We start from the raw sequence: 64,628 nt of genomic DNA on the forward strand, positions 1-64,628 counted from the left end.
GTTTTAGCAGGGCCCCTCTTGCACCCTATATTCCTCAAGCAGGGTCTGGTGACTAGTCATGGTTCTGCCAGCTGCACTGTCCAAAAACCATATATTCTTTTTGCGGTCACCCTGCACATACAGAAAAATTAGTTCTTTTTGGGAACCCATCTCTTGATGGGTCCACTGGGCCCTCCCTTAGCAGCCTCAAATTTCTTTGGTATATATGGAACAGAAGGATCAAAGGGAATGTCAGTCATGATCTCAGATGAGATAAAAACAGTTGGTTTGATGATTTCTTCAACCTTTTTATTCTCAGATTTTTCTTTGACTTGTTTGATTTTCTTAGAAAAAGGTTTTGAGTTTTGTTTAGGATTCTGAGGAGTGCTTTCAACATTTTTCAATCGTGCAATACAACTTTTCACTTGCCTGGCCAACATATGAAATTGACTTTCTATCCTTAACAAAACAGATTCTTCATTAGACACCTGAGCCATACCAGAATCTGAGGTAGAAGGCTCAGCAAGGGAGACATTTTTCTTCTTCTGCTGGTTTTTAGAAACCTTAAACGAAGACTGAGGGGAAGGCTTCTTGGTTTTAGCTTTCTTGTCTGAAGCACTGATCTGACGTGCTTCAGATTTTCCCTCAGGTTGTTCCTGGGCTTTCTCAGTTATCTCTTTTGTTTTACCAAGATCTTTGAAAATTACTTCTGGTCTCATTTCTTTCAGAAGTGCATCCAAATCAGTTATTACAGATGCAAGGTGAAGATCACCTGTACCATATGCAATTCTTTGATTTTCAAAAGTTTTCTTAATGGCAGCTTCAGTAAATGGTGATTTCATCCAGGATTTGATTATTTTTTGTTCTTTTTCTAAAATAATCCTTAATTCTTCCTTTTCAAGTTCAAGTTTGGACACCAGAGATTGATAACTTTTTAAAGCCAGTTGAACATCTTTTAGCTCTTTTAGCCTTGCCTGACTGGTGTTCAGTTCTGAAGAATTTATTTCAAACATTTTAATACTTTCTGAACGCACAGTTTCAACATAAGAAATATCGGCCTCTATCAGAACTAAAAGGTCCAATTTTTGTTCCTCATCTTTTTCAAAACCAAAAGCACTAACCTTCTTCATGATGATATCCACCCATCGACCGGATTCCACATCGGATTTAACAACATGACCTTGATCTTCACGAGCCATGAAACACATGTCCCTCACTTCTTCTTCATCATCAGAAGACACATCAGAATCCTCCCATTTTTCTGAGTCTGCCACCATGCAGCTATTCTTGTTGGATTCTTCTTGTGCCATCATTGCGATAGGGGCTTTCAGCTTCTTGTATTTAGCTTTGTACCCATCATCATTTTTCTGAAAGATAGAATGGTTAGGGGCAGTTTGTGATGAAGAGGGTTGTGATGAATAGCATTCCTTCATAAAATGTCCTTTCTTTCCACATTTAAAACAAGCCAAGTTGGACTTGTCAATGGAATTATTTGAAGAAAATTGTTTGCCATTTCTTTTTGATTTAAATTTGAAATGATTAAAGGTTTTGGCAATCATTGCAACAAGATCATCATCATCATCCTCATCACATTCATGTGATGCATATTCAGAAATACCAGCTTTCATCAATTCAGCTACCATTTTCTTTACAGAGTCAGAATGATCACTCTCAGAAGATAGTAGGGCAGAGTCATTAGGTTCAGAATAATGAACCAGGGCAGAACTGGTAGAAACATGATTTTTGGAATCTTGCTCAACCACAGCTCTCTCAACTTTATTTTCCTCAGTATATCTAAAAGCACCGTATAAAGAGGCTAGAGTGTGGCTGTGAAGGGTTTTTCCTTGTCTTAAAACCATGATCAAATTTTCCCATTTAGAAGGTAGTATATCACAAAACTTTTCCAACAAATTTCTTTATCTTTATCAACACCCAAAGCTTTCAATTGATTAACCAAGTTTGTAAATCTAATATATGTTTGAGTCAAAGTTTCATTTGGTAATGCAAAGAAGGCTTTATATTTTTTGTTCAAAGCAACTTTTCTTGTGACAACAGTTTCCTTAGTACCTTCAAACTGAGTCATTAACTCTTCTCACATCAATTTAAAATTGTCAAGTAAAACGAGAGTGGGTTTTACACTTTCTGGGACAGCAAAGAGAATCATATTTTGAAGTTTTGAGTCAAGGTCAGCCAATCTATGGTCTTCTTCTGACCAATGATCTTTCTCTTTTGGTGTCATTCTAGGGGTCCCGTCTTGGTTAAAAACAACATTCGAGGCATTCATGGGCACATAAGGTCCTTCTAAGAGAATGGAGGTCAAGTGTCTCTCAACCCCAGCAATATACTTGAGCATGCAAGCCTTCCATGTCGTAAAAGAGTCACTATCCCCATTGAATTTAGGAACAGGATTATTTGGAAAATGTACATGGACACTGGGTTGTGGTGGTGGTGGTGGTGGAGTAGCATTGAGATTAACATTGGGGTTACCGTTTGGGTTTGGTTGTTATGTTCCAAACATCTTGTAGGATTAAAACAGGTATAACAATTTAATGATTTAACCTGGGAGGCTCTGATACCAAATGTAAGTCCACCTACACAAGATGTTAATCGAATACAAGATATAATAAAGAGTATAACAATAAAGACAATTATATCAAGTAACCCGACTGGCAAGTAATACTAATCTAGATAAAGACTAGTTTAGATTACGATCCAGATATGGATATGAACAAATAAGAACAAGTGCTTGAAACTATATAAATACTATGTATAATCAAGTATTATGGCAAAGAGTCAAGATGTATTTTCCCAAGTATTTTATTTATTGCTATAAACAAAATACAAAGGTTGTTGCGGAACAAAGATAATCACACTTGTGAAAATATCTAAACAACCTAGAAATACAAATGATCTAAACAACAAGGAAATACTCGTAAGAATACTTAGAGTATATATCACACGTTGCAATGCCAAAGTTCCAAGCATTTTTGCAAGTGTGAAAAGTCTTATATTTATAGGCAAACATGTCTTGATGACATGGCAAATGTCGTACAAATATGGTTGGGTGCATTTATGGATTTGTAGGACAAATCCATAACATGTTTGTTTAAGGTAAAGTATGTAAGTTTCTTTGAGGTGACTTGACATACTTTATTCCCAACCTTTTGCCAAAACTATCACAATACCAGGTATAAAGTAATTAACTGGGTAAAAGAGGTTAAAGGCTGCAAAAAGACTTCCTCATAATCAGTGAAAAAGTATTTACAATCAGGTGGAATCTTCAGATCTTCAATCAGGTGGAATCTTCTCAGAGTTCTGCTCCTCGGAAGTTTCCCTTCTTCAGTTTTCAGTCTTCGACTTCAGAATGAACGTCTTCAGATATGTTGATCTTGATCTGAGGTGAAGTTTCAGAGAACTAATTCTGAGGTGAATTTCGCGAAACTAAATCCGTTCCCATCCGAACCAACCCTGAAACTCAAACACCGATAGACATGGAAATGGTTGAAGCTACTAGAGCACGAAGGAACTCAGAGAACTCAGAGGAGAAGAAAGGAACCAATGTCAAGGAAGCCATAAGTCACTTCGAACGTTACCCAACGGATGCCGGCCCTAGGCCTAACCCGTACTCCTCACCCTAGTTCCTAGGCCGAGTCCGGCTGAAGACTCGTTAAACTTAGGGCTTCTTGGGAGGCAACCCAAGCCGTATTTTATTTTTATTTTTATTTTCACTTTCATTTTTATTTTTATTTTTCTTTTTTAGGAACTATGTAACTAATTACAACTAAGTGATTGTTTTGAATATTATCTTTTGTGATATTTGTGATATTCTATGAGCATGTTATAAGTATCACAGATTCAAGCTTTCAACGGATCAAGGAAACAAGTAACTTATCGCAATCGTATTTTGTTTTTATTTTTATGTTTTAGCTTGTTATTTTCCATTTTGATATTTTGATTGAAGTGTGCAGGAGTATTTTGCTTCGTAGTCTGAAGAAAACCATGCACTTGGCCAAAAGCAAAGTGTGGGGGAGTTCGAGCATCAACCCGCTTAATAAATAAGACCTCGGAACACGTACATGAGTCACAAGCGCCGCTAAAGGACCTCCAGCGCCGTTGGGAATGCATCGGGGCACTCCCAGCGCCGCTCACTGAAGACCAGCGCCACTCCTGGTTCCAGCCAGCGTCACTACCTACTCACCAGCGCCGCTCCCAACTCTATTCTGCACACCAGATCGCCAAAAAACCAAAAAAAATCAGAAAAACCCGAAAATCCAAAAAAAAAATTAAAAAAATCGAAAAATACCAAAAAGAAAAGAAGGTGGATACGCTTCCATGGATCGCCATCAAATAGAGACGACGTAAGTCATTGAAGATTCTACATCATTCAAGTCGCTCCGCAAATGTCATCTTCAACAACAATCATGCAACTTAAGACCCGGGAAGTTTCGTTAATCCTGTTACTCTTTAATTTTACGTATTTTTCCTATTTGCCTTAGTTTCTATGTCTAGTACAACGAGTGCGTTGTACAACTTAAGTGTGGGGGGATGGAATAGAAAAAACCCTAGATCTAATTGTTTGATTTAACTCAAGTTTTCTACTACTTATTTCATGCAAATTTTAAGTTTTTATGTGTCTGAAAACTATTTTGAGAATATAAACTTTGAAAGTATACAAAAATCACGATAACTAAGCAATATGATTCTCTCTTAAAAAAGTTTAAGCTCGACAACATTTGTCCCTGGTGGAAGGGGTCCTAAACTTTTTGACCACGATATTGACCAAGATGAAAAGTGGGTCCCACGACCACAACAAAAAGATGGAAAAGAAAATAGAAAATATTTTGGCTTCGACTTTTGCGAAGTTGCAGCCACATATTTTTCATTTTTTTTAAAATAAATTCAAAAAGTATTTGGTCAAGACTTTTGCCACCAAATGTCGTCTAAAAATATTTTCAATTTTAAAAAAAAAGAATTAAATTTGGAAAGTATTAATCCATTTTAGTTATATTGGCTCGTATATTTAAATTTACTTGCTTCGCACATGATACATTATATATATTTGATATTGAATTGTCTCAACATGATTCATGGTTATGATTTTAAATTTAAAAAAATAAAAGATACCTTTAATAATTAAGGTTCATTTGTCTTGTGAGATTTTATTAAACAATAACAATACCTTGTTAAATAAATAACTGAATAAAATCTTTCCAAAAATAGGATCGCCTTTTTCTATACAATGAAAACAAAAACAACATTAGTTTATATAAAATAATACCTTGTCATATTCAGATTTGTTAGTTAAAACATAACACCAACTACTGCCAATGAGGTCAGTCCAACGGGTCAGAGGCACTCTTGGGTAAATGTTTTACCCAAGGTCCTGAGTTCAATCCTTAGAGAGGGCAAAACCTTGGGGTTTTTTCTCTGAATACTTGTAATAGCACATGGTCAACATCTCGTTGTCTATGGTACATGCAAGGCTTCACCATTATACAGTAAGGTTTTCCGATGTCGTATGCCGACTGGATGTTCGGAAAAAAACCAACTACTAGTCTACTACTATTCTCTCTTTAATCATCATCCCATATTATATAATAATAATAATAATTAGAAGTCTCGAAATAGAAATAAAATGTTCGATTCTTAATTTTTATGTACTGCTCGTTCTTTTTTGCAACAATCTTTCTACCTTAAGTAATTCTGAGACTGTTTATCTCTTAAGACTTCATACACCATTAAAAAGTATGAGGCGGTCTACATCTTACTTCTTCATATATCATTAAAAAACCAAATTTAATTACGTTTCATAATCAGTAAAAAATAAGAAGTTAATATTAGGTTTTATTCTAATTTTTCTTATATACACTAAAAAGTTACCAATAAATTAGTTTTTCCAATCACTCAAAAGGAACTTCTTTACTCCTTGTTTGATTCTTCTGACCAATCTTCATAAAAAAAAACACTAAAATGGCGAGATCGCCATAATTTGCTACTTTTGTAACATGTTCGATCTTTACCTTTTGAGTGAAAGCAAAACTGTTCGATATTCTTGAATATTACTTCTTGTATTACTTCCGATAGATACTTACTGCATACACCACATGAAAAGTGGATTTTGGCCACGACAAAAGTCTTCTTAAAAAAGTTTAAGTTCGACAACATCTGTCCCTAGTAGAAGGGGTCCTAAACTTTTTGACCACGATATTGACCAAGATGAAAAGTGGGTCCCACGACCGCAACAAAAAGATGGAAAAGAAAATCGAAAATCTTTCGGCTTCGACTTTTGCGACCAAAAAGTTGCGGCCACATGTTTTTCGTTTTTTTTAAATAAATTCAAATAATATTTGGTCACTACTTTTGCCACAAAATGTCGTCTCAAAATATTTTCAATATTAAAAAAAAGAATTAAATTTGGAAAATATTTATCCATTTCAGTTATATTGGCTCGTATATTTAAATTTACTTGCTTCGCACATGATACATTATATATAATTTGATATTGAATTGTCTCAGCATGATTATGGTTATGATTTTAAATTTAAAAAAATAAAAGATACCTTTAATAATTAGGGTTCATTTGTCTTGTAATATTTTATTAAACAATAACAATACCTTATTAAACAAATAACTAAATAAAATCTTTCCAGATATCGGATCGCCTTTTTCTATACAAGGAAAACAAAAACATTAGTTTATATAAAATAATACCTTGTCATATTCAGATTTGTTAGTCAATAAATAACACCAACTACTGTCAACGAAGGTCAGTCCAACTGGTAAGAGGCACTCTCGGTTTTACCCAAGGTCTTGAGTTCGATCCTTAGAGAGGGAAAAACCTTGGGGTTTTCCCTCTGAATACTTGTAATAGCCCATGGTCAAAATCTCGTTGTCTAGGGTACATGCAAGGCTTCACCATTATACAGTAAGGTTTTCCCGATGTCGTATGCCGACTAAATGTTTGAAAAAAACCCAACTACTAGTCTACTACTATTCTCTCTTTAATCATCATCCTATATTATATATATATATATTATATAATAATAATAATTAGAAGTCATTTCTAACCTTTTCTCTCGAAATAGAAATAAAATGTTCAATTCTTAATTTTTATGTGTTGCGCGTTCTTTTTTGCAACAATCTTTATAACTTAAGTAATTCTGAGACTATTTATCTCTTAGGACTTCATACACCATTAAAAAGTATGAGGCTGTCTATATCTTACTTCTTCATATATCATTAAAAAACCAAATTTAATTACGTTTCATAATCAGTAAAAAAAAAAATTAATATTAGGTTTTATTCTAATTTTTCTTATATACACTAAAAAGTTACCAATAAATTAGTTTTTCCAATCACTCAAAAGGAACTTCTTTACTCCTTGTTTGATTCCTCTAACCAATCTTCATAAAAAAAACACTAAAATGGCGAGATCGCCATAATTTGTTACTTTTGTAACATGTTTGATCATTACGTTTTGAGTGAAAGCAAAACTGTTCGATATTCTTGAATATTACTTCTTCTATTAATTCCGATAGATACTTTCTGCATACACCACATAAAAAGTGGATTTTGGACACGACAAAGGTCTTCTTAAAAATGTTTAAGCTCGACAACATTTGTCCCTAGTGGATGGGGTCCTAAACTTTTTGACCACGATATTGACCAAGATGAAAAGTGGGTCCCACGACCACAACAAAAAGATGGAAAAGAAAATCGAAAATATTTTGGCTTCAACTTTTGCGAAGTTGCGGCCATATATTTTTCGTTTTTTTTAAAATAAATTCAAAAAATATTTGGTCAAGACTTTTGCCACCAAATGTCGTCTAAAAATATTTTCAATTTTTAAATAAGAATTAAATTTGGAAAATAATTATCCATTTTAGTTATATTTGCTCGTATATTTAAATTTACTTGCTTCGCACATGATACATTATATATAATTTGATATTGAATTGTCTCAACATGATTCATGGTTATGATTTTAAATTTAAAAAAATAAAAGCTACCTTTAATAATTAAGGTTCATTTGTCTTGTGGGATTTTATTAAACAATAACAATACCTTGTTAAATAAATAACTGAATAAATTTTTTCCAAAAATAGGATCGCCTTTTTCTATACAAGGAAAACAAAAACAACTTTAGTTTATATAAAATAATACCTTGTCATATTCAGGTTTGTTAATTAATACATAACACCAACTACAGCCAATGAGGTCAGTCCAACTAGTCAGAGGCACTATTGGGTAAATGTTTTAACGAAGTTTTTGAGTTCAGTCCTTAGAGATGGCAAAACCTTGGGGTTTTCCCTCTGAATACTTGTAATGGCCCATGGTCAATATCTCGTTGTCTAGGGTACATGCAAGGCTTCACCATTATACAGTAAGGTTTCCCGATGTCGTATGCCGACTTAATGTTCGAAAAATAACCAACTACTAGTCTACTACTATTCTCTCTTTAATCATCATCCCTATATTATATATATATATATATATTATAATAATATATAGAAGTCATTTATAACCTTTTCTCTCGAAATAGAAATAAAAAGTTCGATTCTTAATTTTTATGTACTGCTCGTTCTTTTTTGCAACAATCTTTCTACCTTAAGTAATTATGAGACTGTTTATCTCTTAAGACTTCATACACCATTAAAAGTATGAGGCTGTCTACATCTTACTTCTTCATATATCATTAAAAAACCAAATTTAATTACGTTTCATAATCAGTAAAAAAAAAAGAAGTTAATATTAGATTTTATTCTAATTTTTCTTATATACACTAAAAAGTTACCAATAAATTAGTTTTTCCAATCACTCAAAAGGAACTTCTTTACTCCTTGTTTGATTCTTCTGACCAATCTTCATAAAAAAAAACACTAAAATGGCGAGATCGCCATAATTTGCTACTTTTGTAACATGTTCGATCTTTACCTTTTGAGTGAAAGCAAAACTGTTTGATATTCTTGAATATTACTTCTTGTATTACTTCCGATAGATACTTACTGCATACACCACATGAAAAGTGGATTTTGGCCACGACAAAAGTCTTCTTAAAAAAGTTTAAGCTCGACAACATTTGTCCCTAGTGGAAGGGGTCCTAAACTTTTTGACCACGATATTGACCAAGATGAAAAGTGGGTCCCACGACCGCAACAAAAAGATGGAAAAGAAAATCAAAAATCTTTTGGCTTCGACTTTTGCGACCAAAAAGTTGCGGCCACATGTTTTTCGTTTTTTTTAAATAAATTCAAATAATATTTGGTCACTACTTTTGACACAAAATGTCGTCTCAAAATATTTTCAATATTATAAAAAGAATTAAATTTGAAAATTATTTATCCATTTCAGTTATATTGGCTCGTATATTTAAATTTACTTGCTTCGCACATGATACATTATATATAATTTGATATTAAATTGTCTCAACATGATTATGGTTATGATTTTTAATTTAAAAAATTAAAAGATACTTTTAATAATTAGGGTTCATTTGTCTTGTAATATTTTATTAAACAATAACAATACCTTATTAAACAAATAATGGAATAAATTCTTTCCAGATATAGGATCGCCTTTTTCTATGCAAGGAAAACAAAAACATTAGTTTATATAAAATAATACTTTGTCATATTCAGATTTGTTAGTCAATAAATAACACCAACTACTGTCAATGAAGGTCAGTCCAACTGGTAAGAGGCACCCTCAGTTTTACCTAAGGTCTTGAGTTCGATCCTTAGGGATGACAAAACCTTGGGGTTTTCCCTCTGAATACTTGTAATGGCTAATGGTCAACATCTCATTGTCTAGGATACATGCAAGGCTTCACCATTATACGGTGAGGTTTTCTCGATGTCGTATGCCAACTGAATGTTCGGAAAAAAAAACACCAACTACTAGTCTACTACTATTCTCTCTTTAATCATAATCCTATATTATTATTATTATCATTATTATTATCATCATTATTATTATTATTATTATATTGGAGAGAGATCAAATAAGAAGGTGTGTTAAGGAGAGAAGGTCTTATTGGCCAATCAGAGTGTGACACGTCGCCTCTAAAAAAAATGTGCGTTGGCATTGTTTTAAATAATTTGACTTCAAACCTAAGCTGACCCAACCCACCTCAAGATGATCCAACCCAAGTTGACTCGGCCCAAGCTGACTCGGCCCAAGCTAACTCAGCCCAAGCTGACCCACCTTAAGCTGGCTCAGCCCAAGCTGACCCACCTTAACCTGATTCAGCCCAAGCTGACCCACCCCAAGCTGACCCAACCGAACCCCAAGCTGACCCAATCGAACCCCAAGCTGACCCAAACCCGTAATCTACATTTATGTAGATTTAATCTACATTTGTGTAGATTATGTGTAAATTGTGTCAAGCTAACCCAACCCCAACCTAACCAGACCCCAAGCTGACCCAAACCTGACCCAAAACCCTGAACCCATAATCTATATTTGTGTAGATTATGTGTAAATTGTGTCAAGCTAACCCAACCCCAAGCTGACCCAACCTGACCAGACCCCAAGCTGACCCAAACCTGACCCAAAACCCAGAACCCATAATCTACATTTGTGTATGTAGATTATGTGTAAATTGTGTCAAGCTAACCCAACCCCAAGCTGACCCAACCTGACCAGACTCCAAGTTGACCCAAACCTGACCCAAGCTGACCCAACCCAGAACCCAAGCTGACCCAAAACACATATTCTACATTTGTGTAGATTATGTGTAAATTGTGTCAAGCTGACCCAACCTGGACAGACCCCAACCTGACTCAACCTGACCTAGACCCAAGATGACAAACTGATTATGCTGACCAACCAAGCTGACCCAGAGCCAAGCTGATCAGAACCCAGGCTGACCAAGCTGACCAACCAAGCTGATCAGAACCCAAGCTGACCCAGACCTAAGCTGATCGGAACCCAGGCTGATCACTTCAGAAAAGATTGATTTATTTACCAAAATGCCACCGTGCATTTTTTTCATTTTGACACATGTCGCGTTCTGATTGGTTCATAGGACCTTCTCTCCTTAAGACACATTCTTCTAGGATCTCTACCCTATATATTATTATTATTATTATTATTATTATTATTATTATTATTATTATTATTATTATTATTATTATTATTATTATTATAAATCAGAAGTCATTTCTAACCTTTTTCTCTCGAAATAGAAATAAAATGCTCGATTCTTAATTTTTATGTACTGTTCGTTCTTTTTTACAACAATCTTTCTACCTTAAGTAATACTGAGACTGTTAATCTCTTAACACTTCATACACCATTAAAAATCGTTTTTAGGTTTCATAATAAAAAAAAAAATAAGCATTAGGTGTTATTCTACTTTTGTTTTTTTGTTTTTTTGATATATGCTAAAAACTCATAAGTAAATTAGTTTTTGCAATCACAAAGGGAACTTCTTTACTCCACTTGTTCGATCCCCCAATCAATCTTCATAAAAAAAACACTCAAATGGTGAGATCGCCATAATTTGCTGACTTTATATCATGTTCGATCTTTATTCTTTTTGTGAAAACAGAACTGTTCGATATTTGACATAACCATCAATAGATGCTTCCAATTATGTGCTCACTTCTTTCATTCCGAATGCGTTGAAAAACCGATTAAAGGGAAACTCTTTAACCGTACGACTTGTTATTTTTTTTATTTTTTGAACAACAAAATAATTATATATAAATAGATAAAGTCACCAGCAAGATGCTAGCCACAAAAAATAATACAATTACAAATTTAGAATTCGAATAAAGCTACAAAATTGGCTACAAAAATTACTTGAGAACTCACTTTCCCATGCAGCAAAACAAATGGCCAAGCGTACGGCTTGTTATGCTTCCTTCTTTTCCAGCCTAAGGCTTATATATATGTTTTGGGCCAAGACTTAAAAGACATTTTATGAAATAGAGTATTTTGAACATTTTTCACGCATAGGAAAATTAGATAAACCGCCTAAGGCACCAAAAATGTTAAGCCTGCACAGACAGCCCCGCCCACGAATGATTGCGTGCAACTATCATATACAAAAATGTTATTTATCCACACATGTTTTTTACATTTTTAATGAAGTGTGAAGAAATTTGTTGATGATCTGATCATTTAAAAGTGTGTGAAAAAAAGTACACATTTAGAAGGGTGAAAAGGTTTTAAAATTTATATTTTTTCACACTTGTAAATTTATTAATAAGATATTCACACTTAAATTGTGTGCATAAATGTCAAGTATCTTAACCCTTTAAAATATATATATATATATATATATTACACACTTTTGAACTTTTTTCCATATATATATTTGTGAAAAATTTATAATTTGATAAACTTTTTCACACTTTCTAATATAAATACTTTTTATACATTTTTAAATTTGAAAGAATTTAACAAACTTTTTTACACTTTTCAAAAGTAAATATAGACAATTGCTACATTTGTTCTAGTGATAGCCTGTATAGCTGTTCTTTGTCTCGTAAGAAATGGTTGTGTTCGAACATATATATGTTTATCATTTAATCATATAACACATTGGTTTTTCAAACTATAGTATATATTTTCAGAATTTTGCAACACATTTGAGAAACGAAATTGATGTATGATAAATAACTGAATAATGCTCAAAATTAAGATAATGAGAAAAGAAATTGATATACATGTTTTCTAAAATCTCTAATCTTTAAGAGCATTCTAGCAATGTATTTAAGAAGTATGCTTTTTTTTAGAACTTTAAGTGTTTTCTGCCTATTAAAATTTAAATTTTCAATAATACATACCTCAATGCATTTCAAACAACTACTTACAATTTTAGTTTGTACAAGTTATTATATTGGAGTAATTACTTCATATCAATTATGTACAATATATCTTTTGATCGTGTCTCCGATTACTACTAGCTATTACAGAAAAATATGTTTTTTATTTCGAAACATTATATATAAATAAAAAAAAAAAAAAAGTAATGAGGGGAACCCTAGACCCGGTACTACAACTAAATACCCATCGACTCACCCCGTATGAGTTTATGATGTCGGTAAAATACCTCTATCCTAATCCCCACATGATCTGGGCACCGTGAATGATCAAACCTGCGTATTTAAACTTCACATATGGGTCTAGGCTTCATTGGTAACAGGTACCTTAAAGGAATTATTTTTTGTACCCGGCAAAGATCGAACCTGAGACCTTAAGGTTACCAAGTGTTTTACCTCAACACTAGGCTAATCGCTAGCTAATTCCTTGTTGGTAACATTATATATAATCTCTCGATGACTTTATATAACTTCGCCAGCGTATTATTAAGTATGTTCATATATAATCTAAGTTCTTTGCTAAAAGTTTATTTTACGGTAGTGGATGGAAGTCGTTCTTCTATTCTTTCGATTGTTTTCGTCGAAATCCCCATTTGTCGTCGTTAAATTTTTAAATTACGACACTTAATTGATTTTCTTGTAATATCATGTCAATTTTCTTCAAATTTGTTGCGCCTAATGTTTCGCTACCAAAACCTTATTTTCTCGTAAATAGTAAAATTCAAGTCCCGCGTTGTGGGACCTCAATTTTCGTTTTGAAAACTTTGTATTATTTTAGAACTAGTATTGAAGGCCCGCGCTTCGCTGCGGGATAGTTGGTTACGTTAACTTTGATTATTTGTTCATTTATAAATATAATAAAGTGCGAATTTCACAGTTTTTTTAATTCGTTTATCATTCGTTTATCTATATTTCCTTATAATAATTATCCACACTATAGTGAAACTTTAAGAAAAAATGAGACATGCGAAATGACTAAACTACAGTTTAGGAAATAAATCACCACAAATGACCAATGCACTCTTTATGAAATAAATCGACAAAACTATATTTAATGAATTAAATCACTTAAATTATTAAATTATATCATTAGTCTTTTATATTACAAAATATCTCTATTACTTTTAAATCAAACGCATATACATAAATTACATACATCATTTTACGTTGTCACTATCATCATCGCCGCATTGCACGGATATTCTGGTAATAATCTATTATGATTAATAATATACATATCTTAATAGAAAACCTATTGTTAATGCCATATTAAATTTGTGTTTTACGTTGTTACTTTATGTAAAACATAAAAGTTTGATATACCAAAACACAAAGAAAGAATGTTTGATATATTATCCTCAACCTTTACTTATTTATTTATATAAAAATACTACTACTAATCGGAATACGTGACACGTGAGGGTGGGGTACAAATTGTAAACACCAGTCATCGTGTTAAGTCACACCAAACCACCTACTGGTTTTTGAATACCATGTATGGTTTTACACTTTTTCCTCGTTCCTAATCTACCTACTTTTCACATACCAATTAACAACTACTTCTTTTTCTTAATCGCAATATTTATGCTTAATCAGAGAAATTGACGGTATTATCTATAGGCTGCAGCGCCACACACCATTCTCTTTCTATGTCTTATATAGATTTGTGTATAGCTGTGGTTTCGAGGTTCTTGCGGTGGTGTTTGGTATTGTTATAGATTCGGATCAAGTTGGCTTCCGACTATAGCAGTCAAGATTTGTAACTGGCAGACTCGGTGGTTGTCGAGGTAGATGGCCGGCGGTGGTTTCTCCTGGTTGACCCATTTTATTTTATTATTTTTTTTATCTTCGTTAATGGTTGGAAAGTGATGGGATAATGGTTATTTTTCTTGTTTGTTCGTTGCGGATGTTACCGGAGAGCTTTTTACCGCCGGCTTTCACTGGCGGTGGTTCCTTCTGTGGTGGTTGCTGAAGAATCAGTTGTTTTCGAAAAATGAAGATTGAAGAAGGATAAGAAGAAAAAAATCCTGAAGAATATGAAAAGCTCCCAAAGAAATTCTGCATATTTGTTCGAGTTGCTACCGTCCCAATTGCTACAGTTCTGATTTTGAGTTGCAACAGTAGCGAGTTGCTACAGTACCGGTTAACCCGACCCGGTTCTGTAGAAACCGACTTTTGGATTGATATATATAATACTTGTGTTGAACCTCCAACTCCCTATAAAAAGTCATATAGATAAGTTGTTTCAAATATATATATATATACTAGGTTTCTACCCGCACGATGTACGGATGTTAAAAAATATAGTTGAATTAAGTTGGCTAAAGGTTTAGAATGTATACGTCAACGGTTATTAATAATTTTTTTTTCTAACTTTATATACACTGATAAAAATTCATCTAAATTTTAAGTGGTGACATCATGTATTCATACGTTTGGGTTGTAGACTTGTAGTTCTTGATAATAATTTATCAGCTTGTAGCAAGTTTTTCACAATATTAAAACCATTTGGATAAGGCCGTATCATGTTAACTAAACATATGTTACTTAAAAGATTATAATTTTAAGAAATAAAATCTATTACAGTTGTAGTTTTACTAACTAAATGAAGTGGTGCTTGTTTTTATTTAAAATTGGGTTTTGATAGTAAATATGCCTAATAATAAAAAACTATTTTGTCTGTTTGCAAAACAAACTCTAACTATGTAGACGTATTTTGCAAGCTCTAGACCTCTAATATGATACTCGTATTAAATATTAAATTAAATAACATCTTCTATAAATTTTGTTGCCCTGTTTGGCTTCTCTCGTGTCTCTTTTTCTCTTTTCTTTTTGTTATCTGCTAGCTAGGTATGATATGATATGTTGATATTTGAATATATTTATGAAGTAGAGATCTACTCATATGATATCTACCAAAAAAATGTATTCGAGAAGTAAATATTTGTCAATATTTAATAAGAGTTTGTGGGATTTGAAAGATTTTTGTCAAAATAGTTTATTTTTATTTATACGGGATATGAATAAATCTATGAATTATATTATATTATTGTTATTTTATAATGTTTAAATAGAGTTTATAAGATAAATATTGTATAAAAAAACATGGAGATGTCACATAGGTTATAATCTTATGTGACAATTTTATAAAATAGGTTTGATTTTTAGAGGCTCTAGAATTGTTCGGATTCCTACTATTTTAATAATTATATATATATATATATATTATATATATATATATATATATATTTAATGGCAAAACCACGTTAGCTTCCATCTGAGTGTTGTGGAGTGTCAATTATTATGATTATATTTTGTTACTTATGTTGTGTCGCTGTATATATATGTTAGTTTAAAACTTTTACCATATGAAATATAAATTTAATTAAAGCAATACCACAAACACATCTAAAAGTTTATAGTATCGAATACATATATTTAATATGCACAAAGTAAAAAGTGGAAAGAAAGTTTTCATTATATTAGCTAAAACCACAAAGAAGAAAGTGTGCAAAAACCAAATAAAGGTACATAACGTTACGGAATTTGACTATAAAAAAGTTGCAATATACTCTTTTAAAACCCAAACGGAAAAAATGAGAAAAAAAAAACAATTAGTAACCCGTGATAGAAAACCAAATAGGATGCGGTGTGACAAAATCCGAACAATGGTAATGGTACGTGATATAGGCATAAAAAAGATGCAATATGTTGTTTGAGAACCCAAAAAGAAAAATAGTGTGCAAAAAACCAATGAATAACCCGTAATAGAAAAATCGTACGGGAAGTGATGCCAAAATCTACGGGATGTTACATTTACAAATAGTAACTCGGCAAGTTACTATTCACCTTTCCATTCACTTTAACAGTATACAAGTTTGGAAAAAAAAACAATAAGTCACATGTAATAGAAATCTAAACAGAACATGACAAAATGCGAATAATGGTAAGAATACGGGATATAGCCATTAAAAAGTTGCATATATTGTTTGAAAATCCAAAAGGAAAAAAAGTATGCAAAAACCAATAGGTAACCCGTAATAAAATAAACTCAGATAGGATGCTGTGTGGCAAAATCTAAATAGTATTGCGGAGTGTTGTATGGACGAATAGTAACTCGCCACGTACGCGAGTAAATTTTTATCAAACCAATCCTTTTCATATTATACTAGAAAAGGAACATAGTTTTGTACTAATAATAATAATAACAATAATAATAATAATAATAACCCTGAAGGTATGCATACGAACATATTGCATGCATCATGTAACACCCCAAATATTTTAAGGTAAAAGAAATTAACTCCTTCTCTTAGTTTTGACATTAAATTAACTTCATAGTATTTTATTTTTGGATATGGGATTAATTTAGTTGGAACTTTAGCGGATAGCGGGTAAAACACCCACCAAATTGAGGAGTGGGTCGTGGCACCCATAGGAAGTGCCAGACATCTTCTTTTGAGTATGAATCATACTTCCACTCTCATTTTCTTCTTCCCTTCATGCATTCCTTCTCTTATTCTTTCAAAATCAAAGAGTAGTTCATCAAGAACAAAATCATTAATCATCTCCACCTATATTAGGAATTTACAAGCTAGGGTTTTGGTGATTTTGGGTGGTGGCTGAAAATCAAGAGGAAAAAGGGGAGAAAAAGGAATTGTAGCCTATAGTCTTGATTTAGCTCTTTGAATCTTGAGGTATTGAATTCCCTTAATTTAGTTTTATCTTCCTTCTGAAATTAGGGTTCATGGATGAACCAAATTGGGGGATTTTGCTAGAAAGTGAAGTATGGTTCATTTTCTCCAATTCCTTAGTTAACCTAGTTGTCATTGAGTTATAAGATGTGTTTGATTATGAAATTGATAAATTCATGTGATGAATTGAGTTTGTAAGAAAAGATGAACATTACTAGTTATTGTTGTGTGAATGAAAATAGTAGGTTGAACTACCTAATGTTATAGTTAAAGATGAAAGTAACTCAATGACAAATGGGTTGGGTTTTGAGTTTAGAAAAGGCTAGTGATTGTGAATGGCTAAGTTGAACTAGTCAAGTTGTGAATGTAAGCTTATGCATTTTTTCGATACGATTTTAGGTTGAAGCTTGCTTGTGCTTGTTGTTAGCGTTATTCTCTTTATTGCGAAGGAGGTGAGTATTCTTGCATACCTTTATGTATACGTTGGGCCAATTACCATGAGATGTGAATGTTCCAAGCATGGTAATTGGTTCGGCGTTAAGCCCATGTGGGGCATTGTTTATGAGGCCTAAGAACCTCCGGGGCCTAAGAATCCCGATAGTTGATGTGATATGAGGCCTAAGAACCTCCGGGGCCTAAGAATCCCGATAGATATGATTTGTTATGATCGTTTAGCTTATATGGATCCATATATGTATTGTTTGTGTGCTAGGTGAATATGTAAATGTGACATGACGATGCCATAGGTTACATGTGAAAGTCCTTGTACTATGCCCTCCTTCGTATTCGTAAATGTATGCAAGTATATTCACTAAGCCTTTGCTTATATTTAGATGTTTACCCTCTTATATAGGTAGTTCCGGAGGAAGGAACTAGTGAGTGTTGTTTGAAGATAGTTGATTTAGAGTTTGAAGCGATCTTTGGACGTCTTGAAGGTAATTAGGTCATTCCCGGCGAATGACGATGATTTGGTTAGAAACCTAGTTGCCCCTCTTGACATTGGCTCATGGTACATTTTGGTTGTTATTGGCCATATTTTGATATGTTTTGTAAATGGTCATGTCCATGTCTTTTGTAGTTGATAAGGATAGTTGGTTTGGTTGTAGCATGTCAAATGGGTAATCGACCCATATGGTTGCGTGGTCGATCATGGATCAAACTAATTTGACAAATATGAATGTTTTCGGGTTAACTCTCTTACTTTCAATTCTGGAATGTAATTTCTTATAATTTTGGTTGTAGTTCAAGGGTTTTGGTTAAGTCTTAAAGTGGGCAAAGTTTGATGTTGTTGGGTTGTGGGCCACTGCGGCGCAGTGGAATCCCACTGCCAAAATTTCTTTTCTTCCCACTGCGGCACAGTGGGAGCGTGCCAAGCCTACTGCGGCGCAGTGGGGGTTCTTCCAGTTTTGGCCCGAGAATTTCCACTGCGGCGCAGTGGGAGCACTCGACCTCACTGCGGCGCAGTGAGGCATATATTTAAAAAAAAAAAAAAAAACTTTTGTGTTTTTGAGTTATCGAGTCGTGTCGTTATACATTATGCATGGTATAATGTACTAGTCTTTAGTCTCGTCTGATGAATGGGTAGTCTCAATTTATATATATATATATATATATATATGGTAACTTTCCAGTGAAAACAGATTTAAAATGAGAACACTGAGAACAGGTGATAAAATAGGAATTTTAACATAAATATGGTAGTTTCCCTTTCAAATGTCTTTTTGATAATTTAAAAATGTAACCATCATACTAATACAAAATTCGTTCTATCCACATTCCCTTTTTAAGGATTTCTACACGTTTACTATATCAAACAGAATTATACATTTTGAATTTTATATCCAAAAAGTTTATTCAATAATACACAGATACTACTTTTTATTTTATTTTTTTGACAGCAGATACATGGATACTATTATTTATGACTTTAAACATGGATGCACAAATCTAATTAGTATGCATCCAATTCATCTCTTAATGATTTTACATAACTATAATATATGCACACTATATATTATTATGCATCTTATGTTTGAAATTGGAAGAAAAAATTAACGGATTATAAAAGAAATAAATATGGATGCACAAACAATATTTGATGGATGCACAATTAATATTTAGGTTTTTAGATGGATGCATAATTCATCTTAATTAATTATTACGGTCAAATTTGATGGATGCAAAAACTACTACTATTTATATGAAATTTAATGGATGCACAAACAATATTTGATGGATGCACAAATAATTTTTAGTATTTTTTTTCCTATAGTTGCATGCTTTTTAATAATCTAATTATGATGTTGTATTAGTTGGATTTCAAAACGTGGGGGGTGGGATGGGGTGGCCGGCAGTTACTGTGAAGAATTATTTGGTTTTATTTCCTTTTATGCCCTTTAGTTTTATTTAAAAAACATAAATTGCTTCAAATTTTCTAATCCATTTATTTATGTAACCAACAGCTGAGATCTATTCTTATTTGTTCTTATTTTTTTTGTGTTATCATTGGATGGGCTTCCTATATATATATATATATATCAAAGGAATTTTAAAATAATAACATGCGTTAGATGATTATTAACATGTGTTGTGTTTAAATATTCGAAACATGAACCAATTGTCTTATTTTCATATAATAAATAATAACAAAATATATGTCATTTTATTTGTTTTGATAGGAAAAAATTTATGATAAATTTTAAATATAATTATCTAGATTAAAAAAAAATTAGAAAAAGGAAAGAGCTAGATTAATTAGGAGAGAGAATTAGGCGAGGAGGATTAGGAGCGTCAAGTTTATATTGAATTAAAATCCTTTAATTTAGGAAGTGGTTCTATGAAATATAAGTTATTTGGGGGGGGGGGGGGGGGGGGGATTATGTAAAATCAAATCTTAAGTGTAACTTTTTTTAACATGGCAGTACCTAATATGTTTATCATTTCTTAAATAATACGTAATAAACTTGTATTAGAAATTTAATAATGATAATTATAATAACATTAATATTGTCCTGTTGAAACACCTATTATTCTAATGTAATTAAGTTGAACTTTCAACCGCTTAATTAAAAAGCATTATATCATTAATTGGTTTGTTTTAAATATTGTGCATTACGGGGTATCAAATATTGTGGTTAGATTTTGTTATTTGATGATGTGTCGTTATATATGTTAGCTAATAGCTTTGCATATATGAAATACATATTTGTTTAAAGTCAATACTACAAATGTTTCAAAAAGTTCATAGTAACGAATATATGTATTTTATTTGTACAATAAGCCAAAAATAAAAAAAATGAAAGAAAAACATTTGAATGTAAGTTGTCGATATATTAGTTAAAACCATAAAAGAGAAAAGTGTCATACAAATAAATTGAATATAAGTTTTCAACATATTAATTAAACCACAAAGAAGAAAAGTGCGATGAAAACAAAAATAGTGGTACATATAACGGTACTTCATAAATAATATCGGTTGGAAACTAAAAAAAAAGTGCAAAGAACAATAAGTAACTCATGTTTGAAAACCCAAATGGATATGATGTGACAAAATCCAAGTAGTTGTTCCAGACGTATGATGGTCGAATAGTAATCCTCCCTTCTCCATTAATAGTATATATAATATAATATAATGTCATGTCAATTTTCTTCAAATTTGAATGCATGTATATATGGGAAAATGATCCATACTGCAGACTTTACCTAAGCTTACGTAATGCCACTTTAAAAAAAATTACAAATTAAACTTTTGAATTTTATATAACCTCCCTTAAATTTTACATAAATTCCCTTACTCTACCTAAAATAGATATTGTATGTTTTACCTAACCTTTCAAACATATATATCATCAATTTATATCATAATTTTTGCAAATGGGTGTTACAAATATTTATTTGATTGACCTTTATTATTACACACATAGATATGGTACATACATACATATTTATATACTCCGTATCGTAAATATGATCCCACGCAAATAGTACGAGTTACTAATGACTCGGCCTTTCATACAAACAAGCAGCAAACCAAAGACATATAGATCTATCAATGGAGGTAACATATATATTTTTCTGTCGTTTAGTGATATTTTATTGCGACGAAATGGTTTGGTCGCAAAAAAATACACCAGTATCTACTAGTTAATGACGAAACCAGTAAATACCGCTATCGTCTGCACCTTCATCTGGTTCGGCATAGATGCATTTCTTCGAATCCCTCCAGAAAGCCTTCAGCATTGGGGTATCATCGTATTTATAGTATTCACCCAATATCGGCTTAATCGCTTTGGTGGCCTCTACCTGGTGATAATGTGGCATTGTTGTGAAAAAATGATGTACCACATGAGCATCAGTTATATGTTTGAACATGTGGTTAAAAATAAACCCGTAATCTCGATCCACTGTTGCTAGCACACTTCTCATCCAGTCCCACGATTTCGAATCGTAGTGAGGAAGAGAAGGATGTGTATGGTTAAGATAAGTAATCATAATCACATGAACGTTGAAAACCAACCAAGGTATTCCGTATATGCAAAATACCCATTTTGCACCTCCAATTTTGGAAAGTCCGTACACAAATGCAACCACTCCTCCAATCGAGAGCCAAATTTGACCGCGTTGGCGGTCGTTGTATATAGGACTGTACGGATAAAAATGACTTGCAAAACTATCGTATTTCCTACCGTGAATATTAATAAGAAGATACAACGGGTATCCCGCAAGTTCTTTGGCTAACGTCAAAAATAAGTTACCTAAAGGATTGTTGAGAATTTCGGAATATAACTTATCCGATTTTCGTTTAGGTACCCAACCCTCATCAAGTTCCATTGAAGACGAGTGTGCATGATGCCTACGATGACTATATTTTAAAGAAAAGTATGGAGTGAGTAACGACGAATGGATAACGAACCCAATCGCGTCGTCAAGCCATTCATAATCGCTAAAGCTATGATGGCTTAAATCATGGCCTAACATCCATAAGCCCATAAAAAGGGCACCTTGCCAATACCAATAAATTGGCCAGGCTATAAAAACAAGAGATTTAGGCAAGATAGAATTAATGTAATTAGACGCAAGATAGTAACAAGTATAAACCATGATTAAGTCGATGAATAAGTAGTAAAATGAGCGTACGAGAGATCGCTCGAAACAATGTGGTGGTATTGCTTTCTTAATATCACTAAATTCGAATGGCGGTTTTTCGATAGGAACACGTTTACAGACATCATCATTGACATCGTTCTTATTTCCTCCGGCTCCCATATATATTGCTAAAAGAGGAATGTATATATATATATTAATTGAAGTTTATATAATTTGAGTAGTTTTGCTCAAAGTGTGTGGTATGATGTGTAAGTATAGATACCCAAATTGGTGTAGCTATATGGCTCATTATATAATACTAGTCAAGAAACTGAGAATTTGGATTTTGTAAACTATCCATTTTAACTTTTTGTTGTTGACAAGTCAACCACAGAGTACTACAATTTATAATATTTGTGAATTTTTGTTAAAACACGTGTTATAGATTTTTAGTGTCCATTGTACGAGCTAATAGAGTTAATACGTATTAATACTCACAAACTACAATAAAAATCAAACAAAGTATGACCCATAATTGATCGATGATAACGTACATGTGGGCAATTGAGTCTCTAATATCTATATTATCTATTACTATCTTGTAAAAATAATAACGAAAGTTACATGTAAAAATATCGAAAATATTTTTAATGATTATTATACTATCAGTTTTTAATCTTCATTAATTTTTTACAGTAGTTACCTATAAATCAATATACATTGTTCGATGTCGCTTCTACCATCAACAATCGTCTCTTACCACCACACCGTCGCCGCCATGAACACACTGCATTGCGCGGGTACCATGCTAGTCCCTATAAGATAGAAGTGCTGCAAATGTGTAATATTTTATACCTAGCACCCTATAAAATATTTTCAATTATGTTGCCCACATGAATGATTAAATTACAGTATTAATTTTTTTATCTTTTAAAATATCTTCATTAACAATTTACATTAATTACTTTTACATCAATTATCTACACTATTCGACGCCGCCACCACCAATAGTCGCCCCCACCACCACCACATTGTCGCTGCCACGATCACTGTCGCATTGTACGGATATCATGGTAGTATAATAAGAGGAAAACATTAATTTATAACTAAAAAAGTGTAGGCGTGTAAATAAAGTTTAACTATAAATTAAAACCATTAGATCAAAATGATAATGTCAATTTTTCTTTGTACTTTTTTCAATTTAATTTCAATATAATAAATTTAAGAAAAATGATTAATTAACCTAACTTATATGCCTAAAAATCAATCTAAAACTTTAAGAATTTGACACGTGGATTCCACTAATTTTCTTTCCTAACTTTGCCCCCTTATTTTTTCACATGTCATCATCTTACTATTAGGCATATCTTTAAACACACCAATTAAGTTGATTTATCATTATCTTAAATTTAATAATGGTTATTAACTATGAAAGTAAATCATATATTTTGTAATAATAAAAAGTCTTTACTTTAGTGATATACTTATGAAAATATTTTTTCTTAATCTATCTATATGTTTAAGTTTGGATGATCCCGGATGTTGACGATCCTGGATAAAAATATTAAATTCTTTAAATACCACTTTGGCCAATCTATAATATAACTAAAAGAGGGAGTTGGGGTACATTTGGCACCCCTAATCCTTCTCCTAATTAATCCTCTAGTTTTTTAAATATTAATCTAAATTAATTTACACTTTTTGGTTTTTCATCATCAATTTACACTTTAACCCCAATCTAAAACAATTAATTTACACTTTTTAGTTTCTCATCACCAATTTACACTTTAACCCAATTTAAAATAATTAACTTACACTTTTTGATTTTCCATCACCAATTTACCCTTTAACCTAATTTATATTTAATTATACCTTTAACCTAATTTATATTTAATTATACTTTTATATATATAGTTTACACTTTTAGAATATAAAAAACTGGAAATTTTTTATTTAACTAAAGTTGAAAAAAAGGGGTAAACTGAAATCTATATTCATGTGGAGTTAATTTTCGTATTTTTTCTTCGTTGGGCGGATAATTTTTAGAGTACTTTGACCGATAGAGTGGTTCTTCAGCTAGCAAATTTTCAAGTTGATTTCGGTATATCTATTTAATATATTTAAAAATTCAATTTTTTAGCTTTAATTAATATATTTTGAGACTACCCGTCTATTGGACGGGCCTAACCACTAGTTTAAATATAAACCTCTCGCTATGATTAGTGCCACTCTTAATCAAGTCCTTCACACTTTTGACTTTAGGATTCGCATGGGTGTTATGGTTATTTTTGGTGATGATTCACAAGGAAGGACAGAAGGTTCTGGTGTTTTTACAAATAGTCCTCTTACATTCAAAGGAATGTCATATGTTAGTGATTCAAAACATAATTTGATTAGTGTAAAAGTCAATTGTGTGATATTGAACTATGAATTGAAGTTAAATTCCGAGCTGATACGGGGCTGTGCATAATTTTAATTTTTACTGTTTTAATTTTTATTAATAACTATCGTAACAACTTATATTTGCATAGACGGTTAGACCATTCAATGGAAATGGAAAATGACTTATTATCTTAAACATTAGCCTAAAAATCCTTTTAACATCTTATGAATTTGATAAGTGGATTCCATTTAATCTCTTTCCTAGTCTCCACTTTTGAATTTTCATATATCACCATCCAATAAATTAAGATGACTTTTAAGGAGGACCGTTCTCCAGCTTCTTCCCTGCTATATCAGCATCACATAATCCAGGACTCCCCTCAAAACACTCACAGTTTATAAGGACAGTTTTTTCAGAACTTCTTCTCCACATTATCAATTAATTATAATTTATCTCACACACACAAATACACCTATATATACTCCACACATATATATATATAAAAAAAAAAAAAACAGGAAAAACTTGGCTGCCTGGACCACATGGAGCGTCCACAATATTCTTGTGGAAGACTTTTATGAAAGACGCATCAAAAAGAAAGATTGGTGTCAATAAGCGTCCGGCGTCTTGGACGTTTGGGACGCAAGCCAAAGACGGCTATAAGCACCGCCCTTACCACCATGGTATGATGCTTTTGTATCATTTGGCACATACGTACTAATTTTAAAAGGGAAAAGATTCCCTCAATTTGTTTATGGATATCTTTAACAAATCTTTTGTTAGTGGAAAGCTAGATAAAAGTCTATTGTTTTCTCTTTCTTAAAAACATGTAGCGAAATAAAAACTACGGCTGAGCCAATTGTTCAGTGCACGGATATATAAATACATAGAGTAATGTACAAAATAGACAAACTGTATTTTCCAAACAAATAAAATATTTAACTCGTACAAAGATTTAAAAGGTATTTTAACGTACCAAAGTATTAAACAAAAACTTTAAATAAACAAATATTAATTCTAAACAAATTTATTCATACATACGATCAAAACAATATTTTCATATTTTCAAAGGAACATATCAATATCCAACTTATCAAAAAGCCTACAAAGTTTCATATTTTCAAATCTAACATTATCAAAATACCTATATTTCAAAGTCTCATATTTTCAAAGCCAACCGAGCTGCTACAACAAAACAAAACGCATATATCTGCATATCGAATCACAAGGATCGATAAAACAAATGCCAGACATATGTACAATGGACCTGCAGATCCAAATGGAATTTTACTAGTCATGTTTGGCAACTCTTGGCTCTTGGATTAAAATTAAGTGTTAGAGATTCAAAGTTTATCTTTAATTCTTGACCCTTGATTTTCATCCAATGGTCAAAATGTTTCCAACTTCATTTATCAAGTTGAAAACAACTTTAGACCTGAACTATGATTACTAAAATAGTAAAATTAACCTGTGTTAATGTCTCAGAGTCATAGGAGGTTTTTCAAAAATCTGAGACTAATTTCTTCTAATGAACTTTGTAATATTTTCAATTTTCAATAATTCGTATATTTTCCGCGATCCCTTCAGTAGTTCTTTGTTTATTAGTGATATATTTTACTCATACTTGAGTTCATCATAAATTATGAAAAGAATTTAACAACATTTGATTTTTAAATAAGTTTAATAACTTTTTTTTTATATATAAAGTATGGATCATCTCTAAATATATATAAAAGAGAAACTTTAAATCAAAAGTAGAGAAGTTTGGACATTTAGATGAAGTTTAGCTTTTAATTAAAACCATTAGATTAAAATGCTGATATCATATACTTTTTTTTAACTTTTTAGATTTTTTTTTAATTTAATAACTTTAAATAATCATTATTTCCTTATTTAAATTTGTAGACAAAATAATTAGTGTTATTTCATGATATAATTATGGAAACTAATATTTCTTACCTTTTGCATCATTTTTCATATTTAAAATCAATTTTGTCTTTTTTTAAATAAAATTTCATGTTTTAATATAATACGTTTTTATCAAATGATACCTTTTAGAATTTTTATCATATAACGTAATAAATAAATGCTGGTTATAAACATTTAGTTTTACATCATTAGTATCTTATTATATTTAATTCAACGTTTTGAACTGGATGTCAAACCAACCTTCTTACCATTTCACTTTCGGAACGGTCGGATAAATCGAGTCGGATTAAAAAATCGGATAATATAATATAATATGTATACACACACACTATATTACGCCGGTGCAATACACAGATTGACATACTTTTCAATAATTATTCAACGAATTTTATGTTAATAAATAACCAAAAAAACATATACGGAATTTATAGTAAACTATCAAATTTATATATCAAAAGAATATTGTTTGAAAATCACAAAGATATTGTGAATAAATTAACACAATATACGATGTATAGATTGATAATTTAAAATTTCTTAATACCTTAGTGGATAACTAAATTATTCAAGGAAAAACGTTAAAGCACAAACACAATGACAATGTAGACATATTCGGATGCATGAAAAACATCCAAACAAAACGGAAACCTTACTTAACGAAGACGTATCAATTTTTCAATAGTCTGATCACTTTAAACCGGAATTTTAACTACGGACCAATCTAACTTCATGTTTTTCTAGTGGTTCAATTACTACTGGCTTAAATATTTGTAAACTTATGATATTATATAAATTTAACAAGTCATTGGTAATTTGGTATTGGACCTTTGGATGAAGTTTAGTCTTTAATTAGATACATTAGATCAAAATGCTGATATTATATACCTTTTTTAACTTTTTAGATTTAATTTTAATTTAATAAATTTAAATCATCATTATTTCTTTATTTAAATTTGTAGACAAAATAATTATTGTTGTTTCATGATATAATTATAGAAACTAATATTTCTTACCTTTTGCATCATTTTTCATATTTAAAATCAATTTTGTCTTTATTTAAATAAAATTACATGTTTTAATATAATACGTTTTTAATAAATTATACATTTTAGAATTTTTATCATATAACATAATAAATAAATGTTGGTTATAAACATTTATTTTTACATCATTAGTATCTTCATATATTTAATTCAACGTTTTGAACTGGATGTCAAACCGACCTTCTTACCATTTACTGTTTGGAATGGTCGGATAAGTCGAGTCAGATTAAAAAACCGGATAACATAATATAACATGTACACACACACTAGATTACGCCGGTGCAATGCATATATTGACATACTTTTCAATAAATTATTCTACGAAATTTATGTTAATAAATAACCAAAAAACATATAGGGAATTTATAGTAAACTATCAAATTTATATATCAAAAGAATATTGTATGAAAATCACAAAGATATTATGAGTAGATTAACACAATATACGATGTATAGATTGATTATTAAATTGTTTAATAACTTGTTGGATAATTAAATTAGTCAAGAAAAACGTTAAAACACAAACACAATGACGATGCAGACATATTCGAATACATGAAAGACATCCAAACAAAATGGAAACCTTACTTAACAAGATCTTTAACGAAGACATATCCATTTTTCAATAGTCTGATTACTTTAAACCGGAAGTTTAACGATGACCAATTTAACTTCATGTTTTTTAGTGGTTCAATTACTATTGGCTTAAATATTTGTTAACTTATGATATTATATAAATTTAACATGTTATTGGTTATGTATGTTTCCCGCGTATTACGCGGGTAATAATCTAGTTCACATCATAACTATTCCGAGTAGCCAAAGTTACAAATTAGAATTAGATTACATTAGAACAATTTCAATCCTTCAAACTAATAACTCCATTCTTTAATTTACTTTTATACGATATATAAGAAACCAATACCTTATAACTTTTTTATATGCGTGTATTATATACTAACTTATGTCTACATGCATGTGTATGTATACATATGTATTTATGTATACAATATGTCATGAATTTTTTTTTTCCGATGGTAATTGAAGATACTTATAAAGAAAACAGTTTTCTGGGATAAATACCCCCGAAATGTTCAAGTGGGTGTGCAACGGGTGCCATCGAGCCGGGCTCACTTATTTCGGTTGTCCACATTACAGAATACAATCTGGGATTATGATGATAATGAGTGTATGATTATGAAAAATGAGTAAATTCTAACACTCTAAATCTTTTTCTCATTTATTCTGAATTTACGGTTTTAAACGCTAGGCTTTCTGTTATGACGTTACGTTTACTTTTTTTTGGAAGGTGAATTAATATGACAAATGTCAACGAGCAAGTGATCATCATACCATTGGGAGCACTACTAGTAGGCGTTTCCCAATAGTCATCATCTTCATTACATCTTCGTCACTATCACATTAGTTTTTCTCGCTTCAAGAACATCCTCTCCAAATAAGAACTTCTTCTCTCTTCCCCTATTTATATATATATATATATATATATATATACGGGAAAGTGAAGGTGGTGATGTTATGCAACCAAGTTCGTGATCAAACTATGAAAAAAAAGCCAGAAGATAAAGAAACGATCGAGCTTGTGGTTTTAATGGGCTAACAAAGATAACTGAGCAAATGAACTAAAAGTTTAAGAGTGACCCTAGCATTAAATATCTTGGGCTGAAATTCTGTTGCCCCAAGCTATATGCTGCTCTGGGCTTAGGCCCAGCCTGCCCATAGGCATATACCTCACTATCTCGTCCAAGCTCTTCCTCTAGACAAAGAGACACGACAACAAAGTGGTGAACGAGGTTGCTGCCAAAGGATTCAAGTTTTCGATGAGGACGAAGTGGTAGTCGAACGAGATGTATTGGGAGCAGCCTTATACACTTATTAGAAATACCATGAATGTTAATTTTTTTACGTCGTACTTTGTTTTAAATGTCGAAAACATATATATATATATATATATATGTTCATAACATTATGTCTTAATATTTTAGAGGATGTTTCGCAAACCCATTTTTTATCCTCCAGGCCGCCCCAAAACCTTTTTAGATTCATAGTAGTGCTCTCATAGTCTCCTTGTTAGAACATGTTTGTCGACTTTACAGGTTTCACTTAATTTCGTATTTATTCTTAATAATTAAATTTATCACCGTAACAATGACGTACGTCATATATATAGATGTTGCTTTAAAGGAAAATAAGAAAGCTAGCTAATTAGAAAAGAAATAAAACCCGGCCTTTTAGAGAAATCCAGATTTACATATATCAAGCAAGTTACTACATCTTAAAGAGTACAAAATATCATGGAACTAGAAATATATAAACAGTGATCATATGAAATACAATGATGATCAAGGTACGGGTGCAAATCGTTACCCTCCATTATTATTTAATCACGCATGCATACTAGTAAAGATATTTGATTAGACAGTGATAAATCTACAATAAAATTTAACTATTCACAACAGATACACATATTTTACTATAATACTGTATAAAACATGTGTAGTTGTGGATGGTTAAATATTGTTGTAGATTTATCACTCTATCTGGTGGAAGTGTAAGAATTCGTGATGAGGTCTACTTGCGGAACCAATATACCCCGCTTTTCTCTGAACCTTCGTCTGGTTCAACGTAAATGCAGTCCTTTGATTCTCTCCAGAAAGCCTTTAATACCGGTTTATCATCGTATTTATAGTAGTCACCTAGAATGGGTTTAACAGCATTGGTTGCCTCCACAAGATGATAATGAGGGATACTAGTTGGAAACAAATGGTGCATAACATGGCCACAACTCGTATTATGAAAAATATCGTTAAAGATCCCGAAATCTCTATCAACCGTTGATAAAGCACCTCTTAGCCAATCCCACTCTCTCGAGTCGTAGTGAGGTAGTTCAGGATGGATATGATTCATCATAGAGATGAGGGTGAAATGAATGTTCATAATCATCCAAGGTGCGCCGTACATGAAAAATAACCACGATACGCTCATGGTCATTGCAACTTTGTAAAGTGAATAATAAACGACAAGCAAACCGGCGTCAGTAATCCAAACTAGCTTGCGTTCGCTATCGTTGAAAATAGGACTTTGTGGGTAAAAGTGACTTGCAAAACCATCATACTTCCTACCTGTAGTATTGATGGTAAAGTACAACGGAATGCCAATAACTAACCTAAGCCACATTAAGATCAAATTTCCTAAAGGATTGTTGAGAACTTCCGAAAAAAAGGTGTCTGCCTTTCGTTTAGGGACCCAGACCTCATCGTACTCCATTGAACCGGTGTGTGCGTGGTGCCTACGGTGACTATATTTCAAAGAAAAGTATGGATTCAAAAGAAATGAATGGAGAAAAAAACCAAGTGCATCATTAAGCCATTTGTACTCACTAAAGCTACCATGACCCAAATCGTGACCAATAGCCCATAGACCGAAAAAAAGACTACCTTGACAAAACCAATAAATTGGCCACGCTACATAGTTCAAGGGTTTAGGAAGAAGGGGAATATAGTTTAGCGCGATTTGGTATAGCGCAAAACATGTGATTATGTCACGAAAAAGGTAGTAAAGAGAACGTGTGAGATTGCGCTCGTAACAATGGGGCGGTATTGCTTTCTTAAGATCGCTAATCTCAAATGGAGGTTTTGTAACGGGAGCACGTTTGATGACATCTAATTTGGCATCAGTTTTATCGTTGTTCATCTGACCACCTGCTCCCATTTTATGATTAGCTAGTTTGAAAGAAAATTTTTAAAACAATAGAGAAAAGAACTTAATTACTTGATCTTGTACTTATGAAATCAACTTAATTAAGTTTGATATATTTTTGGTACATATATATAGACGAGCTTCATGCTTTCAATACTACAACGTATCGTTGTTTTCTGTTGAAAATGAACGCAATGTATATCCTGTTCTATATAATATTTTAATTTAATGCGTGCTGGTCGTACTATGAAGTGAGATTTTTTGATAATACTGACGTTAATTGTTTGAAACTTAAAAGTTGAATGTGGTGTATTTATTTTAAAGTTAACCGGCCTTTAGTTAAACTTTAAAATATTAAAAAGAAATGAAATATTCTTGATAATGTGAAAAGCGAAAAATGATCACATCTTCTCAAATAAAACTTTATCTTACCGTTAGGCAGATAAAGAACTCAAAGCTCTTAGCTTCATATATGGAATATATATAAACTTATTTTAGCTCAAAGTTCATAAAACTATCTCAATCTAAAATAATGTTACTATACGTACACCTAACTAATTTTCTGAGGTCGAGCTCTAAAATAAAGAACACACAACCTACTCTTTTGTTCAATTCGATCAATTCCAGCCATTGCTTCACGTTATTGTTAATTTAGGCATTATAATAAAGCACGTAACTTAATTACAATAAATAATAATGAGATAATCTTGATTATAAGAAAAGAAACATTAACTTAACAATTACACTATCTAAAGTAACAAAATAGAGAGCAGCTTAGTGAACATTATTTTTATCATTTTCAACCCGATAATTTGTGCACATTAAAATATCATATTAGCTTTGCTTTTGTATGTCAAAGAATGTGAATTGTTGATTTTAGTAATACTGATTGAAATATTATGTAGTCTTTTATTTAAGAAAATAAAAAGAAGCATTACAACAAAGTCTATATATATATATATATATTAATAATTTCTAAAGCATATATAAACAATACTATTATAAAGTTCGCATTTGGTTGGTATGCAAGGAAAGTAGGTGTCATAAAATTAGAAAAAATATTCACGATTCAAAATGTGATTAACTTGAAATAATACTCACATTTTTAAATGTGATGATTTTGAAGTCTAACACTTCCAAGTGTGATGATTTTTGTGTGGTTCCTCACACTATAAAGTGTGAGGATTTTGAAGTATCTCCTCACACTACCTCAAAGTGTGAGTATTTTGAATTAACTTTTTTTTATAACATTGACGCTCTTAAATGTTAAAAGTTAAATGTGGTATATTTATTCTAAAGTTAAACTTTAGCTAAATCTTTTTTTTAAAAAATACAAATTTAAAAATATATGTCAAAAGAGTATAAAGTGGAAATTTAAAGGAGCTAATTGCAATTAAGTATAAATTAAACTGCTTATAACCAAAATAGTGTATTTTAAAAACTATTTACTAAATTTGTGTATTTAGGTATTTAGTTTACTTTTTCTATAAAACTTTTTCATTTACCATCATAATCAACTCTTTCATTAGGAAATTAAATTGACGTGCTTCAATACTTCTTGGCATTTCAATGGATGATAAACAAAACCCAATTGTTGTTTTTATAACGAAAAGGTTCGAAATTTCACATAATAAACAAAAGAATCTTGTGATTTTACTTGTTCCTTTGCAAGACTTTGTAGATTATGAACAAATTCAAGATTTTCTATCACTACTTTTATAAAGTAAGAAACTAATGAAAGATCATAAATTTCATAGCAAAGCTGGCAATTGGGTACCTGTTAAGACCTGTTAAAGTAATTTTTAAGCAGAAAATGTACTATGCAATTTTTTTTATTTTCAAAAATAATTGTTTTCAATATTTAAAAGTTCAACATTTAACTTTTTTGATACATAAAACGAATAACTGTCAAGCTCAAATCATACAAGACGAGTGTTAAATGAGTCGTTTTCATGTTTGAAAGCTAAAAATTTTGTGCGCACTGAACCTGTTAAGACCTGTTAAAATACGATTTGCCAAATCGAGATATGGGCTAAAAATGAAAAATCTTTATAGATAAAATAAAAAATAAAATAAAATATTTAAGATAACGAAATGTCGAGTAGAAACTTCATAAAACTTTAAAAACAACTGTGAGATTTCAAGTTTTCTTGAAACTTAAAGGTTAAATTTTAGATAAGATGATGTAATGATATTGTTAATGATTCACGGTCTATTAGTGAAAAATTTAATTAAATTTCACCATCTTTTATATATATTAAAAAAGAAACTTTAAATCTAAATTAAAGAAATCAATACCTTCTATTATTTTTCAATATTTAATACTCAACATTAGATCAACCTTGATGACATCATCTTTGACTAAACATTTAGTCTTATACCTTTTAAATCCCTCAACTTTAATAAGTATGAAATTTTCGACACTAAATTATTAACAAACGCAACATCCAAGGAGCTCAACAATTTCATACTTATTCAACGTCACAGCTCTTTAATTTCATGTTTTCTCCTTGAACGAATAGCGGTGCTTATTTTACAATGTATATAGTTAATATTATATGATAGGATAGGCGAGTTGATTTAAAAAAAAAACACTAAACTTTCAACACAATAAATATTGAAATGATATTTATGTTAGGAGATCGCTTAAGAAAAAAAAAGCATCACGTGTCGATTAAATGATATCTTAATCCTGTTTTAGTTTATTGGTATATTATGTGAAATAAATTTATATGAAATACCTTTGTAAAAAAAGTTGTCCAATTAAAGCTTTTCACCCAATGAAGCTCTAGAAAGTTAATTATTGTCTCATTTGTAACTTATGTGATTGTTCTTATTTTAGTCTTTGATAAGGCAACTTTTTATATCTTTTATTGTATATATTTTGTCAGTCTTTTATACGTAAAATGCTGCATTTTTCTCGCGTTTTATGCGGGTTATAATCTAGTATGGATCGATATTAATAACAGAGATAAAAAATTTATTGGTGTTTAATGTTTTCCATGAATTACTTTTATAAAAATGATTAAATAAAAATGATCAAATGGGGTAATTCTTATAAAGGTAAATATGCTTATATATTTGAGGTAACAATATAGATTGCTGGGAGTGTATATGCGAAACTAGTTGATTATGATGGTAAATGAAAAGTTTTTTTTCATTTGTTTGTAAAAGAATCGGGTGTATTGAGGTTGGGATGATATAAACAAAAATGAAAAGAATCTAAAAACATAAACACACTATTTTAGTGAATAAATTTTTAAATTACACCATTTTAATAAATAAATTTTCCAAAAACACCATTTTTGTTATAAACTCTTTAAAACTATAATTAAATGACATGTCATTGATTGTAAAAGTTAAAAAAAAATTTCTTTTAATAAAGCACTAGGGCTGTAAATGATTCGGTTCAGTTCGGTTAACAAGAAATTTTAAACCGTTCTTCGGGTTTCAGTTCGGTTCGGTTAGTTATAAATTTTGAACCATTAATTTCGGTTACCCGAAAAAATTGGTTAATTTTGGTTTTGTTTTCGGTTAACCATTTATTAAAGTTGATTATGATAGTATAAAGTTTAAGTTTTCAATTATAATATTAAATTTACATTGTATTAACTAATGTTTAATTATTTAACTACAATTAATATTTTGTTTTATAAATAAATATACACTACATCTAATTTTGGAATTACTTTTTTCTAACGTTATATTTATGCAATGCAAGTTCTATTTAAGAGTATCATAATTTACTACTTAAAATGTCTTCTATATGATATTACTAATATTTTTGATAAATATTTTAAATAAAGTTAGCAACTTTTCTTGAAAAAGTATATATATATATAAGAAAATTACTTAGAATATCCAAAACTAATTATATATTGTGAAAGAAAGTTTGTAAAATTGTAAATATTTTAGGCGACAAAATACAAAAATTTAGCTAAACATATATGTAGATAATGTATTCATGTAATACATATATGTGTAAATATATATAAATATGATTATACTGTATGTAGGTATATATCAAAATTCGGTTCGGTCCGGTTAACCACGGGTAATAAATATTGAAAACCGTAACCAAACCCGTTACACATCGGTTTTTTCGGGTTTTTTCCAAAGTCGAATCACATGGTTCAGATCGGTTTTTCGATTTTCCGGTTCATTTCTTACACCCCTATAAAGTAGACAGATTTACAGAGCAGTAGAATACATGAAAACTACTCCACTTTACACATTTCAACTTGATTTAACAATATATCTTTTTTCCGGATTTAATTAATAGCATGTGGTCATATGTTTTATCACTTATTTTCTGTAAGAGTGCGCGAATTCCAACTTTCAGCATATTGCTCATCTTGGATGTCATTTCGGAATTCGAATCATTAACATCTAACACTTGTCGTTAAAAAAATAATAAATAAATATTGTAGCAACTTTCATTTGTGAACACAACATAAAAACTTCATTTTTAATTTACGACTAACTTAATATTCAATACATAAATAAATTACGACTAACTTAGATTTCCATTCATTGTCATCTAAATAAATGGCTATGATAGAGATCAATTTTTTGACTACGTATTCCTAAGTTATTCATTTAATAAAAATTATCCATACTTCCGTTTTTTTTTAACGTTCGTGTCACGGGACGACTAGTGGTTAGATCCAATTGAGCCGGCAGTCACTAGCGACCGATCCACGAAGTCAGGGAACCACAGGGGAGGAAAAACCACACCAATAATTAGCAGCTACAGAAGGCACGACGCTAAATTGAAGGAAACCTTTGCTTGCTCGGATTTGAACCTTGGTCTCCCAAGGCCCAAATTTCATTGCAAGATGAGGATGTCCACTGTGCTATCAAGACAGGGACCATACTTCGTTTTTTTAAATGATGATTGCATTATCAAAAATAAAATTTTATTAAAAAACACACATCGATACTAGTTTCATCCTTTAATCATCCATTAATCTTTTAGAGAAAGAAAGAATGAAACAACTCAGTGTTGCATTTCGCGAGTTTTAAGCCTCAATACTTCGACGGTGTATGGTGGAGGTTAAGATGTAGGCAGATCTTACCTCTACCTAAGTAAAGAGGTTGTTTCCATGTTCTACCTAAATGGTAGAAACACCCTCCAACATTTGCATGAGATATGAGGATCGGACCCATGACTTCTGTCTCCAGAAGATAGAATGTTTACCACTGATCCAACCACGATGCTTCATCCGTTAATCTTTTGTTAAATGCTAATGTGTGGCTTGACATGTTAAAATTTTCACATGGAGCGTTGATTGGGATCCAAAAACTCATAAGCGACCCGTGAACTCTTAATTGTATGGGTGAGTGAGGATTCCCTCAAGTTAATCTCAACTTGAGGGTAAAGTTAGGAGGATTATGACCATTATATTGAAATCAATGGTCAAGATTCAATATTCACTTTTAAATCTCAACCATTGATTTTGATCTAATGGTCAATATCATTACAACTTTACTAATCAAGTTGTGATAACTTGAGGGAATCTCTACCCTGATTGTATATGCGTGACTGCGTGCACCAAATTGTTTCTCCAAACACAACTATATATTTTTTTATTAACTATTTTCCAACTTTGGATGACACCGAAACTGTTTGAGGATACACAAAAACACCCAGGTCATGGATGGGTTTTCAACTCCAACTCAAAAGTCGACGTGAAATTTTTAATCACTTGTTAAGCCACGTTTGCCTAGTACAAATGGTCCTAACGCATTTACATTTGTATATAAGTTTAAATGAAATATGTTGTTGTTGAAAAAATATAGAACAAGAAATGTCACATGGCTTTTGTTAATTAAGCCAAACATTTATTAAAATAATTAATTTTCACAAAAATTTAAACATTATCTCTTTTTATTAAGAGTGAAAGGAATATACAATCAGAGCCGGGTTATATCATATAAAGTATTTTTAATATAATGACGAAAAAAAGTTATATATCAAATCAAACTATGTAATAGTATTTATATTGTTACTTTATTGTAGAGCGGTTTAGGTCTAAAAGGATATTAGAGTCGCTTGCGGTTACATTCCAAGATTGAAAAGTATAACTTATTTTATCCGCAATAGATGTGTAAGTGTGTTCTTTATGTAAGTTAAATTATATGTATGTAATTTTTGGTTAATTGTTAGATTTTGTAATGAGTTAAGTTAATTACATATATATTTTTTATACATATACACAAAAAAAAGTTAAAAATCGGATCTCGACCCGTCGTCCACCTCATCCCACCCCTAAGCCGTCACCAAACTGTTTACCAACCTGTTGCGTAGTTGATTGTCAGTCTATTCGATTTATTTTATATTCTTTTCTGTTTCTAGATGTTACATGCTTTTTTTTTAAAAAAACATAATTTGTTGTAAATTTTTTTTTGTCATAGTCATGTTATTTATAATACATATTAATTAGGGACTGTTTGGCAAGGGCTTTTAAGGGCTTTATAGCCCTTAGCTTTTAAAAATAAGCTCATTTGAAAATTATAGCCCTGTTTGGCAATACATAAGAAATCAAAAGCCCCAGCCCCGAAAAACTCCTAAAAGCCCCAAAAAGTCTTTAAAATAAAAACTCGTAGGAAGAGGGTTGGAAAAAAAGCCCCAGCCCCTAGCTCCAAGTCAAGCTCCAGCTCCAAGCCCTTAACTACAGCCTCAGCTCCAAGCTTTTGTGCCAAACATACCCTTAATTTGTATTGGTATATATCATTTTGCTTTTGCGTAGCTTCCGATCAATCAGCTCGCTTGATTTTTTCCTTCTTTTGTTTCCAATTTTCTTTCAAGTTGCATGCTTCGCTTATATTTAATACACTAAAACATACATGTTTAAATGAAATATGTTGATGTTGAGAAAATATAGACCAAGACATATCACATGGCTTTTGTTAATTAAGCCAAACATTTATTAAATATAGACCATTTTCATAAAAAATTTAAACATTATATCTCTTTATTAACAGTGAAATGAATGTACAATGAAGTGAATGAACCAAACTATTTACCAGCCTGTTGCATAGTCAAACTGTCAGTTTATTCTATTTATTTTATATTCTAATCCGTTTCTAGATGTTACATGCTTTTTTTTTTCTAAAAAGAAAACATAATTTAATTTGTTGCAATTTTTTTTGTCATAGTCGTGTTATTTCTAATACATATTAATTAATTTGTATTGTTATATATCATTTTGCTTTTCATAGCTGCCTACCAATTAGGGATGTGCACGGTTTGGTATAAACCGGCTAAACCGTTTAAATCGAAGTAATTGGACGGATTGGTCGGTTTAAAATCAAAAAATTAAACCGTCGGTTTGCCTTTTTAATAAACTGCTCTTATGGTTTGGTTCATGGTTTTAGACTTTTATCAAACCGGTTTAACCAAACCGGACCATTTAATTATATCAATGGTATGTTTATTATATATATATATTATATATATATATGTATATGTTCATGTATATATTAATATTCAATATTATAAATTATAAATAACAAATTATTAGCTGGTATAAAGTTGGACATATTCAATATCTAGATTAAAATTTTTTAAAGATACAATCCCTAAATCACCAAGCTAATTAATATTTATATTTTCAAAATACTTTGTGTTTCATTTTAAGTATGAGTGAAACTTTTGCAATTTGGTATCACTAAAAGCTTTTATATATGAACGTCAAAAGTATGATAACCATTTAACCGGACCAAACCAAACTTGGTTTGGTTTGGCATAATAATTTGGACGGATTGGTTTGAAAATATGTTAAACCGTTTACATTGGTTTGGTTGAGATTTTTAACAAAAACCAACCAAATCGGACCACGCATATCCCTACTACCAATCAGCTCCCTTGATTTTTTCCTCCTTTTGTTTCTGGTTTTCTTTCAAGTTTCATGCTTTGTTTTTATTTAATACACCAAAACATACATGTTTTATCAGCCTCCCTTTTTGATTTATTTTTTTCTCCAATTTTCTTTCAAGTTGCATGCTTTGATTTTAATTAATACACCAAAACATACACGTTTTATGAGCCTCCCTTTTTGAATTATTTTTTTTCCCATTTTTGTTTCTATAAATTTTTTCCATATTTGTTCTAGCTGCATGCTTCTTTTGTTATTATTGTACAACAAACATTATATATTTCATTATTCAAACTCTTATTAGTTGTTCTTGTATTGTTTTTAAATACATATAAATATACAGGGACTTGGTGTAGTAAAACAAGCTAGTATTAAAATAAGAAAAGTAAAACAAGATCTTGATCCTTAGATTATAGTTAAATTAATGCATGAATACTATTCACAAAGCAATTGATATGGATCCACGATGATTTTCATTATGCACAATGATTTTTAATTAACAGAAACCTATTGTTTTATTTATTTTACTTTAATACTTATTTTATTTTATCTAAAATCTAAATATATAATCTAAGACATGTACTTATAATAGATAACAATGGACTTTAATTACTTCCTTTTGGTGGGAATTGAATATACATGTGAATACAATAGTTTTATAAAAAACTAAGGACTTTAATTACTTCCTTTTGGTGAAAATAGAATATACATGTAATTACAATAGTTTTATAAAAACCTATTTTCTATTACATATTGTAAGGACATGTCTTTGCAATAAATAGATTAAGAATTTCATTTAGTTTCCATGAGAAATGAAAATTTTAAAATAAAATTATTTATATTAAAACAATATATAAAAAAATACCTATTATGTGGACATGTTTGGTCCATAAATGACCCGAGAATATTTAAATTTTTAACGAGAATTGAAAATTCAAAACATGTATATTATCTATCTACCAATAAACTAAAACAGGATTGAGATATTCTTAAAATGACATGTGGCGAAATCCTTGATTGGCACGTATCGTTTTAATTTATTTATTTTATTAAATTTGCTTTTTAATTGTACATACATTGATACATTCAATTTTCTTAGTAGACTTAGAATTGAACTATAACTCTTGATTTATAGATACAAAACACATTATAACATTATTTGATTGATCATTTTTTATTAGTACAAGTGTTTCTATTTCATTTTCAATTATTTAACTCCTATTATTTATATTATTTTGAATATATAATAATAAGTTATAAACATGAAGACTTTAAAAATTTAAGTTTACGATTCGAAATCATAAGGTTATCCACTACGCTTACAAGTTTTGATTTTGATGTGATTGTAAAAATAGTAAATCCAAACTCTAACTAAACGTATATTATATTTATCCTTACTGTTTATCATAATTTACCTTTGATCATCGGTTTACTTTAATCGCAATTTATTTTATACTTATAAATCATGTATATGTCATATTTGAATTTCTTTATGATACAATTTATATAACTACCGTGCATTATATGGGTATTAGGACTAGTTTTTAATAAAAAATAAATAAATGAATATAACACTTTTTGCAAGGGCATTGAGAAATCACTCCGTCCAATTTTGTTGTCGTGTAGCGGCAATAGCGAGGATATATTATGTCCTCATTATAAGGCAGCGTCACATTTGGAAATTTTTTCAAGTGTTTGTGGAACTAGTGCATGTTGGAAGAACTAACCAGAGACCGCACAAGAAAAAAAAATTTAGTAAGGAAAATTTTAAAAATTCATGAAATATAAATTTAAAAGGAACAAAATGTTAAAAAACCTATGAGAAAATATTTTAAATCCATGAAAAATTTAAAAATACATAACAAAATTTAAATAGCCCCCTTGCTCCCCTTTTGACACGCCTAGTGGCGAAGCAAGGGACGACGTTGGGGGTGTTTTTCCCCCGTCAACATCTATGCTTTCCAGTGACATGCTATTTGAATGACCGTCTGTTACGAATGATTTCTTGAACCGAGCCACCCTCAATTTCCCTTAATATATGGTCATGTTAATTAGCGGTGATGCAGCATCGTAGGATAAGAAGATGTTTCAGGGGTCGGAGATTGCCGGCAGTGATGGTGGTGTTTGGCGTTTGGATAGCGTTGGAGAGGAAAGAGTGTGAAGACGGTTATTTTTTTGTTGTCTTTTTGCTTTTTTAGAGTGAGAAGTTAGTTTGTAATGTTCAATGATTTTCAATTTTCAAAATATTTAGTTTTGACTTTTGACTTCTGATATGTATAAGTATTTGATGGGTTTTGATCATTTAAAAACTAAATTTTTCGTGAAAACTAGAAAACTGCCAAAACATACTGTGATCTGAATTTAACACAATGTGTTTTTACTATGTTTTTCGAAAACACATTGTATTAAGTTCATATCACAGTGTGTTTGAACAATTTTCCGATTTACAACGCTATCAAAAACACACCGTGATTTAAAACTTAACACAACGTATTTTAGGTTACACAATAAAAACACATTGTGTTAAATTTAGATCACAATGTGTTTTTGTCAGTTTTCTAGTTTTCACAAAAAAAATTAGTTTTCAAATGAATATTTCACATTATTTGGTATTTCCAATCACAATAATCTTCATGTTATTAGCTATTTTTTTATTTCATAAGTATGAAAGTGTATGAAAGTTATATGTTTTTTTTATAAAAAAAAAAAATAATTTATCTTTATTCCTATATAAATAAAATACCATGATTTTTTTTTCAACTTTAGAATTTTGAAATAAAGTATGTCCTTGTTAATTAACTTACATTAACCATGAGCATATTGAATACTTTTAATGAATTAATTTACAACACATATCACAAAATCTTAAAAATATTTAAACCACTCCTTTTACATTAATAACCTACATTTTTCGTTGTCGCGGACGTCACCACCCATCACAGCTACCACCGTCGTTGTCATGATCATCTCCGTTGTGTCGCGCCGACTTTAGTATATTTTTTACATAAACTATGTATTACTTTTGTTTACTTATATAGATTTTGTAAAAGAACTGATTTTTTTCTGATGTAAATACTTAATTTTGTTTTTATTTTATATATTAAGTATGTAAATTAAACATTTCTTTTTTGTTTAAAGTTAAATTACCATTATTGATTGCAAATTAGTTTTTACTTCTTTATATATTATTAAAACTAGATTATCAACCCGCATAATACGCGGGAAATATATTAAATAAAACACTAAAACTTATCATGGATAATATGACATAATTTATAATTCTTTTATGAGTTAATTGCAAGATTGATCCATGTAGTTTGCATACTTTAGCAATGGGATCCCTATTTTAAAAATCTTTTGCAATAAATCCCCTTTAACAGAACCTTTCGCGGGTACCGTGACATCACATGCAGGGACAATTTGTCTTTTCATATAACACATGAAGGACCCCCATTGCTAGCAAACTCGTAATGGGGACCTCATTGTGAAAACTAAAAAAAAAACACAGGGACCAATCTTGAATTATCATATTGATAACTTTTTTAATTAAATAGAAGATTGCAAATTTACAATATACAATTATCTGTGCGTAAGGTTCTTAATTATTAAATTTATGTATACTTAAAATTTTAATAATAAGATATACCTTGTATAAATATTTTTATTTTTATGTTTGAAAACTAATTGATATATATACTTTTTTATTATTACTTAAGGTTAAGAATTAAGATATTTTACACTAAAAATTAGATGTTTACTAAAAAAACAAACATTTTTAAATAGTATAAGTTTCATATATGATACTTTAGTTTTCTATGTTACTATTGCAGTTGGTTGATTAATTATTAAGGGATTTGCTAACTAGTGCCCTTAGTGCAAGTTAAGAATAAGATATATATCAAGAAATATATGTGAAAGTGTATTATAATATAGATGCTAGCATATATATATATATATTAAGATATATATCAAGAAATATATTTTGTGTTTTATAAGACGTGGACATAAATTATTATGTGGATTGTATTTCCATCATCAACTGAAACATTATAAGTTTAGATTTTATTTGTGAAAGTATGTTTTTATTAATTTAGTTATTGATAATTATAAAAAGTTAAAAAGTGTTAAAAACTAATTAGGTATTTAGTAAGATTTATTCTTAAATCTAAAAATTAAAAAGTGTAATTTAGTGATAACTCACAAAAAATAATGTAAAATAATAATAATATTCTACAATTATTATTTGTAATATTATTTTTGAGGGTCCATATTTACAAATGAACGGTTAATTAAACTGTAATTTATAAGTTATTATTATTATTTATTATTATTATTATTATTATAACTTTATTCAATATATTAAAAAGAAACTTTTACATAAAGTTGGATGAGAGTCTAAATATAAGTTGTGCTCCCACTCTTTTCTGAATGCAAATTAAAACATAATCTATTATTATTGTTATTATTATTATTATTAAAGAAATGTTTGATTATAAATGTTTGAATGTAACGATGTAGAAAACATGGGTTGCAAATTAAAATGGGTTCGACGACAAATAGATTTCACAGTGGGAATTAAAATGTAGCTTTTCATAAATGTTGGGATAAATTATAAACGATGTGATTTTCATGAATTTAATCTCAAGGACTTAAAATGTTATTTAGTAATTCTAAAAAAGGGAAATGAAGTAAGCATATTAATCTAATAGTTACCATTGAAAGAAGCTTTTCATCCAAGGGTTGTGTCTTTTTTAAAAATAATTTTAGGAAGTTGTTTTATATTTATTGGAAGATTGGAAGATAGCTTTGAATAGTACATCTATTGTCATGGAGCCCCTTCCATTCAGAAATATAATTCTGGCTCCCCATCTGGGCAAGCCCCTGCTTGAACATTGTTTGAAATGCCAGATTTCACAATATTTATAAAGAAGATTAAGAAAGTTGAAAGAGATCGAAATAGAGGGCCATAGTAAATCTTTACACTTCGTTATTTAGGCATATATACTAGTAGTAAATACATATGATTTTCTTCGTGGTTTTATGGAATTGAAGTGTAAGGACTCATGAAGTCTACTTGCGGAACCAATACACACCACTTTTCTCCGTAACTTCATCTGGTTCGACGTAAATGCAGTTCATTGATTCTCTCCAGAAAGCCTTTAATATCGCGGTATCATCATATTTGTAATAGTCACCTAGAACGGGTTTGATAGCCTTGGTTGCCTCCACAAGATGATAATGAGGGATTTTTGAAAACAAATGATGCACCACATGCCCACAAGGGTTGTCATGATAAACATTGTTTAAAATCCGGCCGAAATCTCTATCAACCGTTGATAAAGCCCCTCTTAGCCAATCCCACTCCTTCGAGTCGTAGTGAGCCAGTGCTGGATGAAAATGGTTCATCATAGTGATGAGTGCGAATTGCGCGTTCATTATCATCCAAGGTATACCATAAATGCAAAAAAACCATGATGTGCCATTGGCCGTGACAACTTTGTAAAATGCGTAGCAAGTTATAACTAATCCGGCATCAGTTAGCCAAACTAATTTGCGTTCGCTATCATTAAACATAGGACTTTTAGGGTAAAAATGACTTGCAAAAGTATTGTATTTTCTTCCATTAAGATTGAAGGTATAGTACAACGGGACGCCAATAAGTAACCTAAGGCACATCAAGAAAAAGTTCCCTACAGGATTGTTGAGAACTTCTGAAAAAAGGGCATCCGATTTCCTTTTTGGGACCCATACCAAATCATACTCTATTGAACCGGTGTGTGCGTGGTGGCTACGATGACTATATTTGAAGGAGAAGTATGGACTAAGAAGAAATGAATGGAGAAAAAAACCAAGTGTGTTATTAAGCCAATTGTACTCACTAAAACTATCATGACCCAAATCGTGACCAATGGTCCATAGCCCGATATAAACACAACTTTGGCAGAACCAATAAATTGGCCACGCTAAGTAATTTAGGGGTTTAGGAAGAATAGGAATGTAGTTTGATGCGATTTGGTATAGCGTGAAGCAAGAGAACAAGTCACGAAAAAGGAAGTAGAGAGAACGTGTGAGATTGCGTTCGTGACAATGAAGTGGTATCACTTTCTTGAGATCGCTAATCTCGAATGGAGGTTTTGTCACCGGAACGCGTTTGAGGACATCTTTGGCCTCAATTGTATCGTTCATCCGGTGATCACCCGCTCCCATGATTGGTGATCCTATTTACTTATGAAATATATATCAACTTAATTAATTAAGCTTAACAAAACACTAAAAACATATATACATGTATGTATTTGAGCTTTGTTAGTAGCTAGTTTAATTGTATTGAAATAGGCATGCAAGCTGCCTCCTTTAAATACTAAATATCAGAACTTCTTAATTGTGTCTTAATGGATCTTTTTTTTTTGCATCGACTTCGTCAAAGAGCTTTCTTGCTCATATATTCAGAAACGTTAACGGTATAATCCATAATTCATGATTTTGTTTTAAATCTTATATTTTAGCATTAGCAATTTGGGGTTTAAAAAGTTATAATGGTTTACAAATAATGTTAGGGATTACCGTTAAAAGTTAGGCTCTATGTTTTAGTATTTAGGATTTGTTTTTGTATGTTTTGATGTTTTTTAAGTATTAATGGGTTTTAGACCTTTAGTTTATGGAGTTTAGTGTTTAAGTTTTTGTGTATATAACTTACAATAAAAACTTTAATGGAATTGAAGAAGTGTTAATCAAAAGCTATACGGATAAAGAAGAATTCCCAACAACATGAGACAAATGATGAAGGCTACAAAAAACCAAACAAAAATAAATGTTAAAGTTCTACTTATCAACAATTAGGGATATCCTAGTAGTAAAAAGGAAGGGGTTTTTCACTTTTTGGTTTCTTTTCAGGGGTTATGGGTTCAAATCTTGCTATATGCAAATGTGGTAAGGGGTCTTAGCAATATTATATCATTTTCACATTGGAGAGCAAACCCTTTAGGGCATTGTCAAGATTCGAACCCGGCATGGACGCATCAAAAGGTGTTAGCCATTTATCTGCTCTGCATTTAAAAAAAAAATAGCCATCAAAAGGTGTTAGAAAAAGAATACAAATTTGTTCCTTGGGTTTGATCGCAAATTTCAGGTTTCATCCATAACTTCACAAAATTATAAATTTCATCCTTGACTTTCATGCTCCGCCATCACTTTTGGTCCAAACCAATTACGACGGTTAAAAATGAATTACAAATTTCGTCCCTATGTTTTGAGTTTTGAGGGGACGTCGAATCTGGTGGTGGTGAAGCCGGGTATTGGTTGTAGTGACGGATCTTTATTCGGAGTTTTGAGGGGATATCACAACTCTCATAAACAAACAACATACATTTTGTCGATCACATGCTTTCCTGTAATCACCTATATATTCTATTACATAAAATTAACCACACTTCCCTGGTTGTCTAGTACTCGTGTTAGAATTCTCATCCATCTCATTTTGAAGTCGTGCATCATGCCCGTGTGTGTGACCACTATTGATGAATCGCCTTAAATCATCTAATTTGCCTCTCGAGTATTGAACGTCTCTAAGGGGAGTAAGTGTTCAATTATCTTGATTTTTTCACATCGTTGTGTTGTATCTTTTACTCGGCAAACCTCTGCCTCAAACTCTCTTTGTTCGCAAACAACAATGAGAACAATTAAATCTGATTTTGCCATCTTCCACATGTTCATCTTTTTATACCAAAAGTCACCGTGTACACGTACTCCCCTTTCTTTCGTAGTTCATACCTAATCGTGTACACCCTTGGGTATATCATATACTACCACTGTTTGGAATGTTGAATCTCTTTCTCGGATTTGATTTATGATGCTGCCACATTTTTCATGCTAATAATGGTGAAGTCGGTTTAAAAAAATGTTATTTTTTGATGAATTCTAACATTATGATTGTGTACGTAAGTCGCAATTATCTGTGATTAATGTAAACCTATATGACTTTTTGCTAAACCTTAAAGTCTTAAACCTATTTTAAAAAGCACGATCTATTCTAAAACAGCAAAAATATCGCATCTTATAGACTTCAAAATACTGAATCCATTAGACTTCATCTATCTTTGTTAAGTCTTTACATATAACATAAGAATATAGTTTGAAGCAAGATGTGCCTCGATCGATGATTGCTCAAAAGTATTCTGTGTAATAAGGTAACAACACTAACAATCATAGTAGATTCAAAAATGGAAATTTTCAAAACTTCATATCGTCAACTCTGAAGCACATATTCAGATAGGAATTACAAGTTGGTATACAGAGTTTAATGGGGAAAGGGGATCAGATTCTGTTGTGAATTGATCCACAAATAACACTGTCCAATTTATTTTCAGACTGGTGTAGAATTTGAGAAAAGTTGCATCAAATTATCCAATGTTTCGGGAAAGAACTTTCTTGCAAATAAGAAGCAAGGCCGTCTCATTCCATTCCAGATGCACGGCGTTGTCAACACGGTCTTCTGCAAAAGTGAACAAATGTGATGAATAATGTTTCATTAAAGATGGTGGTTTTAGTGTGTTGTCTTTTGAGACGCGGCGGTATTCTAAATAATACATGAATATCTCATAGTTTTTATAAAAATACCGTTCAAGAAGCAGTACTTAAGATATCCTGATTTATATTTCAGTACCATCAGTATAGTAGATTGAAAAGTTTCTTTGACCCAATAAACAAAATTTTCCCTTTTCTGGAATGAATTACAATGAGGAACAAGAGGGTGATTAAAGTCTTACCTTTTCATCACTTGTGAAATGCAGGCAAGTATCAAAACTCTGCAATACAAATATACAATATTGTGTTAATTGGTTACTCATGAGAACCCCAAAAGTTAGCATAATGGCAAAGGCAGAGTGTGCAATGTGCATTATCAAGCACTGCATGTTTCGCATTGAGCCACAACACTTTTATGCCCAAAATATCTGAGCTCTTGTTAATAAAAAAAAACATATAATTTTAGTAATAGTTTTGTCAATAAAATGATGTGGATGATGTCTACATAGGCAACTCAAGTAATTAAAATGTTATATTACAGCCACCCAAATAACAAGCGGCATCAGAGGCCACCGAAGTAGAAATTTGGTTTCGTTAAGCCCGAATCGAGCTGAAAAACTTGGTGGAAAAATGTAAAATGACAAAAGCCCGTAAGTTCAGATGTTAGCCACATCTAGAGCTGTAAAATGATAATTAGGCTCCTAGAACCACTCAATTATATTTTTACAATCCACCTATAATTGATTCATTAAGGTAGTTTCAAAGAAATTTTGTTATTACAACTTAAGAAGTGACAAAACCTTAAAGTTCATTTTATAATACTTCCACAAGTAGTTTTGGTCAAACTGGCATAATTGAAACATAATTGCTATTTCAGTGTCATATGTGGAGGACCCTAGTCTATCCTTTTGAGTACTCGAGTGGCCTATGCATGCACTATCCCTACAATGATCTAAAGCGGTACCATGCATTAAAAATACACTAAGGGTTTTTAAGCTAGCTTTTTTCTATTATATCTGCAAGACCCATCAACCCATTACAGATTGAACATAGTCCAAGTCAACCCATTCATAAGTAAACGGCTTAAATTTTCAACTTTACTGTCTCATTGCACTTTAAAACTAGTGTTTATGCCTCCAAACAATGAGCTCATGGTCACAAATGAGTAATGTCACTAGCATGTAAGATAACAAATTAGGTATATCGTACCGTAATGTTTCTAAGAAGCTTCGAAGTAATATCTTGAGGTTTATATGACCTAGGATGCCACTTCCTTTCAGACCAATCTACATATGTTACAGACCAGTTTGCAATTCCACCAGGATCAACCATCTAAAAAAAGAATGGAACAGCATGTCAGAAACTAGAAAGAACAATAAAGTGCCAAAACCGAGTAAAAAAAGGATTATAAGTACTTGCCTTAAAAAGTGTGGGGAAATAATGTTCATCAGCATAGCAATTACGTCCCTCAAAAGCTGGCTGTTGATTTCAAAACCAAAACTCAGTTTAAAAAGTACTCTGTAGTCATTAAATCATAACTATTAAAATTATTATTTCAACTTTTCAAGTGTAATAATAGACCTGCTAACAAGGTTTTTATAATTCATACAAATTGGGACAACATTCAACCCATTTGGATGATTGGATGAAATATTGCATTTTTTGAACTGGGGGAGTAAGTAGATAATGACTGAAGAAAGCCAATATCCAACAAAAGAGTGCTTATCGTGAATGGTGTATGCATTATATGTACATACATATATACAGATATACATAGGCCGTGGGTAATTACATTATGGATTGCCTTGCAATAAATTGAAGTCTGCAAGATGGAAACTTGCACGGGGAAGAATAAGTGAGCGTCCACAACCACTACAGATTAACTTCTTTACTTTATAACTTAGTAGTCTAGCTGTTCATAAAACAGGAATGTCTCGGAATGTACTTACTCTGCAGAAAAGCCGAAATTTCCTGTAGTAAAGGCTATCGGCCATAATTAATAAAGCATGTCGCCGAGTCATTGTGAACCACTGCAGACGTACATGAGAAAGGCATTATAACTTTTGTCAAATAGTTCATGCATTACAGCAAGATATCTACATAAAGCATCCACGATAGATTACAAAAAATATAAAAAAACAGAGTCCCACTTTTTGACAAGTGATTTTAGTCTAATTTTTGAGTAAAGTAACAACATTTTAACTAAAGTGAAACAAAAAAAAAATAACTTCTGCCTGGACCAGCCCTAAATAATACTGTCTTCTCCCCTAGGCCCTACCGACATCAATTATTTGCTATAATTGGTAGCATGCGTACCATATATACTCGGTACTGGTGAGTGACAGTATGGTTCGGGTATAGATTGTTGATAGCACATTTTCATACTAAGTTTTGCACAGCTCTATTTGTATAGGAAAAATATTGCAATTCTGAAAACAAGATATTAGACTTGTAACCTCCGTTATAGGATTTAAAAAAATTATCTTTGTGATGGAATTATGTTAAATTCATTTAGCCATTGTGGTGTCCGCGTATAAAAGTATAAATGTTGAAAGCAAACTTATAAGTGTTGGTATGATAATTAAGGTAATGAAATTACAATAAACTATGTAGCTTAGAAGTTAGAATATGTAAAAGTTGGTAATGATTTTGGTGTGAAAATTGGGTGACTATATTGAAGATGAATCAAAGTTAGTGTAAGCATATTCTTCATAGATGCCTTTTTTGAACCAATTTGGTGTTTGATGCATACATTAGGGATGTCCAAAGTAGGAGATGCGAGATGAAAATGTAGCTTAACAATTTAAGAGAGTATGCAGAAGAGCAGAAACGAGAAGTATAATCTGTTATTTATCATTATAGGTCATCCAAAAAATGTTAAGTAGAACTGTAGAATTAAAGTGTTCACCAGATTTTATATAACTTAGATACGAAATATGAACTTGCATTAACTTTTAACTGCAGAATTGTGTGTGTAGACGTGCATCAGATATGCAGTAGCAGTGCTTGAGTGTAATGAAACAAACAACAAATTTAGAAACTATAATTCAGAGTTTATGAGGAGGAACTTCTTTAAGATTCACTATCTTCTCTTTTCTCTAAAGCTGTCACCATATTCATTCATATATATCTTATGTTATTACTTTAAGTAACTAGAAAGATAATCATCTAACTGATGGCCGTAAACCCAAAAGACATAAGAAATAAAGTGATCATGCTTGATAAATACCTGTGAGCCTTTACGAAAATCCTTAAATTCAATTTCAGGCAACATATGTTCTGAATATCTCCCACCTGCTCCATGTGGACCTGGATCATCATAGCTAAATAGAGCAGGAAGAGAAATTTGTTGAAAAAGTTTTGCACAAAAACAAAAAAAAAAGGTTAAAATATGCATGTCATGTCTTTCAGAAAGTATTATAGTCTTACCTGTCGATGAAGCTGATATTCGTGAAGATTAGGTAGTTATACACATAATCAAAGTGATGCAATGGTACACAGCTGCAAGATAACTTAAATAATTAATAATACAAATTTACTTATTTTCTGCACACGTAGTGCATCTCACTTGATTTGGCAAATTAAGCAGGTTGGACAATGGCTCAAATAGACTTCAGGTTAAAATGGGTCCTGTTTTAATAAGGGTTGAGTTAGTTTGACCAGCAAACACTTTTTTAGCCAATTCTACAAATGAATAATGTGTTAAAGTTGCTTAGATAAACGATAATATATGATAAGAATAATAAAACTGGGAGGTTGTATGGATGAGAAGTATACTTTGAAAAACTTTCAACTAACTGGAAACATTTAACCCACATGTACCATTTAAGAATTAAGATAATACACAACCTAAAGTGAAATAGATCCAAGTCAGTATTTACCTATCAGATAGCAAAACAAAATGTTGATTGTTTTCGTCTTGAAGTGCATTCATCAATAGTCTCTTCTCAGCATCAACCATGGATATTTTCCCCCAATCAACCTGCATATTGCATCATGAGATCAACAAAGAAAAACTCAGTATCACAATTCTCTGAGCTCTTGTATACAGGTAAAAAAAAACTTATCTCCACCTACACATTAACAAGCCATAAAAAGGCAGGTAAAACCTAAAGAAAAACCAAAAAATTCCTTATGAATTTATTTGAGCTATGGCTGGTCATCTATACTTCAACATTTCATTGTATGTAAAACTGTAATTGCAGTCCACCTTATATCATGAATAGTTGATATAACTAACGAGTTATTATGTGATTTAATGACACTAGACCAACGTTACAGTATTATAAAAAAAGGACTACAAATTATAGATATATAGTTGTAAGGAACAGATACCTTTTCACTTCGTATATTGCGGCCAATGAAGTGCGGACTAACATGGCCCAGTTGCTCTCTTGACGCATGCACATAAACAGTGAATCTACCATCATGGCCCTGCAATTGATTTATTAAAAATGTTAGTCATGCATATATTTATTCCAAGTAAATGTATATAACTCATGCAAAATCAACTTCAGGCAATGTTTCAGTGTGCTTACTGTTCTTTTTCTTTTTCAATAGGAAAATATACACTATCAACCCAAATACACATATTTGTCCCATCTTGGACTACAACCCACAACCTCTTGGTTATTAGGTCTTCAGTTTGCAAGTTAATGGAAAAAGTTGTGCATGGAACACTATGATAACCAACAAAAAACTTTACTTAAATCATATAAATAAATCTGAACCGTTAGATTACAATTACATATGAGGATATATATATATATATATATAGGAGAACAACTAGGGTTAATTCCTTGGTGAACAAGTTAGCCTAAACAGACCTACTAATCATCCGATAGACAAGCCCATGTAGCTCGGACTTCAAACCCAACAATCCAATGCAAATGAAGATTATAGTAGAGCTATAATAAAAGAAATCCAACAAAGGGAAAATGAGAGATTGCAATTTCAACCCATTTTGGTCTGAACGGCAATCTCTAATACATAGAAAATCTAAATATATATATATATATGGGAAAATGATCCTTATTGCAGACTTTACCTAAGCTTAGGTACTGCCACTTTAAAAAAAATTACAAATTAAAATCTTTGAATATGATAAACATACATATCCCCCCCTGAATTTTACATAACCTCCCCTTAATTTTACATATCCCCCCTTGCTTTACCTAAGATAGGTACTGCATGCTTTACCTAACCTTTCCCATATATATATATATATCCAAAAAAATGGGTCAATGGGTGAAATGGGTCAAAAGTCATTCAAAGTGCATCTTTAATACATAAAGACACCTTGATCATTTTATTCATACATTAATTATCATTATATAACATAACTTCTTTGATCATTAATTAAACATACTACCAGTAAAAATGTTGAACCAAAAGCATTTAGGGCCAACCCGCCCGGGTTTGACAGACAAAATATATACACTTTCTAACCCGTTGCCCAAAATGCCCATTTTGCCACATATAAAAATGTTATAAACTGGAACTCACTTGAAAGAACTTGTCCCAGAGCATTTCAAAAGGCAATGGACCAGGAGTCAAGAACATGAAAGCAACTTTCGGATTTCTTGAGATAACAGAAGGTGACTTCAAAATTTCCCTGGTAACCACCTGGGCTGCAGTCTCTTCATCGGTTAATTCTCTGGAAGGAACTGTTGGAGTGTTTTCGTACTCAGAACAGCTACTGGACAAAAAGATATAACATGCCGCAGAGTTCCTAGGTGCATATATATAGACTCCAATAAAGAAAATACTGACTAAGCACAATAATATAATGACCCAATTTGGCCCTTTGAACTGTGGTCGTTGTCGAGTACCAGGCATCATTAAAAAGTCTTTTATGCCCACACGCCACGATCTAGTCGTCTTCATATAACACGAAGTGACAACATACAATATCTGATTTTATCTAGACCTTGCAATACAAAACCATTAAACCTAAAAGGTATTTTTGTTCAGATTACAGATTACTAGCTTCTTCTCCTAGCCTGCACCTGAAGACATGATACAAAGAATCAAACTACTGAAACATGATCTTGACATTGTGCAATCACATAGCATTACCTAACACCAAATAGAATAAAAGGATACGTTAAGAAATTTATAAGAAGTTGATTAACTTGATATGCAATTAATGTTAGAACCAAACAAGTTAATGAGTTATTGATCTTCAGAACTTTCCAGTACATATTGACAATCGATATGCAACTCGTAAAAGTTTTGAATACAATATTTACCTTGGTTTGGAAGGCATACACCTTTCTTGTAGACCCAGTGATACCTTTGCACCAACAGGCACCTCACCAAACACTATCAGAACATCTGCGGTAGCACATGTTTTACATGTTAGCTCATATCTTCTTATATAGTCAAACTAAACTAAAAAGAGCTTTATGATATTTGAGGATGATGCTGCACCAAGGCCACAAAACTATGCTACTAGATATTCTTTTCGAAATAAAATTCCCCTTTTTGGCTTTCTGTGCCTATACTACCATTTTTCCAAACAAATGTAACAAATGGGACTTGTGTGATTACATATGTGTACAAAGATATCATATCGCAAATGATTTTTTTTCCACGATACGTTTTCATTAGTCTTGTGTTTTAGTCACCGTACTAACTAAATGTACATCTGAGTCGTCAAAATAAGGTTTTGCGTACAATTTGGGTCAATTTGTAATCCTGAACTCAGCACACTTATATAAAAATAAACCCTAATCAAACATATTTATATTTATACACATGTCCATTTTTGACAGCCGGTTTTTTTATACATACCAACATACTCTTTCAGTTGTTCTGTTTCAAGTCTTGTTTGTAGATCTCTTAAGTCTTGACAAGACAGTTTTGTAACCATTTAGATCACATCATAATAAGTAAACTAATAAATTTTAACATAAAATTCAACCTTAAATACAAATCAAAACAGATTTACATATTTACAAAAAAAAAAAAAAAAAATCATTTTTGACTACGCAATACCATCTTTAATGACCTACATGTACCAAAAAGAAAAGTACAATAACTAACTAAGTTAGTATCTAATACATTAAAAAACCTCCCTTTCTCACCTAAACAATCACATTCCAAAAATATGTATAAAACTGTATCTATAGATTAAAAATATACATAAATACAGTCAATTTGTTACTCTATTTTGAGAAAGATTTACACCCACATGACTTAACTAATTCGCACATACCAAAACATAGTACTACATGAATTATTATCATAATATTACAACGATACTCAATCCCTGTCATAACTGAGGTACACATATAGACGGTCTTACCCCTACCCGATAATTCTACAATTACCAAAAAAAAAAAATAATCTTTAAATCATAAGATCTATAAATAAAAACACAAAGGTCAACATTTCACTAAAATTCAAAAAGTCCCATCTGATCTATATATATATACATATGTATATAAATTATTATACAAATTCAAGAGAATAATGATAATTATGAAGTGGGAAAGAACATACATTTGGAATTAGTGACATAAAAAAGACGGCGGTTATGAAGATGGTGGTCAACGGCAGGACAGTTGACTATTCAAGTGAAGAACAAGTGATCTGTGTGTGTGTTTGTGTGTGTGTGTTTAAGGCGTGGGATTCTAGGACAAATAGAAGAGTTAGACGTCAGCCTTTTTATGTTAAAGAGGATGACGAATATGCTTATGTCTCGGATTGGATGGATTTTACCAACTTTTTTGTAAATAGTAGTGTAACTTGTATTTAATTTTTTTTTTTTAACTACTCATTAGTTTTTTTTTTACTTAACCCTTCCAACCGCCCGAGTCACTTCTTAGGGTAGGGTTGTCAATTTCGACCCAACCCAAAACCCAACCTGAAAAAAATCAGATTAGGTTTGAGTATTTTCGACTCATCAACCCGTCAACCCACCAACCTGATTTTTTCTGGGTTGGGTCCGGGTTGGGTTGTTGGGTTGTCAGGTCGACCCGTCGACCCAATATCTTTAAAATAATTGAATTATATATAATAGTTCATACTCCACATTACACTAATTCATACGTCCTATTCTCATTTTTAATATTTCTAACCTAAAGTAACTTCAAATATGAAATAAAAGGAGGATTCAAAATTCTGTAAGATGATAAGTGATGTAGGATGAGGCGGTAAGTTTGTTAACTTTTTGCCAAGTATTAACAATACCCTCATATTTCTTTCTTTTTTGGACCCTTCGTTTTCGGTTTACACCATCAATGATAAAGCTTTATATTGGTTGATTTATTCCATTTTATATTTATATATATTTGCTTCTCGGGTCACATGGTTGGGTCATGGGTTGACGGGTTGTGGGTCAGGGTTGAAATTTCTGATCTAAAACTTTTAGTGGGTTGGGTTAGGGTCGGAGTTTTGCAACCCACCAACCCGTCAACCCGAACCTACCAACTCGAACCCATTGACAGCCCTATCTTAGGGGGTGTTTGGTTGAAAGAATTCCATGGAATTGATAGGAATTAGAATTTAAATTCCATTCATTTTCTATGTTTGGTTGGATAATGGATGGAATAGGAATTTAACACATTCCACCAAATTCCATTAAACATATGAATTCATAATTCTTTCACTTATGAGATAAAATCTTTAACATTCCAAGGAATTCACTATATTTCACCAAATACCCTTTTAAACAAAATAAAAACCATATCTTCCATCTCCACTCTTTCTTCTCCATCTTACTTCTTTTGTAGCTCCATTATTCCTGACTTCGATGTTCTTGACTTCTCCACCTGGATCTAATTTTTTTTGGCATCTCCAATGTTTAATGGGTAAAGGATGTTTTGTTGGTCTAGCTGATTGCGATTTGGATTTTGGATGTATCATATGCTTTTTGTAAACATGTTTTTAGTATAATGTGTTAGTATTCAATCCATTGATAATCTAGTTTGATTGTGGTTTTCTGTGATGTCGATTTCTTATGCTTTGATAGTTATTTTGGTAGGGTATATTGTATGTTTGCTTTTGCAGGTTTAATAAAAGTAGGCCATTGTTATCATTTTATGTTAAATATTAATTTGAAAACTAATTTTTTTGTGAAAACTAGAAAATTGGCCAAAACACACTGTGATCTGAATTTAACACAATGTGTTTTAATAAAACACATTGTGTTTTTATTGTGTAACCTAAAATATGTTGTGTTAAGTTTTAAATCACGGTGTGTTTTTGATAGCGTTGTAAATTGAAAAATTGTTCAAACACACTGTGATATGAACTTAACACAATGTGTTTTCGAAAAACATATTAAAAACACATTGTGTTAAATTCAGATCACAATGTGTTTTGGCAGTTTTCTAGTTTTTACGAAAATTTTAGTTTTCAAATGATAAAAATTCATCATTTTATTTATGTTGTTGTTGTTGTTATTATTATTATTATTATTATTATTATTATTATTATTATTATTATTATTATTATTATTAAAGGGTAACTTTGTCATTAACCAAGTTTACATTTAAACTTTTTTTTTTATGGATTCCATCAACCAAACACATGATAAATTTTAAAACTTTCCAATTCCTTCAAATTCCAATTCCTTTAACAAATTCCAATTCCTTTAAAAACATTCACTGAACCAAACAGCCCCTTAGGATTTTAAAATCATTGGCACGGTCGTGTTATTTTGGCTCGTCAGTTTGAATAGTTCTCATCAACCGACGAGGAAGTGAACATAGTTGTTAGACTCTTACAAGTCATGAGTCGACTCTTACGAGTCGAGTCGATTTAGACCGAAAATGAGGCAACTCGTCGTGTGGCTCTTTTTTCTCCAGACTCTTACGAGTCGTGGGGTAAATTTGAAACGAGTCAATACTAGTCGCAAATTTATGATTGTTGTAATTTGATAATATGGTTATAGTGAGTATAGGGCTCTTTTGCATCCAACTTGGGTGAAAAATCTCTTACATACTAATTTTTTAATATTTTGAATAAATACTTGGGCCCCCATGCTTTTTACATTTTAAAAAAAGGTATGTGAGGGTTTTTCACCCAACTTGGGTGTCTAACAGCCTCACATTCTCTTCCCTATATATATATATATATATATTATATATCCAAAGGATAAAATGAGAACTAAAAAATTGTCGAGAAATGCGAGAAGTTCTATTTTGTTAAAAAAAATATGGGGATATTATGGTAATTTAATAAATATAATTAATATAATTATCAAATGGAAAAAAAAAAAAACCTAAATCGCTCCCCATCCCTCGTATCATGCTTATCCCATTTTAAAAAATTATCCCATTCTAATTCCATGATTATAATGATGATGCAGCCTATGATACAACACATGATTTTCTTTCAAAATTAACAAATTGAATTTAATAATTACGTTTACAAATATTACTTCTAACACTTTTTCTCTATAATGATGCTAAAAGTCATATATAAAAAGTAAATATTAAACTTTATCTAGATAATCTTTATAAAATAATTTTACATATCCAAAACTACATATTTAATTAGACAAGATGAAATTAAACATAAACATGTACTAAATATCTCTTGATGACTCATATTGAGTGAATAAAAATGTATCGTACAACACAATCTCACCTATTACTCAACTGGTTTAGAGTTGATTCGACCTTTTGATTTTCTCGGCCATTTACGACTACAATACGAACACATGTTACTTGAAGTTGCTATCGACATGTGAGATCCCAGTATAGGTAGAAGATACACATTTTTCATATTAAGCCCTAAAACAGCTACGCGTATCCAGTATATGTTAAACAAAGGGAAAATGTAAGTCTTCTTATGATTTTCTTGCAAGTAGCTCACTGGTGATTATATCCACCATGGGAATAACGGAACTTCCAGCCCCAATTACAGGCACCATGTTGAAAATGGGTTCATCACAAGTCTTCATCTTTTTTTTATCAATTTAGCAAATCTATCGTATGAGCTTTTGACGATGAGTGTCAATGTTACATGGGAGATAGCTAGCTTGATTTGTTGAGATGTAAACTATCAGGCTCTGCAAAAAAAAAAGAACAGGGATATATAAGGATTACTGACATTAAATATACTTCTACACCAAAAAGATAACCCTATATATTATTTTCTATAAATATGCAAGGAAAATATTATACAATGAGGTCAGAATGTATGTATGGATCCAACATGTACCCAATTGCAGGACAAAGGACCAGCATCAAAACATACATCAAAAGGCCCCATTATAACTCGCACTATGTCATTGTTGTATAAACACATCTATAAGTGTACACCACTTTGACATGGGTGTTTTATAAGTGTACACCGATATAGACATGTGAGTAATCATGAAACATGTGAAACAATTTTACAAACATATGTGTGTACACCGAACTACACATGTGTTTTTTCTAATTATCAATTATGATAACTATAAACACGTGCCCAAAACAAAAAAACATGTATTTGGCTAGTTTTACCATAAAAAAATGTGTACTCATTGCTATAAAACATGTTGGCTACTTTTCACTTGTTTCCCGCATACGCTAAACAAAAATAAACTAAAATAGTACCTCTTCATCGTTGGTTCATACGAATATATCTCAAACGCCTGAATATTAACCTTTGAGTCATTACTTTGGTTGCCATTATCATCCTCTGAATATCAAATGATTTCACCACATGGTATGCTAGCTTAGATAGAGATCAGTTATGTCGAATGCTAACATCTTACCAAATCCCATATCAACAATACATTTACGTTGGCTAGTACTTGGACCCTCAAGTGAGATTCAATGAATTAGGGGATGACCGATTTCTAAGGGTAGGGTGGTTTCTCTTCACTAACTTCTGAATAGGTACGTTTATGTTTACTGCCTCCTTACCCTCCCATTTCTCTTCACTATTTTTCACATCCTTAACCATCGTTTTGAGCCTTGGTGACTTTCTCATTGTTTTCTTGTCACCAGCCATCTCATTCTTATCGTTCACCTTTCCACCTTTTTGTCTCATAATCATCTTTTTGCTATAATTCCCATCCATTGTCCCACTTACCCCTGCCCGTATTTTCGTTGTCTGCTCGACTTCCTTTCCCTTTACTCTCTATGGCTCTCTTTCTATTCACTGAGTGTCCATGTTCCCGTGCACATCCTCCATTGATATCTTGACCCAATGATAATTACTGTACATTTGTGCACATTACCACATAAAAGTCGTTTTCACATGTGTACCAGATGTTACAAAACACAAAACAAAAGTACATATGTTGACTTTAACCATTTATGATACACCAAATGGAAACAAATACAAAGGACAAATTCATGTGCATTTGTTTACCTTATCAAATCCCATGTTTTACCTTTCGAAAAGCACACATGATAATCTCTGAACTTATACATAAACAACCATAGTCGTGACACACGTGTTTTTCCTACCTAAAAGTTTGAATAGCTGTTGATTATAAGTGATAATATTAAAGATGGTTAAATTCAAAAACATGTGTATCTGATTACACTACTTTATAGTTGCCTTAACCAGGAACATCAAAAAGGAATACTGCAAAATAGTCACTTAAAACTAACAAATTCTCATGACCTTATGTTATCACTTTACCGCAACTTGTTCATTGGGCACATATATTATTTACAGAAGCATGTGACCCAAACTATTAGGGTAAAAAAACACATAAAAATTCTTTTGTCACTCCCAACAAACACTCTGTAACATATTACTGTAACAAATGACCTAATCAACAAAAAACACCAAATTCTATTAACAAATCTGTAGATAGAACAAATGGTTGTACCTTCATCGGAATCACCAGCTAAATTAAGAGTCGTTTCCTTCTTATTGGTGTGTTTGCTAAAAGATTTATCCATCCTTATCCTGTCACTCTTTCTGACTGTTGCTGGCAAATAACGAAACAACACCGTAGGAACCCAATATTAATTGAACACATATAAACCACGAATAAAAAACGGGAAGAAACTAAAAGAAATTAGGGTTAAAACATTACCTTTGTTATTCTTCATCATTGGGGATGTCAAACCTAATATTTATACTATCAATTGATCCCTGATTATTAGTCGAACACACATGCAACACGGATTTTTACTTTCATTTGCTGATTTTATGTTACTTTCGAGATTGTATTGAATCTTCATAGAAAAAGGATTCAGAAGGTGAGAGATTTTAGACGATGTTTCTCTGACTGTGAAACACAAATGCGTTCTTTTTTGTTTGTTTGTTTGTTTGTTTTTATTTAAGTTCAATGTTTTTTATTTACAACTCTACCCTTCCACGTTTTTTTTTCTTTCATCTGGTTACAAATATTTACATAAATGCCAATACTCATCCATTGATTTAGATAACCTAATGGAATATATCAGTTCTCGCAGTTCTCGACGTTTTGATAGGTCTCACAATATCTGCCATATATATATATATAGGGGTGAGTTATTTTAGGATCACCTCTTATTTTAGGACCAATTAGGACATTTGTTTTTTGTAACTTACACATCACCATTACCATCTACTACGATATACAAGACTTTTTTTGTAAAAACACTAAGATTTTCTGGCGACGGGCCCACCGGAAAATCATGTGTAAATCATGGTGGTGGTCGGAGATGATCATGGTGGTGTGTAAGTTACAAAAAACACATGTCCTAAAATTGGTCCTAAAATAACTTGCACACACACACACATACACACATATATATATGGAAAAGTGAGTATGGAGTTGTTCCCCATCTAAGCTTAGATGGGGAACCCCTCACATACAAATATTTTAATATTTGTTTGAATTTTAAATAAATACATGGTCCCCCATGATTTTTATGATTATAAAAACCAAATGTGAGGGGTTCCCCATCTAAGTTTAGATGGGGAACAACCCCATACTCACTTCCCCCTATATATATATATATCATATTTATGGTTACATTATTTTGTATGTTATATATGTATTTTTGATTCTTTTAATACGAATTTGGAGATAAACTGTAAGTTTATGACTTAATAGTATCGAATATGTGATATTTTGTTAATGTATTAAGATAACAAACTTATATTTTGTTTAACAATACGTCACATATGCATAATTATACAATATTATGTATGACGGTTCGCCAGGGCCTCTTTCCTCCTCCCTTTTCTGCTCACTCGTAGGGGTCCGGACCCCACAAAGGGGGAGGGAGTCGATTGAACATCTCAGCCATTGGCGGGAATTTCGCCCGCATCTAATCTCCAGTTCTTGTTCACCCCGAATGATCGTGTTGGGTGAATTGTGACCTCGTACAATCGTGTTGGGTGAGCAACAGTCGCTTCGTCACAGTACTTACTTATGGGCTAACAGGTCACACTTTGGCCAAGTATCCTACAAAGAGACTCCGAGAGCCAGAAGTATTAAAGGAATGGCCATAGGAATGGGTGCATCATGACATCGTAAGATGTCTCGCCCGAATGAATTAGTGTATATATAAATGTCCGGACTCTTACGAGTCGAGTCACATTTCGAGTCATCAGTCAAAATTTAGGTTTTCGAGTCGAGTAAAAAATTACGAGTTGATAACTATGAAAATGAACATTGATGTGTATTGGAGGCTTCATGCATCCAAAAAAAATTATTATTTTTTAAAACAGATGTATGGTCATCTGTTATATTCTAAAAATAATCTTTTAGTAAATTTTCATGCATTTATTTTATTGTAACTTTACTATAGAAATTATAGATTTATATTAAATTTTTTAAATTTTATTGATGCAATTGTTTAGTGTAATGTTTATTTATTAATATTATATGTTTTATTTAACAATAAAATAAAATTACTTAATGTATGGTTTTTGAGTCATATTATAATTATAGTGAATGGATAATAAAATGATGAAGGTAGTATTTCTAATACGGATGTGTTAGTTTAGAATTACTGACATCGTGTAAATATTGTAAAATAATAGAAAAAATGATAAAATAATGAAAAAATGAAATGGATATTATTTAGAGTTGTTTTATGGTCACAAATGGGGGTATAATGTATTAAATTGTTAACTAGTGTTGCAACATAACTTGATTAAGGGATTTTAGGCTTATTACATTACATTGTATACGTTCTAGGTCGTAAATGTATAAATCTAGTTGTTTTAGTATGTGATTAATTTGTCTTTAAGCTATTAAGGTCAAGTTGCTACATATTAATCTTGATTTACCTTTGCTAATGCTTAAGCTTTTTTATCTTTTACAAAGTTACTTTGACATTTATGGTAGATGAATTTGAAAATTCATGTTGCATAGATCGGAATACGAGTGAGGCGGAGGTATATGGGAGGTAGAGGTGGCCAAGGCTCACCCCCCAAACTCTAATCGACGTACATTTTATTCTTAGCTATTAGTTTTGTTAATTATCGGCCCACTATAATAAAGCCCGTTAACACCTAATCACCTATGTTTCTTGTATCCGTATACAACAAATAACTGTAGAGTTTTCAATTGACATTAATAAGTTAATAAATAGACTAGAAGTTCAAATGGCAAAGATCATAAAATCACTTTCTTAGAGAATTGGGGTTTGGCCTCTTAACTAGATTTTCTCAAATTTTCTTATTTGTTTTATTTAATTGTTAATGTTTAGTTGTTTACAGTATACTACTGGTAATTATAGTGTAGAAATGTAGTGACATCTTTAATAGGCTATTATCGTAGTTTTGTGTTCTAACTCGCAGTTAACTAGTTCATTCTATCATATAGACATATAGTTTGGCATTTAAAATAGATGGATAATTATGAGACTATGAAAACTTGAAACCATCGAAGTCATACCAGATTATTAGATATATTAGTTTTCATGTATTAATTTAGTAAATTCTATAAATACAATTCTTGTAATTGTCATAATCATAATTCAATAATAAAAAACGTACACAAGGTTTTTTCATAGTTTACTAATATTTTGTGGCTTGTAAAATTTATTCTAGCTACCATGGTGACAAAAAGAATTTGTTCGCTCCATTATTAAGTATTTTGGCATTTGTTTGTGTCTCGATGAAAATTTTTGGCACCCCTTAGACCCGAAATCTTGGTTCCACCACTAAATATGACTTTAGTGATCTTGTTAATAAAATTCCCGAAGCGTAAGCGCGACGAGCGGAGAAGAGTATGTGTGTGTGAGAATGAAAAGGTTAATGTAAAAATCATTTAATCTTCATATAATAGCTTGATAACATGATATGTTCTTCGAATAATATTTAAAATTACATATGTTAAGTTGTGCATGGTTTTCTCACACACATATGATATTAATGCAATATAAATTTTGGGTTATTCAGCTACATTATATTAATCATAATCCAATCGTAAGATAATTAATTGATTCAACCAGAAATACTTTATAAGTCTAGCTACTTTGAATACGAGATGATTGTAATTGTAATAGCGTTTTATTATACAAGCACACATCTAAGAACCATGTAAACTTCATCAATCTTAAACTTTTAAAACTCTCTTAGATACAACATAATGTCATCATATGGTAATTTGTAACGTGTACTTAAAATACAAATTTCAAAGCGTAGTTACATTGATGTTT

The 64,628-nt window shown here is 31.4% G+C and overlaps 4 protein-coding genes across 5 annotated transcripts; all 4 read right to left on the reverse strand.

The window, feature by feature from the left end:
- Positions 1–21,367: 21,367 nt before the first annotated feature.
- Positions 21,368–22,859, reverse strand: LOC122608062 (delta(12)-fatty-acid desaturase FAD2-like). The gene has a single exon (XM_043781148.1). It carries the CDS (start codon positions 22,766–22,768, stop codon positions 21,647–21,649), a length of 1,122 nt encoding a protein of 373 aa, XP_043637083.1. The 5' UTR covers positions 22,769–22,859; the 3' UTR covers positions 21,368–21,646.
- A 7,331-nt stretch (positions 22,860–30,190) lies between these two features.
- On the reverse strand, positions 30,191–31,746 carry LOC122607353 (omega-6 fatty acid desaturase, endoplasmic reticulum-like). Its single transcript, XM_043780309.1, has one exon. It carries the CDS (start codon positions 31,670–31,672, stop codon positions 30,533–30,535), a length of 1,140 nt encoding a protein of 379 aa, XP_043636244.1. The 5' UTR covers positions 31,673–31,746; the 3' UTR covers positions 30,191–30,532.
- A 12,864-nt stretch (positions 31,747–44,610) lies between these two features.
- LOC122606452 (delta(12) fatty acid desaturase DES8.11-like) lies at positions 44,611–45,747 on the reverse strand. The gene has a single exon (XM_043779309.1). It carries the CDS (start codon positions 45,745–45,747, stop codon positions 44,611–44,613), a length of 1,137 nt encoding a protein of 378 aa, XP_043635244.1.
- Positions 45,748–47,748: 2,001 nt separating this feature from the next.
- LOC122608118 (glycosyltransferase BC10-like) lies at positions 47,749–55,734 on the reverse strand. Of its 2 annotated transcripts, none has more exons than XM_043781209.1 (12): positions 55,570–55,734; positions 54,315–54,399; positions 53,569–54,071; positions 52,399–52,497; positions 51,945–52,045; positions 51,493–51,564; positions 51,293–51,386; positions 50,013–50,093; positions 49,483–49,542; positions 49,273–49,395; positions 48,306–48,344; positions 47,749–48,031 (listed from the first exon to the last, which is right to left on the reverse strand). In XM_043781209.1, exons 3-12 carry the CDS (start codon positions 53,947–53,949, stop codon positions 47,903–47,905), a joined length of 1,179 nt encoding a protein of 392 aa, XP_043637144.1. In that variant the 5' UTR covers positions 53,950–54,071; positions 54,315–54,399; positions 55,570–55,734; the 3' UTR covers positions 47,749–47,902. The 2 variants fall into 2 exon arrangements, with proteins under 2 accessions (XP_043637144.1, XP_043637145.1); XM_043781210.1 differs by having other exon boundaries at positions 53,569–54,141.
- Positions 55,735–64,628: the final 8,894 nt, after the last annotated feature.

The sequence above is a fragment of the Erigeron canadensis genome, chromosome 7, assembly GCF_010389155.1.
Source record: "Erigeron canadensis isolate Cc75 chromosome 7, C_canadensis_v1, whole genome shotgun sequence".
Classification (NCBI taxonomy): domain Eukaryota; kingdom Viridiplantae; phylum Streptophyta; class Magnoliopsida; order Asterales; family Asteraceae; genus Erigeron; species Erigeron canadensis.

What these genes read in the sequence shown, in the direction of transcription:
- LOC122608118 (XM_043781209.1), bottom strand. Translation starts at nt 53,949, where the DNA reads ATGAAGACGACTAGATCGTGGCGTGTGGGCATAAAAGACTTTTTAATG. An exon ending in AGCTTCTTAGAAACATTACG is followed by an intron (nt 48,345 to 49,272) that starts GTACGATATACC and finishes TTTGTATTGCAG; the next exon opens with AGTTTTGATACTTGCCTGCA. An exon ending in ATTTCACAAGTGATGAAAAG is followed by an intron (nt 48,032 to 48,305) that starts GTAAGACTTTAA and finishes TCACTTTTGCAG; the next exon opens with AAGACCGTGTTGACAACGCC.
- LOC122608062 (XM_043781148.1), bottom strand. Translation starts at nt 22,768, where the DNA reads ATGGGAGCCGGAGGAAATAAGAACGATGTCAATGATGATGTCTGTAAA.
- LOC122606452 (XM_043779309.1), bottom strand. Translation starts at nt 45,747, where the DNA reads ATGGGAGCGGGTGATCACCGGATGAACGATACAATTGAGGCCAAAGAT.
- LOC122607353 (XM_043780309.1), bottom strand. Translation starts at nt 31,672, where the DNA reads ATGGGAGCAGGTGGTCAGATGAACAACGATAAAACTGATGCCAAATTA.